General features: G+C 39.6%; 3 protein-coding genes across 4 annotated transcripts in view; 1 reads left to right on the forward strand and 2 right to left on the reverse strand.

The window, feature by feature from the left end:
• Positions 1 to 3,109: 3,109 nt before the first annotated feature.
• On the reverse strand, positions 3,110 to 31,052 carry APOO (apolipoprotein O). The gene is made up of 9 exons (XM_021552943.3): positions 31,004 to 31,052; positions 27,133 to 27,240; positions 24,705 to 24,824; positions 22,038 to 22,092; positions 20,872 to 20,967; positions 18,851 to 18,942; positions 13,790 to 13,897; positions 6,242 to 6,337; positions 3,110 to 3,428 (listed from the first exon to the last, which is right to left on the reverse strand). Exons 1-8 carry the CDS (start codon positions 31,010 to 31,012, stop codon positions 6,269 to 6,271), a joined length of 657 nt encoding a protein of 218 aa, XP_021408618.1. The 5' UTR covers positions 31,013 to 31,052; the 3' UTR covers positions 3,110 to 3,428; positions 6,242 to 6,268.
• A 10,048-nt stretch (positions 31,053 to 41,100) lies between these two features.
• KLHL15 (kelch like family member 15) lies at positions 41,101 to 65,303 on the reverse strand. 2 transcript variants are annotated; one of them, XM_021553045.2, is made up of 4 exons: positions 65,212 to 65,266; positions 64,897 to 65,007; positions 56,341 to 57,052; positions 41,101 to 47,986 (listed from the first exon to the last, which is right to left on the reverse strand). In XM_021553045.2, the coding sequence occupies exons 3-4, from the start codon at positions 57,043 to 57,045 to the stop codon at positions 46,877 to 46,879; spliced, it is 1,815 nt and encodes a 604-aa protein (XP_021408720.1). In that variant the 5' UTR covers positions 57,046 to 57,052; positions 64,897 to 65,007; positions 65,212 to 65,266; the 3' UTR covers positions 41,101 to 46,876. The 2 variants fall into 2 exon arrangements, with proteins under 2 accessions (XP_021408720.1, XP_021408721.1); XM_021553046.2 differs by lacking the exon at positions 64,897 to 65,007 and having other exon boundaries at positions 65,212 to 65,303.
• A 4,215-nt stretch (positions 65,304 to 69,518) lies between these two features.
• EIF2S3 (eukaryotic translation initiation factor 2 subunit gamma) overlaps positions 69,519 to 72,089 on the forward strand; it is a 14,710-nt gene continuing 12,139 nt past the window's right edge. Inside the window, exons 1-2 of the mRNA XM_021553027.3 lie at positions 69,519 to 69,634; positions 71,950 to 72,013. Coding sequence (XP_021408702.1) covers positions 69,566 to 69,634; positions 71,950 to 72,013 — 133 coding nt within the window. The 5' untranslated portion in view covers positions 69,519 to 69,565. The remainder of the gene's footprint in view (positions 69,635 to 71,949; positions 72,014 to 72,089) is intronic.

Below are 72,089 nucleotides of genomic sequence, written 5' to 3' on the forward strand. Positions count from 1 at the left end.
ACTTCAAGTCCAGCCCAGACTTTCATCTTTAAGCAGAGATAGCCAATATCTCACTGTCATGAAATAGCAGAAAACACTCCAATTGCATCAATACACCAACATTTTCTCCAGAGGGACCCTAAGAAAGCTGCCAGCTCCAGTTGACTTAAGAACCATATCCGGTCAAAAAATACCAGAATCAGCTAATGATACAGACTTAAAAGGACAGAGGGTTGTTGCACAATTAGAAACATACTTTTTTTCTACTAAAACAACTTCTGCTTTGTAGTTTAGATATTGTTATCAAATGTCTTCCTTGTAAACAAGAAGCTTTTGTACCTGTCAAACGCGCTCTGGAAGAGGACTAACCTAGGCAGCTGCCAGGCCACCCAGGTGCAACATCCAACCCTGCTGTGAGCGGCTGCATCCAGGAAGCTCCAGTGGGAAGCCATGCAGGCCTTCAGCCTGAACAGCCTAAATGCTCTTTGTCAACAGCAGTTTATTGTGATTAAACTGGCTTTAGAAGTAGCTCGGAATTCATAGGAAGGTACAGAAATAATCATAAGAAAACAAAACAAAAAAGGGAAAAAGGACCAAATGCAGCAGTTTCTATTTGTCCGGAAGCGAATGTGCTCACACTGAGGTTTTTCTGCCAATAAATAGCAGTAACAAGTCCCTTCAACTCCCAGGGCACTGTTTTCTCAAGGGGTAAAATGCAATTTCCTTCACATCAATCTTTACTGCTCTCCTTGAAGGTGACAGATGCAATGACAAATGCTCCAAAACATTTTAATTATGACTGCTGTGAAGTCTGTGTCTGGAGCCTTCTGCAGTTAGAGGAATGGGCCTAAACCAGAGTTTTGCAATGAACATTTGTAGCAAAAACCTGTGTGTTTATTGATGGCTGCAATATTGTGCACATTCACCTGGGCTAACTGGATTATTCCAGGCTGGTGATGCTCCTTCTAGCAAACAGAAACTTTGCTATCACTTTTGACACGAGACATGCTGCCTATGAGAATCCTCATCCCACTGCAGGGCCATCCTGACGACCTCCAGTTCTACGACCTTCCCATGCTGCAGATTAAAGGTGGTGTTTTTAAGAGAGAGCACTGCAACCTTGCCCCAGCATTTCCTGCAGCCAGGGTAGCCAAGGATGCTGAGATGAAAACACTGCTGCACACAGGCCAGTTACCAAGCCAAAAAGCTTCAAGTGCAATGATGACCAAACACGACACTTGGGTGAGGAATATATTATTTTTAGCCTACATTGTAATAGCCACAGGCAACGTCTGGCAGAAGATAACACATGCATGCACAATTTAGTTCCATGAGTGTGCACACACACACACATATATAGATATGTATAGACATCAGCAGTGGTCAGCTCCTTCCCTGTTCCTCATTAGGAATGTCTGGACCAAGAGAGTTGAATGTTCCTGAACTCTTGGGCTCTTACCAGCATTACACTTTTTTTTTTAATTTCCTGTAGTTATAAAAACCAGAAGACATAAGGAAAGGATTCCAGCTAAGGGTGTCTTGCTCACATTTTGGAAACCATCTCCTTGTCATGTGTGTATGCAGGTGCTGGAAGGCAGTCATTTCCTGCTAGATAAAAGCATTCCAGTTTGATGTCAATCACTTGGGACATTTTTAAGCAATAGTGTAAATATGCTGAATGAAGATCTGATCAAGTGAGAAGCATTTAAGAGATATTTATTTAACCCAGGCTATTAAACATGCACACATGTATATGTAAACAAATAACTGAATTACCAAGTAATCATGTCCTTAAATGCCAGTGTGGCATATGCCAAATATTGAAATAATGTGAAACTGAAAAAAAAACCCAGGCATCTAAAGCTGTATTCCTAATTCTATGGCAGTTATTCTCCATGTGATATGAGAATGCACAAGTGAAGAACTATCTTAAGGGCAGAAACAAATCTATGCTTGTGCCACAGGAGTGGTGTAAGAGAGCATTTACTGCTCTATTTCCCAAGTTTCCTTTCCACTTCTGACAAAAACACGACTTTGATCCTCCCAAACCTGCTTAAACTATGTTGGCAAGTTTAAAGTAAAAACAAAACCACACACACACACACATCTCCTAAACCCCATGCAAGAACTCTGCTCCCTATATCAACATAACATACATCTTTACCAGCCTAAAAACAATCATAGAAACATGCACTGAACATGTTGGGAGATACTGTTTTTCAGCCTAAGGCAACCACATGCCTTACTGCCTGTACTAAAAAAGAGTTGGCCTGTTTTGCAATGCCCACACAGACTGGCATTCACACTGACAAGGTCTGTTTGTTTTTCTCTAGAAGTCTGTGGAATATGCTCAGCTGGAATATCTAACCATGGAATAATAAAGATGTTTACAAGCATTCTGAATCTGATTTACTTTGCATTTTCTTCCCTGCTCTTTTTAGAAAGTTAATGTATCACACAAACACGTATTTCATGTTATCCTTCCCCCATTCATCATATTCACTGATTAATTAAGGAGCATTTAAGGCTCACCAACACAGCTTTAAATGCTCTGAGCTACTTGGATTACAGTAACTTGTAATGCATCAAGCCCCAAAAGAGAGACTTCACAGAAATGACAACAAATGATGAAAGGGCTTTATTGTGCAAAGATTTCAAAATGCTGGAAATCCTTTTGTATTTCCCTCCACATCACTTTTTCCTCCCCTCCCCTGGCTGGGAATAAGGAAACAGCCAAGTTATTCTATAGCTGGTTCCCACCACGCTAACGTTCTGGTTCCCATTGTGCTGCGCATTCAAGCAAAAACAAGAACAAGCATTAACAGCTCCATTCCCATCCATCCACCAGACAGGAACTCGCAGATGCTTCATTACACACCTCCTGCTGGCACTGATGAGGCAGAGGACTTGTATAGAAAGGAGGGGGGGACTCAGACAAAACACAAGAGTCATTGTAATTGTTCCCATTCCCAATTCTGTGAGCCCATGTTAGCCAAACATCCTACTACTTTCAGCTTTCCTCGTTGGTAAAAAATACAGGCACTGTCAACACCGCCTGGAGAACCTCTCGGATTGTGCAAACATCACATCCGCGAGTTTAAAGAAGACAGGAGGAGGAGAAAAAAATGAATCATTTTCTGTAATTGGAATTTTATTTTATATATAAATAATAAAGAGACTGAGGGATTTTGAGACTTGCTACTTGCAATGTTGATCCTGCAATGGGACAAGCATGGGCAGCCTTGAGTCCCACTGCAGAACAGAGGACCAAGTCTCAAGACTGACCCAAAACACGTAGTGTCCTTTCACAGAAGCCATACCAGAAGCCCGAGCAGCAGATCATCAGCCTGTCCTGAGGCAGAAGGCAGATTAGTCACATTCAAAGTGGATTCAAATGGTTTTCATATTTTTCCTGGGAAATCGTTGCTCATATCTATATTTTTATTCACCTATAACCAAAGAAAGGGGACAGAGATTAAGGGGAAAAGGAAAAGAGGGAGAAAGAAGAATTAAATTTATCACAGGCCTTTTCATTTTTACAGTGCAATCAAAACCTTTTTCTTTGATGTGGCAAGTTGATCAAAATCTGTTTGAGGAACATTCTCAACATCAATTTGCTTGCAGTAGAGATATTTAACTCTTAGTATTACTGACATTAGAGCACTAATGATCACATCTGTTCTAGAGGACTCGATTCCCATAGTTGAACTAAATGGAAAGACAAAAGGGAACACTTCAAACACCAACTGGAATCTTGTATAATAAACCAGCTTTCTCAAAAAGAATTATTTTTGAGAAATTCCCATCAAATGCATGTTTTTTAATCTTACTTACTCTGGAGCAAGACTAGGGCGATTTAACTCAAAGAAATGGAATGACATAAATATAGATCTGAAACAGACTGAAAATAAGATATGCCATCTTCATGAAAAAACACAAAACCTTGCCACTTCTGTGCAACTCCCAAATCCAACAGCTGGAAAAAATTAAAGTTTTTTTCTTCCACAGTGGGATATGGTTTGAGCTGAAGTTTGCATATCATTTTTGATGACAAACAAACTAAAATAATAAAGGAGCTGCAATGCTGCTGGTTTTTGGAATAGAGAAATATGTTGCTGTCTTCAACCCAATATGATTTTGTCCTTGGCTAACCATTCACAGTTCAGAGACCCATGCTGTGGCAAATCATTGAGAAAATGAGATTGTCTTTGTTTTAGTAACCACATTCAACTTAGGAATATGACCAACAGTTGAAAATGCAGGGAGGCTTTCAGGACTGATTTCATCCAGAATTAAAAAACGTGTCTTTTCAAAGATCATAGCAATGTTCTCCAACCTTTGGGATCACCCAAATCCAACAAAACATCTGGATTTTGGTATGGAGTTAAATGACAGGATTTGATTTCAAGCACAAGTAACAAATTGCCACCCCCGCACAACAGCTGAACTTGATACTGAATTGAACTTTCACCATCTGGTTCTGCTAGGTCAAAAATCCAGCAGTTCCCTTCATGTGCCTCTTCCAGAAACAACATGAGGTGAAGCATGGAGGTTTCAAAACCAGGAGCACTCAGGTCTTCAGGCTGTTGGGCAATTTATCTTGACTCTCTTAAAACCTTCCCCAAACAAAGAAAATGTGCCTGAAGCAAAAGGCTGACATTTCAAAAAGCGAATAAAGGCCTAGCAGAAATTATATTCATAGCAAGAAATTCTAAAATAAAATAAAATAAAAATAAAATCTATTTATGGATTTCTGTTTGAACCTTGGTATTTGTGCAGTGTCACAAACAAAAGTTCAGTTTTCCTGGGTTTTTATCATTTAGTAGCTCTGTCCTAGTTGACAAGAAGGACAGTATTTCAGTGAATTTTAGGGAGGCTTTTCTTCCTCTCAGTTCTCCTGGGATTCTTTACACCAAAAAAAAAAAATTAAATCCTCCTATTGTTTTTTTAGTTTTTATTTTACATTACTATCTTACAAACTACTTGGAAAGCACATATTCGTAAAGACATTACATTCATAGCTCTAAAGGGAAAACTAAGGTACTCAGTACATCAGCCAGTCAACAAGCTCATGTTGCTCTTGTGAGAATTAGCAATAGCAATTAAAAACACTTTAAGGGAGCCAGTATTAAAAACTAGGTTATCTTTTAAAGCTGCCCATGTAGCAGTGGAACGCTGCTGCTCAGCCGATGCGTGTATTCCACCACATCTGCAAACATATGTGACTGATGCTGGTGCATGGAAAAAAATTGATCCAGTTTGCCACATTTGGACTCTATTTACACAAGTTGGCAGTAAGGGAAAAAAAAAAAAATTCTGGTAAATGCAATACTGCATACAAAAATGGTGAGGAGTACCTATAATGCCAGGGTCACTTTCTGATGAAAAGCAAGTTTTTAACATGATGCAAAAATAATACAGGGCGAAGAGAAGCAAGTAGAAAACATGTTCAGAAGAGACATTCTTTATCAACTGATAACAGAGCAGACATCAAACATTCTGTGCTAAATTATGTCCAATTATGTTGCAATTATTTCTAATAAGCCTCAAATACAGAGCAATTTTTATCCTACGAAACCAAACCATCATAAAAAAGTCAAGAGGATGTTCTGTTTTGCTTTTCTAGAAACTGTAATCATAGGCTTTGCTTGAGTTTAGAACACAGCCCCGAGGCCAAGTCAGAACTGGTATCTCGAGTTTCTGCCTTGGAGAGCCTGGAAAATGCTGCCTTCATTTCCTCCATATTTTGTTCCCAACAGGAGCTGCATTAACATGGAAGGTCAAGCACATTATGGACTCTTACAGGCAGTAAGGCAGTGCTGTACCCTGGCACTCACAAATCTTTAGAGAAAACTTATCAGCAGGGAAGAGTTTTCTTTCCCCACACTAATACTTGTACAAGGATGACAAAAAAGGCAAAGAGATTTTTAGTATGGGAGGCAGAAATGGGAAGATGAAAAAGAAAATAAAAGGCCAAAACCAACCAACACCACAATCACAAGGCTTTCCTCAATTAATTCAGAACTCTTCAAAAAGACACACATTTACTTGTTATGCTCTAAAGATGAAGAATTTAGATTTCTTAACTTGGATAGTGTTAGGAACTACATATATTCTTGACAAATTTTAGGACAAGTAAAATTATCTGTCCACACTCTCCTAATAATTATAAAGAAAACTATAAGTCTAACTTGAAAATGTTCAGCTTTTCCCAGTTATTCTGCTGCTTAGCCACAAACTATTACCAGTCTTTACCCTTTACCTGTTTGATGCCAGGTGATGTAGCATTCTACTTCTGGGTTTGCTCTTTATTTGAAGCAGCATGGACTTCCAGAGGCTTGTCACCAACTGCATCACCCTTGAGGAAGAAAAAATGAGAAAAAATGTGCACAATGTTTCAATTGAGGCAATCCATGATTAATGCTTTTACCAGAACAGAAATCCTCTTCAAAAGATGAGACAAAAATATCTCACAAAATCAAGGGTTTCATGAGACTAATTCAGTATAATACACTCAAATATGATCTTCTACCAAACACTTTCTAGACTTTAGTCTTCCTGTAGCTAGTCAAGCAATTAAAGGATTTGAAAGAACAAGTCTTTTCAACAGAAGTGCTTTAATGGAATAATTTTGCCTGTATTAATAACAGAGGATGAATACTCACAGAGTAGCTGCTATTTTGCATTCTCTGAATTCTGTGTGAATTTATACAATAGGTCTCTTTTAGCACATATCCTTTTAGAGGGTGTTCTCACACTTTCCCCAACATTAATGACAGAAATCAAAGAATGAAAAGAAGCTTGTTATAGGGTCTGGTCTATCTGTTTGCCAAGGTGCTATAACAAACATGCATTTGATCACAGCTTTAAATAGATATCCATTTAAAAATACTTCAAGGGCCACACACATGGCTTGGGGACTGAAGCACATGCAAGGACAAGCTGTGATGAGGATGTGTTCAGGCTTGTGAAGACCAGACAAAGAAGAACCTAATTCCTATCCACAATTTCTTAATGGGCATTTATGTATTTGGAAGAGCCAGGTCCTTCTCAGAGGTTCACATCTAAAGGACAGGGAGAAAGGAACAGAAGAGCATGGCAAATTTCACTTAAATCAAAAGGCAAAAAATTATAAATATATTACACCACCGATCACTGGAGCAGGTTTTCCTGAGAACTTTCTAAATCTCCACCCCTGGAAATATTCAACACATGACTACATAAGGCCTGAACCACCAAATCTAATTTTGATACTGTCTCTGCTTTGATTAGGGGTTTGGGTGAAATAATCAGAGGTGGCACCCACCCTCAATTGTTCTTAAATTCTACACATGGAAATTAAAGGCATTTCCTCTTTATTCTAGAAGGCTATTTTTACCAACATGACTTAAATAAAGAGATGACTGGTGACAGCCAGCATGGCTTCACTAATGGCAAAGTGTGCCTGACAAATTTGGTGGCCTTTCACAGCAGTGGTGGACAAGGGAAGAGTGACTGATGTCACCTCTGACTTGTGCAGAGCACTTGACACTGTTCTGCAGGACATCCTTGTCTCTGAACAGGAGGGACATCGATCTGATGGATGGACCACGCGGTGGATATTGGCTGGATGGTCACTCTCAGAGCTGCAGCCATCAGTCTGATGTCCGAGTGAGACCAGGGACAAGTGGTGCTCCCCAGGGCTCAGTGCTGGGACCGGCGCTGACATCTGTCAAATCTGTCAGCAGCAAGGACACTGGGATGTGGGGCACCCTCAGCACATCTGCCAACAATCCCAAGTGTGGTGGTCAAGATGCTGTAGGGAAGGGATGTCATCCAGAGGGACCTTCACAGGCTTGAGAGGTGACTCATGTGAACCTCATGAAGTTCAGCAAGGCCAAGTCCTGCACCTGGGTTAGGACAATCCCAAGCACAAACGCTGTCTGGGCAGAGAATGGATTGAGAACAGCCCTGGGGAGAAGGATTTGGGGTTGCTGGTTGATGAAAACCTCAACATGACCTGGCAATGTGCCCTTGCAGCCCAGAAACCAACCATGTCCTGGGCTGCTTCACAGGTAGTGTGAGCAACAGGTCTACTTTGGTCTGCAGGTCTTAGAAGCAAACCAGGAGTGCTGTGTCAGCTCTGGGGCCTGTGACATCAGAAGGATGTGGACTGGTTGGAGCAAGTCCAGGGGAGGCCAGGGACATGATCAGAGTGCTGGAGCACCTCTCCTACAAAGACAGGCTGAGCGAGTTGGGATTGTTCAGCCTGGAAAGGAGCAGGCTTTGGGAAAATTTCTAGCAGCTTTCCAGTGCCTAAAGGGGGCTACAGGAGAGCTGGAGAGGGACTTTTCAGAAGGCCCTGAAGTGACAGGACAAGGGGTAATGACTTCAAACTGGAAGAGGGCAGGTTTAGATTTGATATTGGGAAGAAATTCTTTGCTGTGAGGGTGGTGAGGCACTGGAACAGGCTGTCCAGACAAACTGCTGATGCCCCATGCCAGGAAGTGTTCAAGGCCAGGATGGATGGGGCTCTGAGCAACCTGATCTAGTGGAAGCTGCTCCTGCAGGGGGATGGAACTAGATTATCTTTAAATCTCTTCCATCCCAAATCCTTCTGTGATCCTATAATACTAAATGTGATGGAAAATGCAGCAAAAGAAGCTAGAATAGACTGGAAAATGTTTCAAAGAATGGGTCAAATGTATATATTACCAGTTAAACATGACAAAACACCAAGTCTGTGCAATCCTGCATATTCTGTGCTGGAGATATGGACTCAATATATCAAGATTCAATTATGAAGATTTTTCTTAAATGTCTTATTCCAAAAATGCCCAGCAAGACCTTTAAAAGGTAATTCTTTCTTTCAAAAATCCATTTTGTTTTGATTACTACCCTGAATATTTCATAGTAGAGGAAATCACATCCACAAACCACATCCATTTCAAAATAATAATCTACTCTGTAATTTGCCTGTACAGGAACTTTTAAGTTATGACATTTTACTAAGATTTACAATGAATAATCTGACTAACGATGCCTTATCTCAGAGTTTACTCAAAGCTCAACAAATGAACTAAAAATAAACTCCTCACAGAGAAGCCTGTGTTTTTCCATTTTCTTGTTTTAACTTGTAAAAAGTAATTATTGTCTAGGTAAGTTGTTTTTTTGGTTTTTTTTTTTTTTTTTTTCCTCTGAAAGAGGAAAACAATCTAAAGCAACACACACACCTACACAAGAGAACAGGGGTCTTGCTAAATTCCTTTGTTTCTATGAGCTCAGGAGATCCCATCACAGGGCTTGCCTTCAGTATCACTATTAAGCCTGAGTTATTTAATTAAAGCCAACCCACTGATAGACTATCATTCCTCACACAAAGTCATTTGCTGGATTAGCAATTAAGAAGTTTTTAACTCCATCCACTGTGTATGCCCACTGTGTAAATGGTGAGCCTAAGTGAGACAGCTCAAGCAGTAATGTAAGTTTGCCAGAAAAGGAATTCCTGTGGCACAGGCACATGATTTTAGAAAAAAGTGCCAAAGCCCTCTAGCACACTCAAAACCAGGTCAGAAGCAAAAAATATGTTTAAATCAATGACTCAGAAGACAGATTTCCTCTGTGCCAGGGTACCCTCTCATAACCAGAAGCAGGAATATATTCAAGACAGTCTTTCTACTTTTTGGCTCAACATAACCACTCCATAACAAATCTGGGTGGCCAGAGGAGTTAACATATCAGAGCTCTATTCCACAGCAGAAAAGGAAATATTTTGCATTCTTGTGTTTCTGACTGTTTCGAGTGAAAGGTGACTGATAAGAAATCTCCATAATACATTAATTATCAAATGTTCAATACATAGGGATTTCTTGGGATTAAAAAAATAAAAGAAATACACTGGTGCTAAGAGGACTGTACAGTTTCAGTATGTGAGAGATTAAAAACCACCCCAACTTAGCTCACACAGCATCTAACAGAGATGCATTGAGACCTAAACTTTAAACTACAAACTGCAAAAAACCCCACCATGATTACTCTGAAAATTTTCCTTCCATACAAAAAAAAAACAAAAACCCAAAGGAAGCCAGCTAAATGTCAAACCCCCAAACGTGTGGTGCCTCTTTCCCTTACATTACAGCTGAGCCAGGTGCAGAAGTTTCTGTTGCTACCTCAGAAGCCTTGCAGATGGCCAGACTCTTTTACACTAATCTTAGCAATTATAACTTCAAAAGCATATAAGATAGGTATGTATCTTTTATGCTTATGGAAACTCTTATGGAAACTCTTGAGAGGGAAAGTCTGGCCACCAGAAAAAAAAAAAGGCATCTGCAAAAGAAAAACTAAGGCTCACCTGGGTTTACAGATTAATAATTTACCTTCTGTCCTCTTTTGTTTGCAATGTATTGCTTGGAATAAAGAGAACATCACTGCCTTACCTAATTCATCCTCCTCAGTCAATTAGTAACTCCTTCTTTGTTTACTTAAGTTGACCTTGAACTTAATTCTCACAAAAATATGAAGTACTTTCAAAAATATTGCTCTAAGCTGCCCTTAGAGAGATTAGCTTTTTGCAGAGCACATTCTTTCTGTCCATCCCACTTCTAGCACATCTAAATTCCCCACTGCCCATACTGAGGATCCACTCCAAAAGAAGTAATATTTCTTTCAAGTTTCATAATGTTTTTATTCTTACTACCAAACAATAAAAGGAGGGTATGTGACAGGAAACAGCATTTTCTGCCAGAAGTAGATGTTTATCTTTCAGTTGAGATGATCAAATTTTTGCCTGCCTATTCAAAACCTACCAAAGCCAAGCCTGAAGAGCATTTTCTGTAGAAAGAAGCTCTCTCAGCTGCTTGTGTTGTAATGACCAAAATACATGTGACTTCAAAACTCTCTTAAAACACAATTTAAGGTTTTATGGTCTCAGTCTGTGATGCTGACTGTGAGGCTCCCCAGCCAAAACAGTGACACCACAATTTTCAACAGAGCTTACAGGTGAGGAAGGTTTTGGTCCACAATCTCCTTGACACTTGTTCTAAGCAAGTACAGGATATCAGCAAAAGCTGAGCCCTCTCCACACCTGGAAACATTCTGTAAGCAGTTAGCACTTAATAAAATACCCAGAGATTGCCATAGTGATAGATTCTAAATATATTTTTATATAAATATATCTATATATTTTACATGTGTAATAAAAACATATGGGTTTAAAAATTATATGTATTATATATTTGCATTGCTAAGTCACTAGTGGTGTCCATCAGCACACCAGCACACACAGAAAGGAATGAAAACCAAATAATATGCCATAAAAGTTTATCAGTCTCTGAAGCTGAAAGGGAAATTAGTTTTGTGTGAGATTACATTACTAGTTGGGCCAAAGTGGGAAAGAGCAAATACAAGAAGAAAGGAACAAGGGCTGAAAGGAGGGTGCACTTAAGAGCTGTAGTGCTGTTCTGCTTTTACACAATTTGGCCACTAAAAACAAGGGGTGCCCAATTGAGTGTTGCTGGAAGAGAGAGAATACAAGATTGTTAAAAATACAGCAAAAGTGAGAACTAAGAGAAGAAAAATATTTTTCTGTGTGCTTCAGTTTTAGCAGAGAGATTTTATCCTGGCATCCTGAAGAGCTCCATCCTTCAACAGCATATTAAAAACATTTATCTGACTGACTTGCTCTATGGAGGGGATACAGCTACAGTGTTTTGAAATGTAGGCACAGAAGGTCCCAGAATTCATCTTTCTTGGCAGAACTCAGAATTCAGTTGCTATGACCTCAATTTGGCACAGGATTTTGTTTCATAAAACCTTCAGAATAATTAACATACCACATTTATTTTAATGACATATTGCTGCATAAACATGAAGTTATGCACAGCTGTGGTACCTATGACTATCAAACAAATTATGAGCAACGTAACAAATTATCAGAAGCCAAAAAGAGCCACCCATATATTGACTATTTGCAAGAATCCTTTGTGTAGCAACAGGAAAATGCTGGAGTAGATGTCACAAAAACAAAAATAATGTCTTTTGCTCTGGCATAGTTTCATGAAATGGGTTACATCTGCTGCAACAACAACTCAAGAGTAACATTTAGACCTGTCTTCATTATTTCAGGAATCTAGCTGCCTAGAATGACAGTAAGAAATACATATACAAAAGCAACCAAATTCTTCCACAAGTCTGTCAAATTAAGCCAGAAGTCACAGAATCTATCCTACAATGCTTTGCCAATTTTAGTATATGATAGTTAAAAGCATTTTCTTCCATAACACTTCTGTATGAGTAAAAGCCTCCAATAAAATTGAACTTAAATAGAAATTCTTCTGCTTGAAAAGTTGATACTGATTTGGTGGCACTAATAATCTGTGTAATTATTTTCATATGGAACAAAGCTAAACCAAACCCATCTGTTCCACCCAGATTCTCAACTATCTATTTCGTAGGGTTTCATCACCCCAGGCTAAAGGCAGCTTCAGAGCAAAATTCTTCAACTAGAATAATTTCTCAGTCCCCATTCTAGACAAAAGCATGTGACTTTTTACAGCTGCTGCTCAGCTTCTCTGCACAGCAGGGAGACAGGACCCTCTCTTCAGGAACTTCCAAGGACAAAGCACCAGTAAGGCTGTTTGCCTCAGTGTAAGGGATCTGTAAACTTGGAAATGCAAGCAATTTCATCAAGTGACCAAGTACTGTTTCTTCATTTGAATCACAGGGTTTTTGTACCTTGTCCAATCCATCAGGTTACACAGCAGCAGTTCCTACTGACAGTATTAGAACAGCGAGATGAACTTTTGGAGAACACTCATCAAGGAGCATTTTGCTCCTTTGTGCAAGTAACATGTTTTGGCAACTAAAGGGTGTAATTTAAAGATTGTGCAAGGAAGAGAAGAAGGAAGTGTGTTTATTTAGTGCTCTCTGCAATTCTGCAGGATGTTTGTTTTTCTGCTGAGAGAGCAAGTGCTTAAATAAGCCTTATAGCAAAATGAAAGTGTCAAAAGTTTTTGCCTTCCAATAACAACCATATGTTCCCTTTTGAAAGCCCAGGACACAATAAAAGGAAAACTTCAGCTGTTTTTTACTAATGCTGTCAGTTTGTCTTTCTGAAATATTTTAACATTGCCTCTTTTTTTGAGTTTCTTTTTGACAGCCTAGATTTTAGGAAAGGAACAGAACGATTAACCAACCTTCAATTATTCAGGTTCCTTTACTGAAGTGCCTTGGGCCAATACATATGAGTATCCACTCATGATGAAAGTCTTCACTCTCAGACATGTGAACATTTCCTCAACCCAGCTTGTTCGGAACTAGTCCTACACCCAGCCTCACCAAGGGAACTTGGTCCCATCCCCAAGGTCTATCCAAGTGCAATTTGGTCTCCAAAACACCTCTCTCCCAGCCACAGTGAGTTTAGAAGTGAATTTAAAACCACAGAAGCTTTACATTACACACCTGAATTTTTCTTTCTTTAAGCAGCAGCTAAAAAAACACCTAAAAAGCTTACAGGTTTTCTCTGGCACACATTTAATCCACTTGCTCAGTTCTCCAGTCTCTCACACTATGCTTCACTAAGCCATGTACATGTATTTCCTAGAATTCTGTTTGCTCATCTGTATCAGATTATACTGAAGGAAGCTTCCAAAGACCATTTCTGAAAGTTTAGCTTGAAGTAAGCCTAAAGTTTTTCTACAGCTTAGAAAGAGAGAATGAAAAATTTCTCTTCAGAAATAAAGGCTAAATCACAGTGGAACAAAACCACTGTTCATAACTTTTTTTCTGAAAAGGCAGTGGTAAATTCAGAAATCAAGTTCCTCAGACTTCTTACCTTATCACCTTTTTCCTCTGATTTCTTCTTCTTAGGATTATCCTTCCAAAGAGCTTCTACAGCAATATATCCTTGAAGACTCCAGTCATACAGCTGTGTGCCAGCAACCTTTGAAACAAAAGTTTTTAGAAAGCATGAACGTAATAATCTGAGGAATACTGCCTTGCTTCTTTTTTAAGTGGAAAAAGTGTCATAACACAAGATGTTTAACTCTTCCTGCTCAAGCTCACAATTAATTAACATAATTAATTAATACAGAATTAATAAACAACTTGGAAAATAATGTCCCATGAGGAATAAGAAAAAATAATGTGCTAAAAACCTGTCTGAAGACTACCTGAATATACATCTGTACAAATGGGAGTGGAATGATTCTGTGTGGAAACAATCCCAGTTTCCTTAGTATTTGACATTCAACATAATTAACATATGCAAAGTATTTCTTAATTTGACCATACCCATTTCAAAGACCCTACTGAGGGTTGTCACTATTTTGCAATTTTAGATTTTCTTCTTATTTGTTTTTTAGAACTTGCTGATAGATGAATGTTATGTATAACCAGCTGTCAAATCCCAAAACAGAACACAGCTAGGAAAGACTGTGTTTGCTATATTACACCAACAAGTATTTTATTAAAGGGAAAGGCCCTAAGTCTAATAAAACAGGATGCCTTGTCCCTTATGTGACATGGAACTGTAGTATTAATAGCATCCTTTAAAATTAAAGTGTGTTAGGTTTTTATAGCCAGGCTCAGGTCTATATTGACTTTCATATCACTATCTGTTTCTGGAAGAAGAACAGCAAAAAGGGCAATATGTCCAGCTAAACAGCTATTAAACTAAAAAAATTTATGAAATCAAGAACTAAGAAGGTATTTCCCTGTCTTCTACAGGAGGCAAAGCCACAAAACATGAACTCTGAGAACAGCGCAAACGTAAATGTTTCTCAAACAATTTTCTGGTATTTCTGAAAAAGTTTCTGAACTACATTTTTCAGTTTCTTCCAGTCTCCATCAATTCACTGTTCAGAGATTTCCTAAGCCAAAGGTGATTTTTATGTGTGTAAAGAGGCCCAAGGAATTTCCCTTCAATGAACTTTTTGCATGGAGTTCAAGGGAAGTGCAAATTTTTAGCAACCCTGTGCCAAGTGATTCCACTGCTGGGTACAGGGCACACATGGTGTGAAGAGCCACTTCCCCTTGCTTGTCTGATCTGTAATCAGCAAGACTGATTATACCAGTTACTGCACAATGGTACAAGGATGTGCTTCTGGGCAGATACCATGTGCTTGCTACCTTACAAAAGAAGCTATTGAGTAACTAGAATTAAAAGAAAACAAACCCAAATCAGCAACTACACTTCCAAGTCACAACTAAATCCAAACTGTAGGCTGTTTTAAATACAAAGTATCCTTTTTGTCACAGTATCTGACCAATTACTTTGGTTTAAATAAGTCCATTGGATGCATTCACTTTTCTCTACAGCTGAAAGTGATAAGTCATCAGAAAAATGCACATCAAGTGAACCAATTAAATCTCCAAAATTGCCCAATTGAAATATTACAGGTATAGACAGTTATGCTGTTTTTCAGTATCAGAACTGTTAATTCTCTAACATCTAGCACTTCAACAAACTAGCTGGCTCATCTGAAAAGATAGTGGTCCCTTGTGCAAACAGCACAAACCTACCAGGACTGAAAAATAATCAAAATAAACAAAATGCTGGTTTTGTCTGTAATGTTACTGAAGACACAACTACCAACATAAAATGAGAAAATACAACTGTCCTTAAACTATATTTCTGTTTCTGCTTAAAAATACTCTATTAAAATACTTAAAACCACGCTAAATGCCTAACAGTACAAACTTTAAAATATTCTTATAGTCATATAAGGAGCCATATGACCAAGTGAGTTATGAATTTTATTAAATGAGAAACTGATCATTCATGTTGCTGGATTAAGTAGCTACATCACAAGGTACACACCCCAGACAGTTTAGTCTGCCAAAACCAACCAATGTTTCACCAGTGCACAAACCTCCCAAGTGCCAGGACCCACAGACACTCCACAGTTGAAAAATACAGCTCTAGGCAGACTGGAAGTGCAAGCCACAAGGTCAACACACTAAAATACCAGTGCTGTTGAATGCAGCACTGTAAGTGGGTTTGTATGCTAAAGTTTGAACAAACAAGTTCAGAAGTCAGATTGAATGGTTCTCAACAGGGATTCTGAAAGTTTCAGGAGGCCATGGGCCACCAACACCCACACTGGGCACTACTGGGGCAGCATCTGTGGTCTCCAAGGCCTCATGTGCCACACAGCACCATGAGCATGCATTACTGACTACACTGGATGTTACACAGAATCACACACATTCAGAATTTTGATCAGCAATTCTTTATCTACCTTTCATGCTGAGAAACTATTAACTGAGAACCCAGTGGTTTTTCTACATTTACAAAGTGCCATTTCACAAGCATTCAGCAGTGAACATGGATCAAGTGACCCCAACTCCTGCTTTCCAGCTCCCAGCTCCTGGAATCATGTCCTGCTCTCAGCTGTTTATGCCCTATAGACTGAACCCAGCAAGGAACAAGGTACAGGTTCAAAACACACAGAAATAATGTGGTTTGCTGTGAAAGAAACAAAACTCTACTGAGAAGCTTTTCTTACAGTCAAGAAGAATGAAAGCATAACACACAGCACTTTAGTAAGTTGAAAGGTTCTAATAACAAAAGACAAAATTTAATACCAATGATAGAGTGATTTAAATAACTGCATAATGGAAAGTTCTTTCCAGCTGGAATATAAGCCACAGTACATACAAAGTATTTTGAGCATATTATGATTAGCTGGAAAGCAATACCATTTCAAAACACTAACTAGGGTTCCACCAGAATAAATTCAGCTCCTCTACCACATATACAGCCTGACCTTTTGTTCAAAGTTATTAAAAGTATAGTACTGGCAGTGAGGAAAATTTGTGATTTATTAAAATTTGTAATTATTTACTAGATTACATACTAAAGCAAGGAAAAATAGTCTATGAATTTCTTCCATCTTCAATTAGATGATTAGAGTCTGAAAACTACCTGTTACCAATAATGAACTCTGTTGCTACAACTTCACTTAGGAATTCATACATCTTAATTAAAGGAAAAAAAATTACTTCAGATGTATTAAATGTTGGACCACAACTACAGATCCATTTTGCTGTGTCTATTCCCAACTCTCCATTAGAAAGTCTTAAATAAAGGTGAGACAGAAACAAAACCCCCAAAAATTAAAAAAAAAACCAAAATAACACAACACCCAGTTAAAGGAATTATACAACTGTAAAATAAAAAGCAGTGATGAAGTACTTAAGTGTGAAAGAAAAATAAGAACATAATATAAAAAATAATTTAAATTAATGTTACAGAATATTTTCTATTATATTTCTAACTTGGCAAGTGAGCTTTGTACTGCAAGAATTCCTTTCTAAGTTTACAGACATTTTTTGAAAGGCTTATGAAACATTTAAAAATTATTAATAGAGAGGAAAGTGTTTTCAATTTCAGATTAAATACTAAAAATTATGGATTGTAAGAGATTATATGATTAAAACTTTGCTTTTTTAAGGAAACAAACACAAGACAGATTAGAGGAACCAAAACAGAATGTAGGATATTACTCTCCCCACAGAAGTTTCCAAATTCATATGTCTACTGTCCTGACCAAGTCAACAAAGCTAAACCCATTCCAATCTCCTACCAGATTTTTCATTACAGTCAAACTCAGAACTGTGAATTAATCAAAGAGCAACCATGCACTTCAAAGTTCTCATAAAATAAACTCAGCATTGTGAAGCTGTTAGCACCAAATCCATAGTTAAGCCTGAACTGAGCTTATTTCAAAACAGTAACATCAGTTTGAACAGCGTTCAATCGCTTCCCACTTCACTGTTCAGAAGGCAAGTAGAATTTTAATACACAGTTTCCAACAGAAATGTTTAAGCTTCTTAAATTTTGATGTGTTTTTTTCCCTGCCACTTGCATAATTTTCACTCTCTGAGAATAAGCCAACAGAATTATCTGTATTTAGAGCATCTGAATCCTGGAAGCAGTAAAAAAAGATTCCATCAGAGATCAGAGTACCACCATGCTGGCAGAGCTCAAACTCAGCAGTTTTGACTCTCCCTAAGTCAATGACCTTCAGTTTTCAAAGAACATCATATGTTGCTGAGAATACCATATTACCATTCTGACATCTCAAAGTTATTCACAAGTGGCCAGTAACTAGAAATTTACCAAAGGCTGAAATATAAAGAATTTCTGAAAGATGCAAGTATGTGCACTGTGAGTGGTTAAAAGCTGGATATGAATCACAGTGTGGTGGAGAACTAAGGAATCTGCCAGGAGTGTGGACAGCAAGGCACATGATTTAACATCAGTAAGGACTGTAAGCAATTCTGTGGTCTCTTCAGTTCTTTCTCTCACAGAAAAATCATTTAAGCAAATGCTAGTTAACATGTTTCTTGTGTGCCTGAAAAAACAAATCCATAAATAGGGAATGCCCTGTAAGTTTGCAGCAGAATTCTTACCCTGTTCCAGAATGTGCATGCTACCTTTCTTAAAGCCCCCCCCAAAAAAGCAGAAAATGTCAGTAACATTTACCTCAAAATGTCATGAGACTTGTCTCTAGAAACTCCTTTCTTTTCTTTCAAACTCGGTTTTCATTTGCTCACAAGATATTTCATGTTTCCTTAGTATTTTAAATAAACACACAAACTGTACTAACTTAGCATATTTATGTTAATTTGGTGCTACATGAGGTTAGAGATTTTGAAAGGAAATTACATTCCTCTATCTGAAGACACTACTGCAAATGTTAGAAATAAAATGCCATTAAAAGGAACAAGTCTGATTATCTTTCAGCCTAGACTGCATTTGTTTGAAAAAAAATAACCATAATTTTGTTAATTGCCACTGATGTGGCTTTTAAACCTGGATGACTAGTTAACCTGAAGCTAGGAGGCAACAATCAAAGACACTTGTGCAAAGAAATGTATCATCACTGACCTTTGCAATAGCAACCGCTTGCTGAGGGTAATACATGGAGGTACTGATACCCATGAGAGCTGCAGGATACACCAACTTCTTTATTTTTGAGCCTGTTTTGTAACAAAAAAATCAAAAACCATAAACTACTGTTAGAGTATATGTTAGCCAAGTCAGCTGAATGGCCCTAACATTTTCTTTATAAACAATTTTCTTAAATACGTTTTAGTATGTTTTCTCTTTCACCCTACCAGTTCCTTAAGAAACATCATCACTCTGATCAGTAGGGGCCCCCCTAATAGTTTGCTAAACTTTGTAAGCTTCACTAAGATCATATCTTAGATTGATTCTGCACATAAAATCCTTTGGACATAAACTGCTGACCAAGACTGGGACTAGGACTGGACACATTTAGGCTCCTCTGAGCAGGAATTTAGGAAGGAAGGAGGCTGACTGAATCCTGTGACTCAAGAGGAGGATGCTCCCCAGACCTGTCCTCTGTGCAGTAAATGATCAAGGGTACCTTGCATTCAAATCCTTTCAAATCATTGCTTTATATCAATAAACACATTGCTGCTGCTCTCTTACAAGTGAAGTGCATCACTCCATCTGCAACACGAGTTAAAACTAATTATCTCTAATGGCATTTTAAACTAAGCTGGATGACTGCACAATAGTCACATGATTAAACTTTGAATACCATATTCTCTACTTAGTGAGCAGCTGTGCATATTTATGTATCATGATTAGACCTGGAGGATTTTATCTGCACCTTCCAAGAGGGCAATTTCTCCACAAAGACCAAGGGAAGGAAGAATAAAATAAAGAGGACTTATGGTAGCATCAAAATCAAGGGGCACTTCCTTCTATGGTTTGAATACTTTCTGGAAACAACAGTCATATTTTAAACTATTACCAGGAAAAAAAAAAAAAAAAAAGGTTTACAATTATGGCTCCCATCCTAAAAGATTCACAAATTTAACATTTTTAGTATGAGGTATTTTCATTTTCATTAAACTTAGGATCCTCTGATCTTCCAATTCCAGTCCCAAGACTGCACTCCCCCATCTCCCCTCATTTTGCTACAGTCATAAATAATGGAAGCTGATCTCATTCATCCTCATGCTACATGAGAAGCAGGAATACAAAGAAAAAGAACTTCAAAGAGGAAAGTTACCTTGATTTCATTAGGAAAAAATACACTAAGAAAAAAAGTGAAGTACTGCTTTCACTAGCTTCACTGGAAAATTAAATATTTTGAGGCGCACTTCTAATTTGTACACAGCCAAGCACACACTACCAGCTCAACATATTCAGGCCCCATAAAGCCTGAAACCATGTCCTCACTGGTATTTAAATTCTACAGCTTTTAAGTTCTGTTACCTTCATTTAACTGCATTAGGAATATCTTGATGTAAGCACAGAATACTTCTTCACACTTAACATTTCTTAGACTAATGCTTCTATTTATGAAAGCATCATTTTTTCAGTGCGATGAAATTAACTGTATCATTTTTCTGTAGTGCAAAATGTGTAGATATTTACAGTACACCCAGAGTTCATAAGTCTATTTGCTGAAACACCATCTGCAGCATCTCTGTACATCAACATACAATACTTTGAAAAAATTCAAATATACCTCTAATTGGACATAGATCATAGTCATGAACATCTGTATTTTATCATAACTCATTCCACTGTTGTTTTCTACAGTAACATATGTGATCAAGAACTTAAGTAATTAAAATATTTTTAGGCTAAAAGATACTAAACCAGTTATTTGCCATTTCTGTTATACTAAAATACTACTGGGAAATATGGAAGATGAGATTTTAGTAACATATACAGCAATGATAAAAACGGTAATTGTTGATTATTAAACACCTTTTCCATGAAGTTTCTTTATAAGGAACAGTGTAGAAACATCCTTTTAACAGTTAATTCAGATCTCCTTGTCACAACTAAAAATTACTACCCTAAAACTCACAAAAAATTAGTTATCAAATATCATAACATAACCAGTTCAAATGGTTCCCACTTACCTCTAGCAAGAAACAATCCAATAATTCCAGCAAAACTTATCACGCCAAGTCTTGGATAAAATCCAGCAGGTGGTTTTTGGAGAAATTCATAGCCCTCTGAAAAGAAGCCAGAACAAAGTGCTTTAATGTAATGTGAAAGTGGTTTTGTGATAAGGAATCATCAATACACGCTGGCAATTGTTACAAAACACAAAGAGTTATCAAAACACATTTAACTATCATGTGCATTTTAGATATGCTGGCAAAAAATTCAAAGCCTTTGAAATCTGCTCTAGTGACACATGAACGAAACTGAATATGGTATTGTATTCACCAATTTTCATAGGAGCTTTGCCTTTGCTCCTGAGCCATCTGTTTTGTTTTGCTCTTTGCATCTCAATTGTATCTTTTTCAAATTAGTGATAAAAACTTTAGCAAAATGGAATTTTACAGTTACATGTTAACAATAACTAGTTTCAGTAAAATACTGTACAAAAACCAAATCACAGAACAATGGAAAGACACAGTAAAAACAAAGTGCACTGTAAGATGGGAGTCTGGTGGGGGAATGGAAAACTATGGAAAATCTTCCAAGCTAACAAGTTCAAAAGACTGAAACTGCTAAGTTTAAAGAAAAGAGGTGCAGTATCTGAAATGAGCTCTACATAGAATCCATGCTCAGTCCTGGTAAGCCCAAGTATGAAAGGATGCTCCCAAAAATAAAGACAAATTAAAATTATTTTGAATTAATTCAAAATTCTTAGGAAATCTATGGAAGCAAACCAAAATGAACAGGCATTACAAACAAAAGACCTAATGCTTGCAACAAGTAATTAGCTTTACAGGAGATTTCAGTTACTAAGCTGGTTCAAGCAAATACTGCTGGAGGCTGGGTCAAGCAAATAGTGCTGGCTGGAAATAAATTCTGAGGGGTTCCCCTTCTCTTCCTGCATTTTTTAGTGACATTGATAAACATAAATGCTGGTCTCAGATTTTAATTTCTTATAAATGTAAAGTCATAAGTGACCCACAAAGGAAATTCAAACAGCTACACAGTAGAGATAAATTAATCTTAAATGCATTAGAAATTACACACATAATGATGCTTAATGGTTTTCTCTGTAAACTGAAGATATAGTACAGTCCTGCATTTTAAATTGCTAGTTAAGAAAACTAAGCTGATTTACCTCTACCATGCTCAACAGCTTTTTCTAACTTGGGCATAGCTTTGGCATAAAGATCCTAAAAAAAAAAGAGAACAAGGGTAAATAGACACCAAGGAAGTAAAGTATTAACTATAGAATGTAACTGAGCTGACAAAGAAAGGAGAAAAAAATAACAAAGAAAAAAGTGATGGGTCCCTAAAATAACTTACTTTTATTTCCACTTCCACTCTTCACTTATAGGGCTATGCTTGCTCAGTGTTACATTTAGCATAACTTAGAGATTTTTCTTAAAGGACCCTTTGGGCAGAGATAAAATACAATACTTTGAAACACAGATGTCAATCTCAGTATTTTATTGAGATCAGGCAACTGTAATTCAGAACTATCTTGGTTTTCAGTGTATGCAGGTATTGCAAAAATACTTGGGGTGATGCAAAGAAAGTAAGTATAACACTGCAATAAATTCCTTCCTAACACTTTGAAGGGGTATGTGAATAATTCTGCAAGGTGATAAATTCCACTTTCCAGGAGACTGTCTTAGGCTAACAAGACTGCATTTTGAAGTGACTTGGAAATTAGATGTCCATAGACATCCAAAGTAAATTGAAGACACTGCATCAACCCCACGGACCAGTTCTACATTTTTTTTTTCAGACTGAGAATATTCAGGAAATAAAAGACTGCAGACGGCCTTTTATCAAAATAGAAAAAAAAAAAAACTCAATAAAAAGAACCCTGTTAACTGTTATTTACACTAATAATGCTTCAGAGGAACAGTGTAAGGCTGTAGATAAATTAGGGAACAAATTCATAAACACATATGCCCAAAGCTAAAGCAGAGAATAGTCTTGCAATTCCACCTGAGCTGCATCTGTGCAGAAGTGAAAGCATTTGATTAGGATACTGAATGGGGATATCTTTAGAACTTTCATCTCCTCACTGGCAAGAGTGATGTAAAAAAAACCCACCTGGCATTAAAATAAAAAAGTGTTAGCACATGACACACAACATAACTTTAAATGGACATTGGTCTTATTAAAAGCCAATATAAGAAGAACTTGCTCTAATGACCCCAGAGATAAAGTCTGATCTTCTGTCACAACTGAAATATAACTGGCTTATTTCTACATCTGAGTTTTGAGCTGCATTTCCTCTAGTTAAGTAATTTTGGAAAAGTAAAAGGGATATACAAACATAACCAATTTCATTCTGATTATCCTGGGTTATCTGTTTGATTTTAAAGACAACTGAGACACACCTAAATATTATTTTCTTCAACACAGCATGGATGGGCAGGGAGTTTAAAACCAAAGCTACCTCTGACTACAGTTAAGCAATATTGTCCCAAACCCATAAAGTTTACATGCCTGCTTCATAAAATGAGTCAGTAAACCACTGCCAGGAAATGGGTTCTCGTGTGTGAGCAGAAGAGCACATCTTATGTCAATGATCACCAGACAGACAAAAAAAAAATAAAACAAATAGGATGACAACAGGTCAGTGAGACATCAAGCAAGGTTAAAGGCCAGCCTCCTCTCCAATTTCACTCCCCAGGTAGGGGTACCACAGGCAACCAAGCAAAACACACGTATTCAGGAGGCCAGAGCTCTGACTGTCCTGTGAAATACTGCTTCCCCTCCCAAGCTGCAGCCAGTGCTCCTTCTGGGGGCACTTGAAACACAAGACTGAGTAACTCTGAAGAAATGTTTCAGTCCTGTTAAAGGCAGCACCACACAGAGCTTCCAGGCAGAAAGGACACCCTGATCTGACCAGCTTGGCCTTCAGTGGAGAGCTGGGCACACAGCTAGCAGCTCAAGGGGATTCACAACAGGCAGAGGGCAAAGCAGAGAATCACCTGCAGCTGCCAAGAGACAACCACAGGGCAAGGATTCCCCCACTTCAAAAGTAAGCCTCAACATTTCCTGGGCAGGAAAGGGCAAGAAAGCTATCCTGGGGCTTTGCAATCTAATACAACAATTTAGGCTTTGATCACAAAAATCTTGGTTTTCCTCTCCGCAACAGAGCCTATTTTTATATTTAATGACTATTTACTCTAAACATACTACCTAATGAAAAATAGATGAGAAAGTTTTGAGGCAAAGTCTGGGGATTAGGTTTACCAGTACTTAGTGGCCTGTGATTTTCTCTCTTCCAAAGATCTGCATTCCTTCCCTCAACATTCTAGTTCAGCAAATACTGATTTATTTTTTGCTAAGTTGTGTTTTGTCACAGCTGCATTGAGGGCAACTTGGTTTTGCTGCTCCAAAAAACACTGCTTGATAATTTAAGACCTCAAGCCTGAAAACTACAAATACCACACTCCTGTCTTCCTCAGCCACAGAGCCGGTGCCAAATCCAGATATCCCCAGGTATATTTAAATCTAAAGTTCACTTCAGAAAACAATTCTTTTGGAAGGAGAACCCCTAAGCCCAGGGTTTAGTTCAGCCAATTAGTATAAAGACACAAATGGTTCTGTGTGAGAAAGGGGCAAACATTATGAAGTGAACTGTGGAAAACTTTATGCAAGGCAGAAAACTTTCAGTGATGCCACATTTTTTAAAAATGCTGTTACAGCTATCAACTTTTACTTTGCTGCTACCTGTTAATTCCAACTCAGAAAAAACAAACTACAATCCCAGCTAGAACTTTATCCCTGCTGTCACCAGCTGCAATACAAACCATTATACCTGACACCAGGCTGTATATGGCTCCATAACATGCCGTAAACGGGAAACCCCCTCTTCCAATTCGGTTCTGGGATTCTCCACATATTTAGTCTCACGAGCTGGGGAGGAGTACAGTGACAGCTGTGAATATTAGCAAACAAGATGTTAAAAACAAAGTTATAATTGTGTAAGTAGGTCTTCAGGGCATGAACAGTCTAAGCAGAGAACAACTAACACTGTGCTTACTACATAAACAATGCATAATAAAAATTCACACAGCTCTGAGACAACCATTATGAGCAAAGTTTAATTATACAGGACATAATTATGATGAAGATGACTTCTAACTGCTATACAATTCATTCATAGCTGCTATATGATCCAAGTCACAAGTTATAAATTAATATTAAACTAGTTTAATAAGAACACACAACATAATTGTGAAAAATATTTCCCACCTTAATCAGCACTTCTGGTTCCCAGTTAACATACTGAATGTACTAGAAATCACAATCAATCATTTTCTATATATGCACAAGGCATCATTAAAGAGCCTAAGCAGCTTCTAACAAAGGTAACATCCAATACACATGTGCCTGTTTGTTACTGAACAGGAAAATGGTACAACATCCCAACCTTTGGTCATTAACCACATCAGCAACTGACAGCATTAATGGCACCCTGGCACTGAGCAAAGAGGAACTGCAACGAGTGATGGGCATCTTCACATAATAAATGCTAAACTACCTTGTTTAGTTTTTAGAATCACCACAACATTTACTACAATTACCTAAGAATATTTGAAACCGTATTCCATTAAAAGAATCCTATGTTTGTACTGTTGAAGATGAACAGCAAAGCTCAGAACAAAAGAAAGCCTATTAAAATTTCTAGCAGTTTATATACTACACAGATGTTCAGTGTAAAGAGCTTCTATTTTACACCATATTTATACTCTATTTAGTAGGTTATTGTAATTTGATGATTACAAGTATTGTTGCATTAAAATGTAGCTAGCTCTCTTTTCAAGATCAGCTGGAAAAGAATTGTCTCTGTCATAATTAAAAAAGCTGCTAACCATAACATAATACAAAATTACAACAAATTTATCCAATCATTTGGTAACCTGTGCAGGTGGATTTCCCGTAATACTTTGAAAGACAAGGATTTTCAGCCTCACTTGCCTAGGAAACCTGGTCATCCCTGGCAATCACAGTCACAAGCTGAACTTTGATCCTGTTGGACAACCTAACAGCAATGTCTGGCACAAGGACAGAAGCCTCCAAGATAAGGAAATTCCCATATATTTTATGAAACTAGACAGCTGACACAGTAGAGATCCAAACTAAGAGCCTGTGAATGGCAAGAAAGGCAGCCAAAACTCCATGGCTTGCACATTCTGCTGTGCTGGAGGTGATGGCAAGCCCATTACTCAGCTCACATGAACTCCACGCTGCTGCCTCACGACTGACTCAGGCCAGCAGAGGTTGGGCACGCGATGGCCCAGGCTGAGGTTCCCAGGCCAGGCAGGGCCAGGAGCCCACTGCGCCTGCAGCTCCTGTGTACCAGGGAACTGCCAGCCACAACACCTAAGTGTGCACAAAAACCAGTCTGATTTAGTTCCAGCGCTTACTGTACAACACTTCAGCTTGGGTTGAAGTACTCAAAATTTTTAAACAGCTGCATGCTCTCATGCATGTAAAGCTGGATTTAGTTACTAACAACTTATTTTGATTCTTTTAGTGTTGGAGGCTTTTAAAAGCCTGTGTAACAATGCTGCTGAGTCTACAGTTTGACAGGGTATTTTAAGGCTCTACTTATGACCAAAACATTTGTAACATATTAAAGAAATGAAAACATAACAGGTATTTATTACCACTACTTATTGTATTTGTTGTTGCTTAGGTCCGAATACTGTGAAGAAAGGAAAATTGATAAATTCTGCAGGCTACTAGGGCAGATTCAAGGTATTGCCTGACAAGAATTTTGATCATAAAAAAGAATATTTTTAGAAGTACAACATTCTGATTCACTGTTTTAGTGGAGAACATAAAATTAATTTATATTAGAATTTACCAACACTACTTACAATAAAAAGTAAGTAGTATTATCCGGATAAAAAGCAAAGAAAATATGCCTGTGGATTTGAAATATAACCGTAAGTAAATCTACAAACATGAAAATGTAACTTCTGAATGAAGAATAGACGACTTTAATGTAGAAAAAAGATCTTACACACAAGCAAGCTTGGCCCTATCAAGAACATCAAATGCCATGCCCAGGTAAAAGCAAAACTGTATAGAAGTCTCTGTTGAGGAAAATTGAGAAGCAAATTTAAAGGCATGAATACAAAAGGTGATAAGATGTACCTAAATGCTTTCACACATCAAAACACAATGTTTTCAGAATTCTTTAACTAGAAGAGCACCAAGGCTATAACCACACTTACCTCCTCAATTTTCAGCAACTCCTTTTTGGAAGTCTTCTCTGAAGAAGCAGCAAAAACCTGGACAGAGAGCAAGCTCAGGCTGACAGGGGTGGCCCCCAGCCGAATTACCTGGAAACATTACCGGAGGACAGGTACATCATTATGTGCAAACAAAACTGCAGCGTGTCTGAACACACCCAGGCAATGTTTATGTCCCTCTACTTGGTAAAAAGTGATCTCAATAGATGCTTGGAAATTAGGAGAAAGGAGGGTCAGCAGTACACAATCTAATGCTCTCAGGCACTGATGTAGTACAGTAACATCTAAATCACTCAGATAGTATTTGAAAATGCCTAAGGCTAAATGAGGCAGTAGAAATAAAGGCTAATCTCATTAGTTTTCATCTCATAAAAAAGATCTTGTTTTAAGTAATTTTTGTATTAACTTTCTCATTCAAAGATTATATTCTTTCTCAAAGAATGTATTATATTCTTTATCAAAGATTATACTCATATTTTAAACAACTTTGTGAATGCTCATAATACCTCCATTTTTCCATAGTAGTACCAAGAAGTTCAGTGTTTTACTTCTACTTAATATCTGCATATAGATTTAGGAAAACAAGTAGACCTACAGCTATAAATACCAGAACAAAATCAATTATTTCCAAGAATTTTAGGAATGTCTCCTACTTTTTGTAAGAAACATTAATTACTTGACTGTTTTTTTGAATAAATTCAATCCAATCATGCAACCACCACTAGTAAGGTGGATATAATTCTTCCAGTATTCAGGACCTATGCTAAACTGAATTTCTTAAAGGGAAAGTCTGCTTCAACTTAAACAGAAGAAAAAAATCTTAGCTGCACAGTAAATTAAGAATGCTCAGAGAGCATTTTCCAGCAAATGCACATCTTTATTAATGGAAATGTGCAGAGTTACAACAGCCTGTGTTTTGCTGGATCAGGTTACAGCACGAGTGGATCTAACACCAAACTGGAGGCGTCTGGCTCCTCTCCAGCACTGGCTCCCAGAAGTCCTGCTGCTCACCTTGCCCTAGCTTTGGTGGCCGGATGCTTCCACCGGGAGGCAATTCACCTGGCCAATTTGGCAAAAGATTAATCCTGAAAGAGAAGCGGAGAGCTTTGTGCGGGCTTAGCAAATTGAACCCTTCCATGAAACAGCCTGACAAGCACCAGAGGAACTGTATGGTCCAGGGGACAGGGGATGAGAAAGGAGAAGGCAGCAAGGCCTCTTCCTTTCAACAAATAGCGGGGTCTGTTGCATTGACCTAGCTGCTTGTGACACTGAAGCCGTGGTCAAACCATCCCTCCTTCACACTGTGATGGTGGTGACTGGCCCAGCCACGGCACAACTGCTCTGTCTCTCACAGAACTGTTAGAAAATAGCTTTAAAATTATCCACACCACATCAGCTTATTGTAGGCAGTCAAGCATTTGCAGCTTAAATTTCTTCCACTGCTTTGCAGATGGAATGCTTATTAAATGTAACCAATAGACTCCTCAAACTAAAAATTAGACTTCACAGTTATGAAACTTCCTGAAAATGTTCATTTAAGTGTAGAGAAACAGCACACAAGAACTAGGTCACATGATTGTTTTTTGGAAGATGTAAGGGATCTGGTGGGTCAAAAGGTATGGAAAAACTTGCTTAAAATTGAAGTTTTTCCTTGTCTGAATTTATGGACTCATTACTAAATCACTATAAATGAAACACCACAATGACTGGATCAGCTGTTTCAAAGCCAAGGAAAGACAAGGATAATCTTTAATAGTGTTTCCTTAAACACTTTTCACATACTTCTGTTAGCCAGGACAAAAACAAACACTACTAACCATTAATAGCCGTAGAGTTTATTTCCTCAATCTTTCATTTTTTCACTGCAAAACTGTTATGTCACTGAAAAGGCAAAAATCTAAATGCATTTTCTCTTTGTAATATGTTTTCAAACAGTGTAAATGGTGCTAAGTGTCACAAGTATAAACAGTAAAACCAAATGTTTTAGATATTTGAGATTTTTATATAAAGACACAAATAGCACAGCACAAGACTGGAAGCACCTGGGTTTCACAAAACAGTATCAGTGACATAGGACTACTCAGACTGAAAAGTTAACTGTTTATATTATCAAGATACTGAAGTGCAGACATTTTCCATTGTTTTTAATTTTTAACAAAATGAAACTAACCTCTGAAAGTGCAAGTTGAATCTCTTCTTAAATGTGCTGTTCAAATCATACTTCAATGGTCTCCTACATCAGCTACCTCATGGGACAGGCAGAACTACTGCTGAAATACTGCATATTTGCATACACAGAACTACTTGGGAGTATGAAAGATCAGCTGCTGTACTTGTTTCCAAAATGCCCTGTAGGATCTCATTTTTGATTTCCATACTAACCATATATTACCAAAACAATTGCTTTAGTAAAACATTTGGACTGATTGAGCTGTGCCTTCAGCCTGCCAGTCCTATAGCCACTCAGTATCAGAAAAGCAGAGCTGACATTCTTTTCTATTGGCAATGCTCTGCAGTTATTTTAAGCAAAAAAGATACATTTACTCCTCTCTAGCTAAGAATTCAATTTTATCTTTAGGACTTGATAGGAAAAGCTTGAGCATACTTTTGAGAAGGCTGATACTGGTCCTAAAGTATGAAAACAGTTTTCCTCATCTTTTTCTATTCTTCCTCCTATTTCTCAGCCCAAACCATAAAAACATCAAACCAAAATCCAAATTCTTGAACATTCCTGTCCCTGAAGCAAAAGTATCCTGGACAAAAAGCTACCTTCCCTTTGGCTCTTAGAGGCATAACATCAGGTTGGCCTGAAGGACATAAATCCTCACTGGCTATGTAAAAGTACTAATACACTAATACAGATAGTGCCTAAATGCACAGGCTCACATATCAACCCTCCAATGACAATTCAGCATCAATTATGGAATCCTCAATGATTCTGTGCACAGAATTCCAGCATTAAAGGACATAAAGAAAAAGGAATTTATGACAAGAGCAGAGCAAGCAAGGGCTCAGCACATCAGTATCACAGACTCCGGAATTGTCAGGGTTGGAAGGGACCTCTGGAGATCATCTAGCGCAACCCCCTGCCAAGGCAGGGTCACCTGGAGCAGGTGACACAGGAACATGTGCTGGTAGGTGGGCTTTGGATGCCTCCAGAGAGACTCCACGACCTGGGCAGCTGTTCCAGTGCTCTGCCACCCTCAACATAAAGAAGTTCTTCCTCATGTTGAGATGTTATATATTACTATTTAGTATCCTCGGTATACTGGTATCTAGATATATTATCAATATTTCACACAGAAAATGGTACCAAGGAAAATGAATACCAAGAAGCGAGCATCACCAGGTTTTGGTGGTTTGGTGTTTTTTTTAAGCAAGCAGCCTAACAACGATCTGACTGGCACAGAGTTGCTTTTAGCCTGATGGGATCTGGGGCTGCTCTAACCACAGGCAGAAATCTCTGAGACAGCCAGAGCCGGACGGGGCTTTCCGCAGGTTTCGCTGGCAACCTTCAGGCACTAAAAGGAAACTTTTCAAGATCGAACCGACGCTTTCAAGCGACAGCTGCCCGGGCCCGAACCGAGCGGTGACAGAGCCCCGCGGTGCGGGCAGCCCCGTACGGAAGGGACGAATCTGCGCGGGGGGCACCCGGCAGCGGCTGTAAATCGGGAGTGTGCCCCTCTCCGTGCAACGCGAGGGCACGCGGTTCCGAAGCGCTAAGAGGAGCGGCTAAGCAGCTGCGAGGACAGCGGCAGTGAGAGCGGCGGAGAGGAGAGAGGCAGAGGGCGCGGGCGGAGCGCGGAGCCCCGAGCGCGGCCGGCGGCGGGCCCGGCCGGGGACCCCTCCTCACCTTGAACATGGCGGCGCCGGGCGCGCGGCGACGGGGCGACGGCGTCACCGCGGCGTGACGTCACGGGGCGGCCCCGCGCGCTGCCGCCGCCGCCCGGGCGGCGGAGGGGCTCCGGCCTTGGCGGGCTCCTGTGGGAGCAAAGCGCTTGCACGCTGATCCTCAGCCCCGCGGCACGGCTCCTGTGGGAGCCAAGCGCTTACACGGCCCAGCTCCTGTGGGAGCAAAGCGCTTACATGCTGGGCTGCACGGCTCCTGTGGGGGCAAAGCGCTTGCACGGCCCAGCTCCTGTGGGAGCAAAGCGCTTGCACGGTGATCCTCAGCCCCGCGGCACGGCTCCTGTGGGAGCAAAGCGCTTACACGGCCCAGCTCCTGTGGGAGCAAAGCGCTTACACGGCCCAGCTCCTGTGGGAGCAAAGCGCTTACACGCTGGGCTGCACGGCTCCTGTGGGGGCAAAGCGCTTACACGGCCCAGCTCCTGTGGGAGCAAAGCGCTTACACGCTGGGCTGCACGGCTCCTGTGGGAGCCAAGCGCTTGCACGGCCCAGCTCCTGTGGGAGCAAAGCGCTTGCACGCTGATCCTCAGCCCCGCCGCACGGCTCCTGTGGGAGCAAAGCGCTTGCACGCTGATCCTCAGCCCCGCCGCACGGCTCCCTGTGCTGCCCTGCAACCTTTGTGAGGAAGGCTCGGCCGTTCACAGAATCAGTCACAGGAATCAATGAGGTTGGAAAAGACCTCTGAGAGCGTCGAATCCAGCCTGTTACCAAACCCACGTCAGCTAGACCACGGCACCACCAGGCTGGTGGAGTCACCATCCCCGGACGTCTTCAAGAAACGCAGTTTCTTGAGAAAAGCTAATGGCACTGAGCGCCACGTCCAGCCTTTCCTTAAACCTCTCCAGGGTCGGTGACTCCGCCAGCAGTCCATTCCAATGTCTGCTCACCCTTTCTGTGAAGAAATTCTTGCTGAGTCCCACTAAAGGCTCTCCGGCGCGGCTCAGGTCTGTGTCCTCGTCCTGCCGCCGGCCGCAGAGCCGCGCTGGAGCGGGCAGTGCCGGGGCCCCCTCAGCCGGCCGGACACACACCGCTCCCTCAGCCGCTCCCCGCAGGACTCCCCACGCCCTTCACCGGCTCCCCTGCATTGCAAATGCCGGCCAACCCAATCGGAAGAAGTGACGATGTCTGACTCAATTCAGAAGGCTGAATGATTTCTTTATTATAACTATGCTAAAATACGTTAACATACTAGATAAAGGAAGATACTAAAACTATATACTACCTTCTCTTAATTCTCACAACTCCTAACCCTCTCTTTAGAGTGCAGACACAGGTGGATTGATCGGACATCAGGCTCAAACAATCCTCGCCAGAATCCAATCAAGCACTCACTTCAGGTAAACAATTCTCCAAACACATTCCACACAGGAAAACAAAGAGCAGAAATTGGTTTCTCTCTAACTGCTCTCTGTGCACCTCTATGAAAAATCCTGAGAGGGAGAGAAATACACTTGCCACATCAGTGTCCTCCTGGCTCACTGCCAGAATAATTCACATCGGTGAGCATGATTTAGTTTGGGGTAGAGTTAATTCTCTTCACAGTGGCTGGTAAGGGGCTGTGTATTGGATGAGTGCTGAACATAGGGTTGATCATACAGAGATGTTTTTGTTACTCATGTGTTGGAGACAGAATATCCCTTTCATCAGCTGGGATCACCTATCCCAGCTGCGTCTACTCCCATGCACTCCCAGCCCCTCGCCAGCATGGCTGTACAAAAATCAGAAAAGGCCTTGGCTCTGTGTAAGCCCTGCTCAGCAATAACAAAAACATCTCTGTATGATCAACCCTGGGTTCAGCACTCATCCAATACACAGCCCCATACCCTCCACTGTGAAGAGAATTAACTCTACCCCAGCCAAAACCAGCACAATGGGGCTAGTGCATGGGTAGGGTTCTGTGCCTTTCTATCTCACGATATTAAAAACAAACAAAAAAATCAAGCACCCTTTTCTCAGTATTTTTACATTTCTGGTCTCTGCATCCCCTGTGGCATCTCCCAGCTCACTTAGGTGAGTTGGACAGGTGCAAGTTTTTTCTGCTCACATCTGCAGCAAGAGAGGCTGTTGTTTACAACCCACAGTGACTGACTTGTAACTCAGTGGGAGATGAATATGAGAAAATGGACTTGGAACAGGCTGCCCAGAGAGGTGGTAGAGTCAGCATCCCTGGAGATGTTCAACAAACACAGTTTCTTGAAAAAAGCTAACACTGATTTTAGACTATGAATAGCACCATGTTAGTCTTGGAAAATGTTAGAATTTTAATGCAAAAGGTGAATCACCTGAAGAATAGGTAGCAAACACTTCATCAGGAACAGTACAAGGTATGCACTCTTGCACGATCTTCTTTGTGATGGTAATTGTTGTTCTCTCTTAAAATTCCTACATTTCTTTACTGCAGATTCTTTATAGACCTAACATAAGCAGTTTAACCACTACATTGCAGAACTGAGCAATGCTCCTTAACAGCAAATTAACAGGACAGCAGAAATACCATGAACAAATGGTACAAGATGAGCTCCAGTACCCACAGACAATACTGGTATTTTATTTGATTTCATTATAAATATTTTAGCACAGAAAAGTTAAACCTAAAATGCACCCAAGTGACCAATGAGTGAGGAACACCAATTGTCCTTTTTCTCCATTGCACCGTGCTTTGTACAATCGTTTACAGAATATAAGCAGCCAGAGCGAGGCGAATGTTTATAGAAGACTGATTGGTAGCATTTTGTGGAGGTTTTGTCAGGATGTGGAGTGATGGTGTAGTTTGCAAAGCAGTTGCATTTTTTGATGCATTTTAATAGTAATTCTCAAAGAGTTTGAGAAAGAAAATGTTCAAAGCTCAAAATTACAAGTGAGGCCACAAGAGGAGTGATGACATCAAGGTGAATAGTGGCACCTGCTCTGGTTAGTTTTCAACCAAAGCTAACTCCCATGCCATGGGTAGGATCAACTGTTCCTCAATTTTTCTCAATTTTTGCAGGAGGCAGACATAAGAATATTTCTTTTTAAGTTTGGTACATGAACAGTAAAGAACATTCCAATTCTTTCTGGACATAAAATGTGTAAATGTTACAAATACATATTTTTGTTGTCAATTTATATGCAGTGGCTGTATAGAAATTATTAATACAATTATGTAAAACAGATATAAGTGTCTGAAGAATAGATGGTTGTTTTAAAAAAAATTAATTCAAATAATTTTATTAGCTCAGGTATCTTCAGTGCACTTTTTTCGGTAATGTGGATATTAATCTTTAAAACTATTGGTAGACAGAATAAAATAAATGGGAAAACCTTTGTAGAGAACAATAAAAATAGCTTTGCTTTCATGTAGGTGTAGTCCTCTCTTATACTGGAGAAGTTGTCCCTGCCAAATTTCCCTGGGACAAGGATAATATATGGCATAATGGATTATGCACGGTCCAGAACACTGTCAGACAGGCTTAAAAAGGAATGGAAGTTTCTGCTGCTGAGGCCACAGAATAAAGAGGTTTGGCATGATTGACTCCTGGCTGTTTCTAATGTAAGGACCTCTAGCAAATTTCAGTTTGATTTTGCATGCCAGTATTTTTAGAAAATTGGCTTTTGTAAACACTTGTGAAAGACACATTTCCTTCAGAAAACTGCAGCTTAGAGAAGCTTGAAAATGTTGCCACACTTCATAAACTATGTCATCACAGGCAGAAATACAATTTAAGAAATTAGATCTCTAATCCAATGCCTTAGTTATTATGGTCTGAACTTTCATAATGTTGTATTAGATTGCTTGTTTACAGTTTATTTTTTTGGTCAGAAAAATAAAATCATTCCTTTACTACTAATATAATTTCAGTTCTTTGCCATACATGTATAATTGTAGAGAAAAATTGATTTGTTGCTTTCCAATGTTTAAAATATGAATGTGTAACATCTGTCCATCAAATACCTACTCACACTGATTACTAGAAAACATTAGAATTCTGGAAGGCTGGTTTGATGTTCTCCTTCATAATTCTTCTGTGTATTAAAACAAACAACCTCAGCACCCTCCCCCCCCCATGTTCTTCCATGCACCTTTTCTCATTAAAACAAGTGATTTTTAAAAGTACCATGACTTGTCACTACAGTTTTGCCAGCCTGTTCAGAATTGGGTTTTGATGTCCTTATAAAATAAACCGCTCTTCTGCCTCTTAGAGCTTTTTGTTTGTGTTGTAAGTGGAAATAATGCTGTTTGGCAGATCTCTCTTCAAGTTCTTTGAAAACATGTAGTTAATTGGGAATACACAAAAACAAGGGCTCCAGTAAATGCAACCTTCAGTTGCTAACAGCTTCACCCAGTGCTGGGAGGGGGCACACAGCTTTGCTGGGCGGGTCTGAAAAGCACTGATCCATTTCTCAGGTTCCTGTCACTTTTAGCACATATTTGTTAGGCAGCTAGTTGAACTGCCTTTTATTGTGTGCATGATGACACTTTTCACAAAACCTTTGTAAAGGGGAGTAGTTTGCATGTCCATAAGAATACCCCTTCATCCTTTCTACTTTATTTACTTCCTAAACAAAAAACAAAAACAAGCAGAAATTGAACAGGTTTTTTATTTAATACCATCTTATTTAGAGTGAAACTTACCCTGTGCTTTTTCTTTTAATAGCTAAGGTTGGTCGTTTTTCGACCTTTGTCAAAGGCCCTTTATTGGAAGCAAAGTCACACATTCAGAAAGTAAATTGGGTGTTGAGAACAGATGCCATTGCAGAGCTATTTGTGTTCTCACTGACCTACCTTTAATTGCAGCAAAGTCTTTACTGCATTCACATCTGAGGTAAACCAGGACGAACTTCAGCACCTGTTGTCTCACCAGCTTTCTCACATTTTGACAGCATTCAGAATACACTCTGTGCTTTCCAAATAAAGATTCTATAAAATAAGACAAGGGGCAGGTAGAAGAGAGACATACATAATGCAAAAACCTCAGTATAATTCAACTGCATCTATTTAACTTTTGATATACCATGGTTAAAAACCCTAATGTCCCTTCCCTAATTCAAATCCTTGGCTTCTTGCTGCAGCCACCAGTAGCTCTGGTTCCACATTTTTCAGCTACTCCTTCCAGCCACAGTGAGTAATTCTTCTGTCATTCTATCAACAGGTTGTTGATACCACCACCAGAAATGTGTGGATTGTCTAGTAAAGCCCAGGTAACAGGCTACCAGTAGCACTAGGAACACAAACAGCTTTTTGATGCCCGTAAATACTCATCAGAACAAAACCCAACTCCTTTCAAAATTAAAATACACCTCAGATTTCAGTTGAACAGGATACATTCTGGAAATCAGCTCAAGCCAGATGAAAGGTCCTGCATCTATTGCCAGTCTGTATATATTATGTACATGAATTTTTTTTACCTTAAAAAAATATTTTCACAGGAATCCCTAATTTCTTAGTAAGGTGATGTGAATAGCTTTACCTCATTTGCCTGTAAATGTATTGATTTTCATATCTTCATAAATATGCATGCATATTAAATGTAGTACATTATTTACCTAAACTAATTTCTAGGTCTACCAAATAATTTTCAGTTAAAGGTACACATTCCTTCTGGAAGCAAAATACCCTTTTTGGAACAAAATCTCATTTTTGTGCAGAAATCATTGGTCAGGAAGTCCTTCTGCCATTCCTTGCTCTGTGGTACCATGGCATTTGTTCAGGCTGGGTTTGCACCTTTGCATTCCTTTGCCTCATTTTAATTAAACCCCATATCTGGTACCTCCCACTATTGCTTCTTTCTAGGAGCATGTGCCAAGAGGAGCAACAGCAACCTTACACAAGCTTAGTCCTGAAGTGCATTTAGGAAACTCTAGGATAGGTCTCTCACAATCACTGACCAAAGCAGTCATTTAGAGGTGTCCCCTAATGATCCCTGATCTGTTTAACACACTGCTATCCCCCACTGCTTCTCATGTGACACCATTGATGCCTACCCCCCACTCCCTCTGGACAAGGGCCATGGCTGGCATGATTACAGCTCATGGTGCAGGAACCAAGGGGGCACAGGGCAGTGGGGCACAGCCTGACAGAGCCAAATTTTAACTGCTTCTATAGAATATAGCATTTGAAACTATCTCCTCAGACTCGTGAATTAGTACAATATGGTGCTGGCACACCAAAAAACAACACTTTAGCTTGCTTTGGCTCTTGTATAGATGAGAAAAATGTCACATTGCTCAAGTGTGATCAAATAGGTTCTCGCTCTTCTCTGCATGTAACAATGCAGAATATTACACAGGCCCAGAAACTGGGTTTTACAAATAGGAGCAACTTCACTGAACATCAAGAGTGGCAATTTCATGAACTGAAAAGCCTGAGGGATCAATCCATTTTTACAGAAAATGGGAATATGAAACAGGTAAATTGTATGTCTGGTTCCAGGAATTATCTCTGGAGGATATTGGATTATTTCCATCCACAGCAGATGCATAAATCATCAAGAGTTAAAGTACTGGAAAATTGCTAACCCATCCAGTCACATTAATGTGTTCTGCCCTGCTTTGAACAAGGCTGCAGATCTGAGGGCAGATTTCTCTGTGGCTTTCTAATCCAGTTTAACAAGTTTAGCAAAAAATACATTCTTGTAATTAATTTTTGCCATGGGAAAAATAAAAATCTCTGCATAGCAAAGCTAGGACAAAATTAAAATTGAGAATCTCTGATCACTTTTTAAGAAGCAGAAGTTCTGCAGAGTACAATTCGTTATTATTTGGGTGTTAACAATTTTGTACTGAGATTTCCTTGGCTAAGGTATTTAGTTTATTTAACTTACACAGAGATCAATCTCACTCCCCTTGTTTTCAAAGAACAGCACTAAGCGAAAATCCACCTTTTTCAGAAAACAGCTAAAACACTTCAAAGAAGGTTGGTAATTGGATCAGTTCCCAACTCCAGGACTATGAAAAGTCATTCAACTAAAAGCTACAGTTCAGTTAATTATCACCACCTTTTTTTTTTCCTTCTGACTGCATAATGCTTTTCAGTGCTTTGGATAATCTGTCAGGAGAAAGGTTAGGAAAAGTTATTACTTCACAGTAACTTCCTGATTGCAATTAAATGAATTCCAAATCAGGAGAAGAAACATACAGATTAAAAAAAAAGCTTTTGCCCTCTGAAACATCTTCTGAAACTTTGGTATTTTTGATTTCATTATAGTAAGTTAAAGTTCAGTTCTTGGTATCAAGTTGCCACCTGTTAGATGAAAAAATCCCTGCAGAACTACCTGTAAGAGTAAGAGAAAGAAGTGAGAGCATGTGTGCCACCAGGCAAATCCTATGGAACATTTTCAGCCAAGGATACCTAAGTAACTTGGACTCTTTCCTGGGCATAAATTTGCCAGGAGGGCTTTCTGAGAGGTGGAGAATGATAGCAGAGCAACTCTTTGCTTTCCAGGAGTGAAAATAAAGCTCATCTCTATACCAACATAGGGGAAACACTTAAACCATGCCTTCCATCGACACCAGAAGCACAATCCCATTCATTTTGTATGACTTTGGCAATCTGGGAAGGTAAACACAAGGAGAACCCACTGACCACGTTAGAATTTTTACCCTGAAATGACAGAACTTGAACACAGAGGAAATACTTGGTTTCTGTTGGGATTATGTAATTCCTTTGACAAAGAAAGGATGGTAAAGTCAGAAAGTCTCATCAATAGCACCCAAGTACATATATACAGACCCATACCATGCACAATTCACCCCAGGAAAGAAAAGATTCTCACACAGAAAAAAATAATTACATGGTGTAACTCAAACTTTGAGATGAAACACATGACAAAGTCCAAAGAAACCAATGTTTAGAACATGCCTGGACATATGGAAAAGGCTGTGGGAAAAGAGGCTGCCAGTTTAAGCCAAAGACAGACATAGCAGTCTGGTAAAATTAAATAGTGCAATGAAAGGGTTAACCATTAAAGTCTACCTCATTAGAAAACCAATATTTTATTCAGCACCACTTCTTCAACAACATTGATTTGTAATATAGGAGAAATTCTACCAAGGGTGACACCACCAGGAGACATTTGATGACATCAGATTCACAGCAAAGAGGTTTTTTTTTAATTCCTTTACATACCACATATCATCAATCTAGAATGTCTGGTGCTCAGCACATGATGCTTAATGTTGGCATTCATTCCAATGGACAGATGACTGACCAGTCACTGCAGGCTTAAAGAGACATCATGATGAGGTTTGTTTTTACCTGTAAATATTGCCCACAGCACCTGTCAGCACAAGTATAGAATTGAACATGGAAGTGAAAAGTGTTAAGAGAACAAGAAATTGAAGCTGCCTTTACACATATTCCCCACCCTCTTCTTTGAATGAAGGTTTTGCACATGCCGAGAAAGTTGCTTTAGACAAGGTGGTACTTCAGTTAAAGGACGACACTGAACCATCAGCAAGATTTGTCAGGCTAGAGGCTGGATAATGGATCACATATCCACCAGAGTGTTGTGAATTCAAAAGGTAGAGAACTGATACAGAATTTGTGTAACACCCAGAGCAACACTCTGCTTTCTCATATTATGAAGCTAATGGATTCAGAAAGGAAACAAATAAACTAACAAAAAAGCAGAACTCCAAAACCCCAACCTATAACAAAAAGGGAACAGCTGTTGAAATTCGAATTTCATGTCAACAAGAATAATTTATAGCAAAGAATATAGAAAGCATTCACCAAATAAGCCCTTTGCCAAAATAACATTAATTTCATACCATACAAAACAAGTGAACAAAACAAGTCAAAAAATAAGCCCACATATTAAAAAAATAAGTGAAGAGTTTAGTATGAACCAGTCAAAATGTGAGAGCTGTTAGTAAAATAATGGAAACTTTGTTGGAGATGCCTGATGAGCTACAGAGGTGCTAACAAGTAAAGTCAGGCATTGTGATAATATTGGAAAAAAGGTATTGCCAAAAATTCAACCCAGTTCACTGAGAAGGGAAATTAAAAAGGCAAATAAAAAGAAATGTAAGTAATATTTACAGTTGGAAAAGACTGTCATCTTCTACTGTATCAATCTAATGCGTTTGGTCTCCTTTTAAAGTCAAAATGGGGACATATCAAAATTAAAAGTGGCCCTTCCTCCCTTTAATTCCTCCACAGCATTCTCCTATTGAACAGTGCACTGTGTAGGATGAAGAAAAGTTACTAAACAAGGAGAGGAAGGAGGGGGGAATGTGGAAATTTACTTTATGCAAATGAAGTTTAAAGTCATTTGAATTATTAAAATAAAATTAAAATGTTATTTTAGAACACAATATTGAAAAAAAAATAAAGACATTGCAGTTATTTTCAAATATTCTTGACAGCAGCAGACTTTTAAACCAGGGGCTTTGATCTGAGAGAGACTTGACAAAATAGTGACAGACAAAGTGTGGCAATGGACTGACAAGGAAGGCTTTCATTGGACTGCTTGAGAAAATAGGATTATAACCTGTTTTACCTGCCCTCCCACCCTGCTCCTCCTCCCTGGTACTGAATGCTGATCTGACACCTTAATCCTGAAATGAAGTTTCCCCTTCCTGTTACAGGAAAGGTTAAGAAGTACAAGCCGGCCCTCTGGCACTGTGAGGTCCAGGTGTGCAAGGGAGGAACACGCCTTGTCTGGGGGCCTCGGAGCAGGGAATGCTCTCTCCTGGCTGCTGACAACACCAAACGCTGCCCTGGCTGCTCAGCCTTGGCAGTCTGAATTCATAACTTCACACCAGGGGACAAATGTACCAAGTCAACTCCAAACATTTGTTCAAGCCTGAAATGCAGAGTAAACAGATAAACACACTCCAGCAATTAAGACAGGGAACACAGCTGTGAAACAAAGCTAAAGAGAAGCCTGACGTTGTTTATATAAGCACATCCAACTTGATGGGACAATTTTAATAAAATCTTACATAAATATTGTAGCAAGACAGTTTTGAAGAGCTGTTTAACTGAGTTATCTCTGAAGTCCTGGAGAAGATAATCCAGGTCCACTACATTTTTGAGTACTACAAAGTTTACACAAGAGTGTTTAAAGATTAAAAATATTTTATTTACACTTTTCTTTATACACATTTTATACATTTTTTTTCAGCTTGAAACCCAAACAGAGCACATATGCAAGTCTGAGCATACTGTACCCATAGCAAAGGAAAATTACTTTCTGCCAAAAAAAAAAAAAAAAAAAAAGACAAGAAAAATGCTTTAAAACATTTATAAAGAGGCAATTCTTAAATTATTCAGATAAGCTTATAGCAGTCCCAGGGTAATAATTAGACAGTTAATCCAAATGTATATATGAGGACATAGACATATAATTCTGATTTTCTATAGGAAAAGTATTTCCAATAGCTAGACACAAACACAGTACAGTTTGAAAATAACTTTTCCTGTTAACTTATCAAATACATTCTTTTCAATACAAACAATCTTATATTGTACACTGGAATTGTGGGAATTATAGTGGAATTGCAATCTCCAGCATATAATAATTTATTTTAGAAAGATCTACAAAAATAACAATATATAGGGAAAAATATTTAACATGAACACAAAATTCACTCTTCCCTTCACCTGCTCCAACATTGACATAAAAGTTAGGTGGGTCCCACTGAGGTAATAAAAGCCCCTCTAAATATAGCTGACTTTACAGTCCTACAGAGCACTTCATTTCCTAGACTTACAGTAAGATTTTTCTACCAGAGCCATAAATAAAAACTATCTGCAAATTGAAATTATTTTCCCCAGCTACCAACTTAATATTAATCCAAAGGTATTTGAAATTGATTTTTGAAAGCTATTTTTAAAAGATTACACAAATTGAACTTAGAGAAGTGTAAAAATACTAGTAGAGGGACACACAGGAAAGCTGTGCTCAAAACAAATTAGTTTTTCTGCCACCTGCCAGATACAATTAAGTTTTATGAAGTTTACCCACACAAATTGGAAATTTTCAAGTTACCAACTTTCAAAAGTAGAACACAGATGCAAAAGTAGTCATTAGTATTTATTTTAAGCAGCTTTAAGTTGTTTAACATACATGAAAATCTCAGCATGTTAACTACGGGACACCAGCAAGATGATGATGTGTTCAAATAGATGATGTGTTTTCCAGTTATGTTCTTTCCCACTCTCATTTAGTAAACCCCGCCACATGTGACAGACAACTTCACTACCTATATGTATTCAAGTAACTTCACCACCTATATATATTTTTATTAACAGTAGAGATGTTTTCTCTGATGGCCCCAACCCTATAAATTCTTAAGCACAGGCTTAGTAACACATGTGCTTACATGTTTTCCTTTAAGTAGCTTAGAATTTTCTGCTTCTTTGTATTGGACTATTCACATATGCAAAGTCCACATCTGAAGTGCTAAAAGAATCTGGGGTCAAATTCAGTTTTTTTTAAAGTATATTAAAAAGGCAAAATACCTCTACAAATGCAATTACTTCTAAAAAGACTTCAACATATACAGGCTGACACAAACTATAAGTTTATTTTAAAGAACTGTCAGTGTCTCCCCACAATGCTTACCCTCCCGTTGCTAAAGAATGGACATAGTGAGTTAAGCAATGGGGTTTTTTACATCAGTTTGAATCTGCAGCTGCTGAATTTTATCTTTGTTTCCTGAGTGTCAAGTGAGGCTTCATCCCTGACACAAGTAGTTACCATATTATCAGCAAGAGGAAAGGCAGCACTTAGGATTCTAAGGCAGGAAGGACTCAAGAATACATAGCTGCAAAGCTCAGGAACCAGGGCAATATTACAGTCAAACCCTCAGAGCTAGTTCTAACAGGACTGCTATCATACTGCAGGAAGTCAGGTATCCACATTTTTCAAAAGAAAATAACATAAAAGCAGGTTACCAGGTAGCTCATATGCTGCCACTTGCTAGCAGTGCTTTCTGAAACAGCAGGACCTCTGTAAACCTAAGGTCTGCTTTCTTCCAGTCAAATTAATGGGGAAAAAAATATCTAAAGTTTCTTTTTGCCAGCTGACTAGTGATGCCATTGCCTCCCACAATGAAACTACCAACACTTTGTGGCAGAAAGTGAGCTATTTTCTCCTTATGCAGTACTTAAAAAACAAATCTGCCCCCTAAAAACAGACCTAGGAGCATATGAAATGGGAACTGGCAGTATCCTCCAGTCCCTTTACAAGAACATTGTGCTTTTTGTCCATTGTCTCACTAGGAAAGAAAATTTCTTCCTGAAGTTGGTTGCTAAATTAAGACATGAAGCTGATACATTTTTTTTCTATATATGTGAGGAAAAAAAACCCAACTAAATTGCAACTCATTATGTCCACCTTTCTAAAAAAAGGCAAGTACATTTGCTTTTCAAAGCAAATCATATGTTTTCATAAATTCATAAATATCATAAATTTTAAACATGTGGGTGACCTTAGATTTGCTGGTATTCCATCATGAGATGGGAATAGAACCTCCTCAAATCTAATAAACAAAGATCATAACTTTGCTATTCCTTGACAAATGAGAGGCATTTAAATGTTTTTTAAAACCCATCTTAACCTGACCCTAATGCTCAAAATTTGATAGTAATGGGCAATTCTTATTAGCCATCTTAGGTTTGTTCCCATTAAGGTACTAAATTATCACTAAATTATCTGGAGCTAAATACTAAGAGCAAACATAAAAGAATTCAATTAAAAAATCCCTCCCAGTAACCAAAGTAACGGTCTCAAAAGTTCCATTATACTTACATAAAGGAGAAGAGAAGCTAATTTTTGTATTTCAGGTATCAAACAATGAACGCACAGTAGATATGTAAATTGACAAAACAGTCTCATATCCCCTCCATTCAAATCCCAAGCAAATTCCAACCATCCCTAATGCTGGAAAGGTTACAGCCAGCCTCTCAATAGAGACATAGCTTCAGGGAAGCTGAAACCAACAGTTCAATTATAATTTCACTGAACAATTACTACTACAATCCTGAACAAGATCTTTCAGAACTGGGCACCTGAAGATAAATATGAGCTTAAAAGCAGAGCACCAAAACCGATCTGGTTCTTCATTTTTCAAGTGTCAGCACTCAGCAATGACTTTATTGGCAGCTGCTGAGTGCACAGAGCTTCAGAAGATGCTTAAATGCAGACTCAAAAATGTAACTTGAGACACCCATATCCTAACCATTACTTTTAATAAAGTCTTAGCCATGTCTCCAAGACATCTGACTCTGAACACCTGATATCCAGAGCCAGGGCTGCTCCTCACACTGGCACTGGCCCCACTAAGTGAAGTACTCTACTCTATGTAATGTGCCCTTGACAGCCGCCTCACACAGGATTAGCTTGCTGCCTCATTAAGAAATAAGCTGGTGACAAAAACAAAAAAAAACAAAAAAAACCCAAAAAAACCCCAAAAAAAACCCACAACAAAAACACCAAACAAACCAACAAAAAAACCAACCCCAACAAACACACAAATTCTCCAACCTGTCTTTTTATTCTCTTGTGCCCCAATATTCCATGAACTATGTACAGTCAGCACACAGCCAGCACCTACCAGAGTCAGTTTATCCCTCCCCATGTAGGGTGATGTACACATCTCACAGTGAAACTGAGGTTTTAGTGTAAGCCACATTTTCTTTAACTTAGGCTATCAAGAAAGTAAATTAGATTTCTAATCCAGTAAACTGAATTCTTATTAAAAAAGACAAATTTAGCTGCAAACTAGTCTGCATTTGAAGGCTGAGTATCAATATTTGGTCCAGTCCCTTCTGGTGTAAATAACTTATCACTACAGCTATGATGTCAAACATTCCCTCTTTGTTCTAAAACATATGAAAATACTCCATTAATAAATCATTTCTAACAATAAACAACCCTAAAAATCTGTTGACTTGCCATATAGCTCCAAAAACTGACATTTCAACACAGAACATAATTCCTACAAAGATAATGGAACACAATATGAGAAGTTTTACACATTGTTTTAACTTCTATAATTTGAAATTCATTTACACAAGTAGGTGTTATTTTTAACATAGAAAATTTAGGGTGATTTTGGTCCCTTTGTAAGTGCATTCTTTGCAACTCCCTGAGTAGTGTACATTCCTTTTCTACAGTGAATTCTGACTGGAAGATGCTGAATAACATGGTTTTGCATTGCTGCATATAAAGTAAAGTCTATTGCTTAAAATGAAACCCAGCAGCATAAGATTTTACAAAATATGCAGCTCACATTTCAGCATCTGAACTACGTGTGAGCCTTCAGCTTCCCCAGATGGCTCCTTTGGGGCTCTAGAAATGCTCTAACTTATATCCACAAAGACAGTCCAAATGCAGTTACTGTTATTATTTATGTCTTGGCAGATAATTCTTATCAATCTACTGTCATTTATACCTGCAAGTTAACACAATGGAATAGTCAAAGCCCTCTTGGACCAGCTATCTCTATTCAGGCACTCCAAGGTCAGTAGCCATAGTTGTGTAGGTTTTCATAAAAGAAACAGAAATTATATTAACAAACTAATCACCTAACTGCACATTTTCAAAACACAGTAGTTCTTAACAGATATTAATTAAATAATAATAATAATAAAAATATTATACCACTTCAATATGAGTACTCATATTGCAGTGTGAGTATAAGAAAAGTATTGACAATAAACTGTAGCATATCCAGTATCCAGTTCCAAAAATAACTGTGGGTTACAGCAGTGCTGAACATTTGCTTATTGACGTTTTATATTTTTATGAAAAAAGAAAACTGGGCAGCAGATTGAAAAAAAAAAAAAAAACTCAGGTAAAATGAGTTTACTTTTTAAGAAATAATTTATAAAATAAGAAATAACTAACAGTTCATTATGTAGCAACAATATAAAGAGTTTAAGGTTACTGAATCAATCAGCATATACTAAAGGTAAGATACTTCGATACCAAATGAGGCTTCCAGTTTCACTTAAGAACTTTGAACTATTTAGCTCATGAAAGAATACCCTAAATCAACAGATATGGCTGAATCTGTGCACTAGTTAAAATATCGTAACTGCACATAAAAAGATGCATTTATATACAGTTTTTACAGTGTATGCACATGTGTGTATACATTTTTTTACTCACCAACAAACACAACACAGACAATAGAAGGCAGCATAGAAATAGTGTTTTGAATATAAAAATGCTTTGTTTTCAATTTAGTAGAAAATGTGTAATTTGCATTTTGGCAGACTTACTGGTACAACTATACAAAACCAGGAAAAGGGTCATGCAAAAGGGTTAAAATTCTTCTCCAAAGTAAATAAGGGAAAACAAAAACACCTAGTAGATTTGAGAATACTTTGCAGTTAATGGAAAAAGCATCTAAAAGACAACATAAGGTACAGAAATAGTTTGGTTTTTCACTTTATACCTGGTTGTACCCTAGTACGGTTATTGTGATGTTCAATAAAAAATTAAAAGAACATCTTTCTTCCCTTCCTTTCACAAATATTTTGTCAAATTCACCTTATTTCAAAAGCATAGTGATATAATGGCCATTAAAAAAAAAAGAGAACATATTGTGAACATAAAATGTTACCAAAAAAAAGCAGACTCAAAAATATATTTTTTTCTCATACTTAAAATTATATTTGTTAAAAAAAACCCAAAGCTTTCACAAGGTCAGACCAACTATCACCTTTTCTAATAAACTTGGTACACTCCCTGTACATCCTGTTTCTCTTGAGCATTGAGCCATTGTTCTTATACACAAGGAAATGACTCTGCAGGAATTCAACTGTTTGTATTTTTTTTCAAATTACTATAGTTCTTTTGTATTTGATTGGGTTTTTCATTCCATTTTAGCTGCAACGTCTAACATGCTCCAAGACATACTCAGGGAAGTGCAGGCTGCAGACCTGCAAGCCATCCAGCTTGCACGGCATCCTTGGATATTCATCTTCTTTCCATTTGTTCTCCTCTGGATCAAAAGTGAGAATGGAATCACTGTAATGACCATTGTAACAAAGGCCTCCAAGAACCATTATCTGTTTGTCCAAAACAGCTACACCATGACCACTCCTACCTATTGGCATAGAAGCCAATATAGTCCATTGGTCAGTATCAGGGTCATAAACCTCTGTAGATGGACATCCTTGAGATTCAAAGGAAGCTCTCAGGATCACACAAACACCACCAAAGACATAAAGCTTACCATTATAAGAAATCATTTTGTGAAAGCACCTCGCATAATTCATTTTGCATTTGTTCTCCCAACAGTTAGTGACCACTTGAGTTCTCCGTGTTCGCTGCTCTACTGTCCCTTCTTTACTGGGATCAAACACACACACTTGCTTAGAAGTTGAAGATGATGTAATTCCGCCAGTGATATACAACTTGTTACCAAGCACAGTCCCTTCATGTCCGTACTTATTTACTGGATAGGGATCCACAAATTCCCATTTATCTTCAGTAATATCATACCGTTCAGTGGAGTAAAACGTTTCATCACGGGTTCTCCCAGCCACTGCGTAAACATACCTGCCAATCACTCCAACAGCAAACTCAGAACGTGGCACAGACATGTCTGCCATTCGTAACCAAGTGTTCTGTCTTGGGTCGTATCTAAACACTTTGGACGAAGCATGGAACTCACCATCTGGCCCCAGTTCTTCCCCACCTAATAAGAACACGAAGTTATTTACAATGGCAAGGCAGTCTGGTCGTAAAGGTACTTGAGGACCCTCTAGTTCCCACCAGACCCTTGGTTTGTGCAAGAGAAGAATTTTACTGTTTACCATACTGTGTCCTATCATTCCTCTAAATACTGCAGTCTGGGGTTTGGCTGAACGAATTTTGTTCGATTTCATTTCCATCAAAGGCTGTTGGTGAACGCTATGAAAGTAATTCATGGCTTGGTCAACCTCATGTCGCAGCTGCCGGGAGTATCGATAAAACTCTGATGTTTTTACCTATAAATACATTTAAAAGATATTAAATTCTGACCAAGAGAAACAATCCAGAAAACCTAAATCACTGTATGTCATTAGAAGATTACTGTACTTTGTTTCATTCAGGCAATCTCGAGAGCAATTGCATTTATGCATGAAGGTTTAAACTGATGTATTGTTATCCAAAATCCAGAAGAGCAGTGACTAACATTTTCAGCAGAATAATCACATGCAGAATTTATGCTGGAATTAGGCAGTCTAAAAACCATTATTCTTTCTCCTGAAAACAGCTTCTGTTCACCTTCAGCTTAATTGATGAAGTACAAAAATTAAAAATTCCATTTTTTCCTGGGTTGCAAAAACACTCTACACACCCATTCTGTGGTTAACAAGATCTACTCTAGTCCATTTGTTTTTCTGAATTCTCAGAAATTAAGCCTGAACTCTGCTAGGCTCTGCTCACAGGGTTATTTAATTGCCATGGGGTGGGAAGGGAAGGTACTCAACCGCCTTCCTTCAGAATATGTGCTTGCACCAACCACTCATCATGACAACGACCTTATGGTTTCCCCTCTGAGTCTCCACATGTTAACACATGCCTTTAACACAAGAAGGAAACATCTCCACCTCTAATCCTTTGGTTGTACATTTCTGTGACAAAATGCAGAGGTAGGTTTGAACTTCCACTTCCCAGGTGAGAGTTACAACCTAAAAGCCATGCCTGCTCAGTTTTATTGGAGTTGTAGGCACAGGGGAAAAGAATTCCTTCTGGGACCCTTCCTACCATCTAAGCCAATTCAAGGGCCAGAGGCTGGTCCTGAGACCATTCCAAAACACACCCCTGTCTTGAACGTTTTAATTAATCTAGCTCAAGGCAATCCTCAGCTCACCGTGGGAATCTCTTCAGATGCCTCACTCTTCCTGTACAGTCTGGTGTAACACGGCATTCTGAATCACACTTCTAAAACAAAACCTGCTAGATGCTGCCAAATCCACAAACCCTCCATCAGATTTGATCCTAAATCCCAGTTTATTGCACATAAAATTGGATTGCTTTCAAACAGTCTAAGAGCCTTTAGTATCAACCAGCTCCAAATAAGAAGCAATGCTCTGAAAAAAAAATCAGTGGCCACTCTGAAATTTCAGGTGATCACAAGGTAACATCAGGAGTTACTCTTTTTAAGTATCTTTTACCCCACCTCCTCCTATCCTCTGTCCCAAAGAACAAATGCCTCAGGGGTGGTGGTATGAATTTTGACATATATGGAAAGCAATTTGTAAATTAATATTCTTTATACCTTGTGAATAAAGTAGCTGCTTGTTCCATAAATATATACCATTAAAATTTTGTTAGCCATCTGGTAATCGTATCTTTCTTGTGTAGTAATTAAGACATTCTGCTGTCAAAGAATGATTTTTAAAAAAAATCTTCTGAACTGTTATTACTGAATACAATTTGCACAGTTTTTGAGACAGTTTGAAACACCAGATTTCAAAAAGAAAGCCGAATATTAACCTACTATTGCAAAGCAATGTATAGCTCAAGAGTGACTGTGACTTGATGTTTTTATTTATACTTTTTCTTTCCTCCACTTAAATTTTGACACAGTCAACAATTTCAAACAATCTTTGTTTGAAAAAAGGAGGATGGTCACATGCAGATCATATATATTATTCTTGTAACAATATCCAACCTCTTTCTACTATTTTTACCAGACGTGATTTTGGAGCAAAAAAGTCTACTCAGGTATGGCACTTACAGAAAACACACAGTAAGCCAAACTCTTGTGGGAACAACAGCTCTATTTTCTTGTTGCAAATAAGTAATATATCATACAAAGGCAGATTTGCTCATACGGTATTTATTACAATAAACCATATACCTTGCCTGACTGAAAAGACTGATCATAAATTACAGAAAATATGCTGGCAGGGAGAACCACAACACAGAAAAATGGTAACATATTAAGGTTAAAAAAAAAGAAAAATAAAGTTAAAATAACAAAGAATCATGGCTGGTCTACTTTATCCTTAAAATTAACTTTCAAATTCTAAGCCAGCAGGACTACTTCAGGCATTCCCAAACTGAAGCCATCCTCTTTGGAGTTAAATGAAAATACAAATTATCTTTGATCCACCTATATGCAGTTCAGGTTTTCTTGGACAATTATGGAAGACAATAGGATCAACATGCTTACAATGTGAAACATCAGTAAAGCCTGGCAGAGATTGAAATTTTTTTTCTTTCTCCCTCAGCATTTACAACTCTGTTATTAGATATAGAAATTGGAATGCCAGCCAGAAACTGGAATTTAAAATAAGCCTACAACCTCATCACTGTACTCCTCCACATAGCCTAAATCTTACCCCATGAGAGCATGCCAAAGAAAACAAGGAGTATCTCAAATTCCAGAGAGAAACCCTCAAGACCAGGGAATCAATTTTTTAGTTTACTACTGCTTATCTTGACAATGTCACTCATGTCAAAGCAAAGCCTCAAGCTCTTACCTTAAATGAAAAGACATGATGGAGCAAATGCAACTCCCCGTTATTAACACCCCTCTGTGACTGAAGTTCACGGGGAAGCTTCGACAAGCACAAGTTTGAAGAGCTGAACATGAAAATACACAGCACTAGCAATTCTTACAACATGCAAAAAAAAAAAATCCCACAAAACAAGAGTGATAGACTACCTCACTTCTGGTACGAAAAGGTAATTGGAGCATTCCTAGGCTTGGCTGCCAAGGAAAAATATCCCTGTTTTTAGCCATCCACCTTTCACCAGCATGATCTCTGCCACACAGGAGCAGTACCTCTCTTGAGGCTCAAATGACTGTCTAAGATGAATGTTAGGATATGCCTATAGGAAAGTACAGACTGCTCACACTTGCTTAATGCAAATGAAAACAAAGCAAATGTAGGTCATTTGGCCCACTTTCAGTCACACATTATGAATGTTCCAGAAATATTTGAAAGCCCTGTTCTACTAGTAATAAAAACCCTCTGCTTGCACTTTCAAATAATTTTACAGTAATTTTCACAACTTGTGTATATAATCAAAAGAGACAAGCATTTAAATTAAGGTAAGTTGTGAATGTCAGCAGATGAAAGCCCATGACCTTTTGCAGGAATTTCTATCTGATACTCAAAACACACAGAAGGAAAGCCTTCAGCTTTCAAAAGTAGGCTCTGCCACTACCTGTAAGTAGCAACAAGAAGTTCATCAGCAAATATCAAAGTGCTTATCAACCGACCAATCTTCCTGTTAAGTTCAAATGGAGAAGCTCTGGAAGCAATGTGTCCATAATTACCAACACTCAAACAGAACACACAGATTTCAGCAAAACAGGTGGAAATGTACAGCAATTGTCAGGAACCCTGAAGTGAAACAAATGTGCATTCCTAAAGAGTACACATAATCAACTCTGAATTGATAAAAATATATAAATGCTTCAAAGCATTTTCAAAGTTTTTCTTTAAACTGTCCTGTTATCTTGCTGAAGGGTCTCAAAGGCATTTTAAGTGGACTTCCATATTAACCCCAGTCATACCATGAAAAAGGGAATTTAATCCAAGTGCTAAAGCTTTGTTCAGGTGATTTTCTGTACATTCTTTCCAATTCTTTAATTTTCTGGAGAAAACCCACTTAAAGACGTTATGCTTGGACACAGCCTAATGCAAGAGTTTCCACAAGATCTGCAGAGATGGAGAAATGGGAACTATCTCAGTGTATGAACTACCAATGGTTCACAGTCTTTCTGCTACACAGACTAAGAAAAGCAGAAACAAAATCAAATGTGTTATTCCATAATAAAAGACGTAAAAATAATTAAAAACATCCATTCCTTTACTTGCCCCCTTGGGCATCCCTCCAGTCACAGTAAATCTGAGCTTTAATGCATTTCCTCTTTTTCATTTTAAACCAGTGAAACACTCCATAAAAAGTGCTGGCTTTCCAAGTTAGTGCAGTGATTAATCATTGCCTATTTTTCTGCTGTATTGAATGCATGCTTTTCTAGTTGTAGCAGCTATGGAAGTCTCCAAATCTTCAATTTGTATTATATGAAGAAGAAAAAATTAAGCCATTACTTCCATTACTTTCTAATTTGAAAAGTTATCTCCACAAAAGACCAGCTGTACCCCACATTATGTTCATCAGCTTTCCCCCTCCCCAAAAACAATTATGCCAATTAATAAGCTGCAGGAAGAGCAATGAAATGCCAAGGTAAATGTTCTGTAACACATTTGACTTCAGTAAATAGACTTTTTAAAACAAAATTTCCTCATACAACCATTTACAGCTACTGCTGTATTTGTATTCTTGTTACTTAGGTTTGTAATAAAAAGCTTTCAAAATCAGAAAGGCTTCTTTTGAACTGCCCAAACAAAACAGCTATTATTTGTGCACCTGGTTACTAAATTTTAGTATGTTATTATATGGGGTGGCTATTATCTTGCTTCCTTCTGTAGAACTGGTAAAAATCCTCAAAGACAAACAAAAACAAAAGCACAGAAAAATCTCAATGGCTCATAATGTCACTTTATCATCTCTAGACATGTAAACAGAGAACTATTTTTAAAGATTACAACTTTTTGTGCTAATGTTTCCTAAGGCTGCCAATTTGGAATGTGTGATGCAACTCAAACTCAGCTACGAGGAGTTCAGAAGCAATGCCCCACCTTTCCAACGAACAATGACGGCATCTGTATCACACTTCTAAGGATCAAACTCTTACTTGAAACAAAACCCCAAACTTATTTTACTAGAGATTAACCTCAGTCAAAACTAAAGATCCATCAACTCCACTAACAAAGATCCTTATTATTTTCACATCTGTTTATCTCCAGCCGTATTCTAATCACAGTTGTAAGCTGGTATGAAAACTGCTCAGTACCAGTGAAGGGCTATTCTGCAAGAATAGAAATCACTTAAGTGTTTTCAGCCTAACCATAGAAAGGCACAGCCTCTGAGAAGCAAGGACGGTGCCCTCAAATTGATTACTCAGCTGCTCCTTTTTAGAAGCTGGGAATTGTCAAAATCAAGCTGGAGGCTAACTCAATCTAATATTTCAAATCAGAGTGGAGTCAACAATCTATATGCCACAATTAAGAAGCTCTGCATGTAATAAATACTGCTAGCAAATCTATTCAAATCAACAGTAATCTTAACACCCAAAAACACTGAGCACAGCACCTATTTACAATAAGAGGGATCCCTAACTTCATTCACATTTCTTATTCTATACTTCAGCAAATGAAGTTGTGTAAATAGATACAGATGTACTACTAGAAATGGAGGTAAACGGGAAAAAAAATTCAACACATTTATGTAAGGTAAAGCCACGGTAACATAAAATTACAATGACATAATCTCAAAATTTACAATTTTCTAGGAACAGGACAGGAGGTATTAAAAAATAATGTGTTATTCATCCTACCTCTACAAGAGAAGCCGATGAATCTAGTGATTAGTAAACTTTTGATTTAAGCTAGCAATTAATAAGCATGAGCTAGTCATAATAAACCTTACAGACTAGACATAAAAAACCTCTGGGTTTTAAAGACAGATTTTGAAACAACATTTCAATCTGAGTAGTACACAGAAACTAAATGGAGCTTAAACAGTATATTTCAGGGAAATCACGACATGGTTGCCTCCCGTAACACAGAGATTAACTCAGTGATGCAGGTGAAAGGCACTTTTAACTTCCTCAAGACTTACAGAGCTATGGATATGTTTAATAAAAAAGGAAAGCACAACATGAATAGTGAAACTTGTGCTTTTCCCCAAATACTTTGCTTATTCCCTAAATCCTTATTTGATTTGTATTTCCATTTTTGCCCATGCATCTGCATGTACTTTAAAGGCTGAGGAACAAAAGGAGTACCAACCCATAGTTCAGAAGACTTTCTTCCAGGACATTTTGTAGTAAGCAACTATGCTGTACCTTCACTTGTGCATTCTAAATGCACATCAGCCTCCAGGTATTAATCTAGACTCACCATTTTTTAAATTGTACATCTTTCAAAAAAAAAAAAAAGTATGGAACAGAAGGGGTTAAGAGGACAAAAGTATCCTTACCATGACTTGCAAAGTTAAATTATACAAGTTATTTATATGCTACAGTGACAGGCATCTGAGAAATGTGTATTAGAAAGATTACAAAAAAGTACTTAACAAGCCAGCCAGTGTATAGCCAATACAGAGTTTGGTGAACTGGAAGAGTCAACCTCAGACTGTATTTGGTATATTCATGCATTTAGTATGTGCTGGCTTCAGGGTGGATTGTGTTTGTTGATCTTCAAAAAAGGGAGTTATACCACTATTTCCCCATTCTACAGATAGAAGAAAGAGGCTCTCTCTGTGTTACTGCCAGAACAGTGAACAGACATGTTCTTTTATTAAAAAAATAAAGTGTGCTATATTCTGATATTGGCTCCAACTGCAGTTGTCCTTTGTCACTTGTCCTACTGGATAACTTAATACTCTCCAGCCAGGGTAGAACACAAATGCATTCTTAGCTGCGGTAACAAATGACATAATTAGCTCTGCTTCCCTCTGCTGAGCTGTCTCACTCCATAATCTGCACTGGTTTTTCTCTGCTCCCACACACAATTAACAGGGAGGGTATTACCAGAGAAACCTTTTGCATACAGGTATATAATCTGGCATGCTGAAAACAACTGGTCTCCTGAAGTTGTATCTGTTGAGCCATTTGCTAGCTGTCAAGATAAAACTTGAGAAGCACTGTATGCAGGGTTTATAGCAGTGATAGTAAAACCAACTCCAGAAGTTATACCCAAATATAATGCTCAAGACTAACATACACTTTCACTTGCACTTACAGAAATCTAACTGAAGACAGCTTGAGCTGGCATCTCCAAAACAAATACTGCTGAAGCAGACTCACACAAATCCTTACCTTATTAGATTAACCTCAAAAGATATGTTGTGAATTCTGTAAGTTTTATTATTGAAGGGCTTAAATTATGTATTAATATGGTAAAAGTGCTATTTAAAACAAGACACTATACAGGATTCTGCAGAGTTGAGCTCCTACTAGTTAAAAATGTTTTAACCCAATATAAACATTACATTAGTGTTCTAAAATATGTTTAGGCATTTATTTTATGTCTATAATCCAATATAGCATCATAAATATATTTTATGTATTATTGCTTCCTATACTCAGTTCACACACACAGAAAAAAATCCAAATATAAAAATTAACTAGTCTGAAGTAATTAATAACTCTTATAATCTAAAATACAAATAAGTCTAAGAATTACTGCTTAGATGATCCAGTGGCCCTGAAAAACACCAAAACCAATACAACCATGTCTGTATATTCAGTAGACACTAAAGTAAAAATATATGGAAGATTAATTTGTAAGAAGCACAACAAAAATATGGGGTCTGAATTCCTATTAATTTCCTGAGAAGTGAAAAATACAGAAGTTGAAGTTGTATATTATAACACAAAATTAACATTGTTAAAACAGCACATATCAAGTAATTCCTAACCTGAACAATGTTACTGGCCTGTGAGAGAACTGCTTACAAAGTACTGTAATCCTCTACTGTTAACAAATATTCAGAGATTCTGAAGAACTAGAAAACAATTTTTTGTCTGTTCTTTAACAGAAGAGTAGAAAAGGCAACTTCTCTTTTAACTCTTATTCTATACACTGAAAATTAACTATAAGATCACCTGTTACAGAGTCCTCTGATACCTAAAGTAAATCATTACATTTGATGCCATCAATCATTTCTGATTGTATTATGTCTTGTGTACAACCAAGACAATGTGTAACTTTGCAGGATCAGGGCTTACTTCTAACTGCTGTGTAATAGCACAAGCACTGAAGAAGATAAAACAACAGCACCATTCTGCAGATTTAAGAGCAGATGAGCAGATGCTACTTCTCATTTGTAAATAATTCTCTCGTGTACTTAAGCCACATAAGAGCTACAGTCACTATTTTTTATTATATTGATAACAATCATCATAATGTATACCCTACATATTATGTGCAGGTCTAAAGCCTCTGGAAACAATAAGCAACATGTGGAAAACAGTTAAGAATATCTGAAATCAAACTAGACACAAGTGACCTTATTTCAAAAGGTCTTTTCCATATTAAGTCACATATAACCATGTACTGCAAACATACCTGTTCTCCAGCCACTGTAGTATTATTGTCTAATAACCAAAGACAACACTTCTAGATGTTTGCCTTCTGTACTTTACTTTATTAGAAAAATAATGCTATCATTTTGTTCCTTTTCATAGCTTCTGGAATCTTACCTATTTAATGGCATGCTGCCCTAGCTAAATGATGAATCCTGCCTATTGCTTTTCAAATGCACCAACCTTCTCAAAAACACTGGATGGTGTCATCAAACAAAACCTGATGTTCTGAATGATGGTGTCCGTATGTCTCCAGCGTCTTCTATCATGGCGTAGCCAGGCCTGAACAGCTTCATACAGCTCTATCTCTGGAAACCTGCTCAGATGATCATTATCCAAGTAAGACATGAGCTTCTCAAAGCTCAGATATGAAAGAAAGTCAGGTCTGGACATGAGTGGCACAAAATTCTCTAGCAGAAAGGAATCCAATTTTTCCCTGACTCCTTCGATGTTTACACCAAAATCATCCAGAAGTCTCATAATTTCTGCACAGTTTTCTAAGCAGATTTTAGCTAAGAGAAAAGAGCAGCAAAACTTTACCACCTCTATAAGCTGGACATACATGGCAGCCTGAAGGATTTCATGAACAGTGTTCATACTCAGTTCAATAGTTCCATAGTACATGAATTGGAGGACATGACTGAAGCCTGTAGCTGTCAGACCTTTCAAATGGATTTTGTCCTGATCTCGTTCTCGCATGTCTGCTGTGAACATAATCCTGAAGTAATCACTCTGGGTGGCAAGCAGTGCTTTATGGGCCTGAAATTGGTGGTCTTCAATGACAAGTGTGACATCAAGAAGCAATCCCTCCTCATACAGTGCTCTGAATCCTGCAGAGACACTGGTGTCATGGATGGAGGAGCTAAACCCTTCCACGTCCCCTGCCATGAATCACCTGGGGGGAAGAAAGAAAATAAATAAAAATAAAAATAAATCATAATTTCTAATAACATATTACAAGCCTTTCCTGACTAAATAAATCCCAACTGAGATTGCTTTGATTAGAATTTAAGTCTTCACCATTCTTTCTGTTCTGTCTCCAGTTGAAAAATCAACTGAGGAAATAACTTAAAACACAAACTTGAAATACTTCTCCCCAAACCAAATATTCTCATTTTAAAAACAGGGTAATGGAACAAAAATAACTGTGCAACACTACCAAAATGATTCCTTACTCCAAGTTAATTCATGTCATATAATGAACTAAAAAGGTTGTCATGGTTTTTTTCCTCTCCCCCCCGTCAATCCTTCTGAAGAATTTATCTCAGGGGAGCAATAAAACACCCACTCTTGGATATCAAAGGTCTCAAAGAAAGGAAGCCAAACTTCCTGAACTTCAGAAACAAGCTTCAGTAGATCTGTACATTATATGATCTAAAAAAAAAAAGTTATTATGTTTTAAAATCTATGTCAATTTAAAATCTATGTCAAAGGTTATTTGTAGGAAAATGAACATTTTCACAGATACTATTTGAGATTGTATGCTTTATTTCTCCTGTAAAAACACAGTCCCATCATGTTCCCCCTCATTTCTTACTATAGCGATTAAGTTATGAGATCTATGAAGTGCAAAATACTTAAGGCAACAAGAAGCACTGACAATAATAGGTCACAAAAAATATTCTGTATAGTGGGCTTAGTGAAGCTTAATTGCTCATTAAGCATTTGCAAATATAGTGTTACTTATATGCAAGCTATAATTAACCTGCAAATTAAAAAAAAAAATAATCTAAGAGTAGAAGGATCCTACCCTGTTAAAGTCAATTCAATAATCAAAATAAAAACCTATTCAAAATCCAGAAATTTCTCAAAATGTTGCTCAGCTTCCTTGGGTTTCAGTAGGGTGAAGTTGCCCAACACAGCTTGAACCAGTCAACAATTCCTCAAAGGACCACAGCACACTGCACTTTCCCTCCTCTGTCACATTCCAGGACCTGAGCTCCTGCTGCCTACTTTGAGCCATTTCTGGGGTTCATTCGGCTTCTCCAGAAAGTCAATTCAACTCATAACCATGACTAAAAAATAAATTAAGATCATGGAGGGACAGACGTGAAAAAGACACACAACATAAACATGACCACCCTGACTCCCCAGCACACACAAAACCTCAAAACCAGGAATCTTTCTGCTTAACAGTCAGCTGACTTCTGACTTGACACTGTGGGGTTTGGCACAAGAACCAACCTGATGCAGAGGGCAGGACATATACTTGTGCAGGAAGAGAGACAAAGAGCAACAACTTCCCTATTTGGCATTCACTTACTATTAGAATTGCATCAGCTACTTTTGTTCCACTTCATCCCACCTTAAATTACACTTCAACCTTCCCTCAGATATTTGTTACATTTAACTCTGAATTTTTTATAATAAATAAAGCTAATAATGTTTTGGTACTAATCTAAATAATACCAACACATTAGAAAACCTGTACATCCTCAAGGTCATAAAATTTCACATAAGTACATGGACCCAGAAGTGACTCTAGGCTGGCCTATATTTCACAGCATCAGAGAGCAGTTACCACTTACCCCCACTTCTTCAAGCACCACATTCTGGCTGCTGCCATTGTAACAGGAATGCATTTTATTAGACTCATCAATGCTTAATCATCTCCTCTCCTTCACTCCTCAGCACACATCCTGGAAAACCAACTGGACATACCCTTTGTGCAAAACTAAACTGGTGAATGGGTGTAGCCACACCTCGTGGGATTAGCACCACTCCCACACTGCTGAAGCCTGATGACAGGCTCTGTGCATGATAAAGCCAATGCTGGGAGTGCTCCTTACAATTAAGGCTTTCTCACAGAATTCAAATTCCTGAAAGTAAGAGCAGGAGCAAAGAACCAAGATGACAGTCCAATCACTTTCTCACCAGTATCCAATGCAGCACCTTCCCTTCAGTGTCACTGAAGACAAAGAGAAACATGCAAACTGCTCTGGAACCTCCCTTTGTGAGTCTCTTACTCCTCAACATCAAATGCCTACCAGAAAGAAAAATTACCATCAGGTAATTTTCTTAGCTGTTGCCAGCTCTTACACAAAAGCAGATGAGGAAAGAACCACTTCACTAATTCTTATTACCTCAAAAAGAAGCACCCAACTGAAGAGGAAGCATAAGGTCTGACGTCACAGGATTTTGTTTTCTAACTGGATTTCTGGTATCAAATAAAAAGGTAAGGACCAGTATTAGCTTACTTCCTTTTTTCATCAGAGCACTGGAATTCCTTTCCTCCCATCCCCTGTTCTCTGATATTTAATAATAGCTGAACTCATACCTTAGTCCTTCCTGTTCAAACTATTTAATGATCACTTGCCTTTAAATGGGCCACTCATTTTCATAGAACATACAGCGACTTAACTCACTGCTGTCTGGAATCAGCCAAGAGACTCAGTGTTACAAGGACTCTCAGACAGTACTACTGTGTAAATTACAGAGCTTTAGGAGACCAACTAAGACTTGGCTCAGCATCAGTTCCATGATCAGGGTTAAATATAGGAAAGGACAGTTGGAATTTGAAAATGTGAAAGTGAGAACAGAATAACACAACAATGTATCAGGGGAGAAAAAGTAAAAAATTAAGCAACATTCCCCAACTGACAGAAGCAATTATATATTCATCTGGAAATAGTGGGATCTCCCATCACACAGGTAATACTACTGAAGGGAGTTCTTCAAAAGATTATGTGCATTACTGTGTACCTAACAGCACTGAAAAACCACAGCAGCAAGCTCCAAACACACAGCAGGATCCTTGCCCTTACCTTGACAAAGGTAATTACATTATGGGTACTCCTCAAATAAAAGGAGAAAAATTAACTTGTACACAAGATGGCCCTAAAAGAAAGGCCTCTTTTACTACCCTCGAAGAAGCAGAAAGGAAAAGCTGGAAGTGAAGTGGAGACATGGTATATGCACCTCCAGTATTGCTTTTAAGGAGGAAAACAAGTAAATAATACTCAACACAATCAAACAAAAACTCCAAATGCAAAACAAACACAACACAACACAAAAAACCCTCAACCAAACCATCACCAAAGAGTCCTGGGCAACTGGCTCTAGGTGGCCCTGCAGGTGGCACAGATGACCTTCAGAGGTCCTTTATAACCTCAACTCGTCTGTGAATCTGTGATTGTGTTGCTGTTGCACAGACACTGCAACCATGTAGGGGTTTTTTTGCAACCTTCTTTTTAATTCTGATTAAATAGAAATAAGACAAATATACAAACACCAAAAAATAAATATATATTATTATCCTTTGAATTTTAAATCTGACAAGGCAGCAATCACTGAAATACTGAGAAATGAAACCTACCTGTATTTAGGTACCCTTTAGAGTTCCAATTTTTACATCTCCTTACAACTAGCTATTCCATAAAAAATATTTAAACCACCAAGTCAGCCACAAATCTCCGTAACAGTACGAAAGGAGTCAACACTTTGAAATTATTATTTCTGAATGTTTTAAAAATGTAGGTGTTTAAATCACTTAATCCTTCTTTTCACATTCCTGCTGACATTACTTTTAGTAAATCGACAGTTTTCAACATTAACGTATTTTTCCTCCTGAACAGCAGTGAGCATTTAATGGATTACTTAGACACAAAACCAGTAAGACTTCTCCCTACACCATCTAAAGAAGCTTCAGAATTCCATGAGTGAAAAGCAAAAGGACTACTTGTCTTCCTGCATTAAATAAAAGGAGTAAATATCCTTTTCTTGGCATAAAGCCATGTACATTATCAGCAGATAAGTTTTTCTTTAAAACAAAAAAATGTATTGCCAGTACAAATAAACAAAGGGGTTAAAATAGTACAAAAACTGTGAAAGTAGATAATTAAATGCGTATTATGCTTAACTGGCAAAAATCTTCATTTCTAAAGCTAACATCCTCTGTCAAAAGCAAATAGCAATGTGGTAGTTCAAACATTAAAAAAAGCAATACAAAATAACTCTCAAACCAAGTAATTTTTCTAAAGCATAGCTATGCCATTCCTCCCACACACATACTTGCAATCTTTGATGTAATTCTAAGCACTATTCAAATGCTGCAGTTATTTCCCAGAGGACAATACATAACATTTTTTTCCATATTTTCAATAAAAATGGAAAATTCAGTTCGATCTTCTTCATGCATGCAAATCACAGCTGCACACTTAATCCAATGGAAGACATGAAGCCTGCAGTGGTCTACAGGAAAACTGGAACAAAAAAAATCCAATGTATAAACAATGAAGGGGAGGTGGGGGGCAATGTACATTGACATTCGTTACTGTTCTGCACGTATTAGAGCTGATCAGGATAATGCAGCACAGGAAGACTCTGCTGAAAAGCCAAAAGAGAAATACATTTAACCTTATTAGCTGCTCCTTACATTTTTTCCTCTTTAAGCACATAATGCATTAGATTCTACAGTGCTCTAACTGTAAAACCACTTACTTGGAACACTGATTTCTCATTTTTATTCTGCAGCTGTAATGAAAGTCTGAAAATCCTACTCTAGACTGCTTTTTCTTGCTAAACAAGGAGAACCTTCTTTCCTCAGGGTGTCTGAGGCTCTTAGTCACAAGCAGAAGAAATGGAGTCTAAATGCACTGGTTATTGAGAAACAAGTCACAGAATAAATGCTTTTGACTCAAGCCCTCCTGGATTTAAAATCTCTCCAAGACCAGTACTACCTGAAAAAGAGCCTTTTCAATATGTGTCTTTATGTCATATGTAAGCTTATATGCATTTTCTAGGGATAGAAATTTATTGTCCTAGGAAAGTATTGACAATACCAGGTCTACCACACGATCTCAAAGCGAAATTTCAGACTTCCTTTACTGTTGTTCCTTAGTAATTTATCTGGGATGCTGAGATAGAATGAGCAAGATTTGTTTTGTTTACTAATTATGGAGTACTTGTTCATTTTACCTATCCCATAGATATTCTAAGAAATCATCTTTGTGGACAAGCTGAACAACAAATTTTCACATAATAAAACACTATTATCTATGAGTTACACTATAAAGATATTTCAATAGACACACAGAACCATGCTTTGGTTACACAATGTACTAAAATAGAGCTTTAAACAAAATAATCTCTTCCATCCACCAAATGCATGCATTTAAATGTAATTTTTAAAGCCATCATGCACACTTTATTTGATCAGGTGCAAAGGAAAGGCTGCCTAGAGCAGAATATTTTGAGCCTAGTTTTGTTAATAAGGACATTTCTCCATAGTCAAATGTTATACACACATATGAAAATACAAGTATTTGAACACACTAGCACACATTCACAACTGCACATATGGCCAAAGGCTGGGCCTTTGAATGCAATGTACTGAGTAACAGTACAATTATAACATACACAGCATAAATAATTTATCCCCCGAATTAAACCTTTGTTTACATGGTTTAAAACTAAAACCATTAAATTTTGTCAATTTTTTATCATAATCCTCCACTAACAGCAACAGAAGGAGTGATATCATGTGGGATAGATCAATAACCAGTGGCTATCAAAACTTTCTATTGCTACAACAATTGCAACGTAGGGAACAAAGAAATACATCCACTTTCCATGTGTTTTATCTGAAATCCTTTGTAATTAGGACACTAAATTTGGGAAACCATTTATCTTCAACCCATTCTTATGTTCATGTTTAAGACTTCATCCAATCCATCTTGAGAATTTCAAAAGCACTGGATTACTTGAGAATGGAGAAGTTAGGAGCTTACCAATCACCACCAGTCAGAGGAACCAGACTGCCAGAACTTAAAATTTGGCTAATCCTGAAAGCTGCCCAGACTCCATTTCTTAGGGACACAGAGCTGACCAGAACAGCTCCCTCGACAATCTCTGCTCCTGTTGCTATCTGGGAACAATCTGAATTAGCACAGAGCAGCAGCGGCACTTGGTGTCATTATGGTCATTACAGCCATGTCAAAAATACCAGAACCAGTTACAACCAAACCTGCTAAAACTCAGCATGGATTGTGCCTCAGCTCAGCATGGTTACTCTTCACTCTACGTGTGCCAGAACCTGTAACTGCACTTCACAGACACTAAGATGGCTTGAACCACCTGTCTAAGAAGTCACTGCATCCCAACGCGTGCACAGAAAAACCTGCTCCCAAACACAGAGCAAGCTCAGCTCAACGCTCTGCCAGAACAGGTGCACTGTATAAAACAGTTGATATATCCACCAAAATGAGAATTACCTTTTAAGTGGAAATACTTGTATTTAACTTTTAGATATTACTAAAAGTTAAATTATAGTAGTGTTGAAAAGTACAGATTTGCCATTGCTCTCAAAGTGGACAGGACTGCTCTATCCTGAATGACAGCAGTCCTTCTTACATATATATACACATACATATATATATATCTGTCTTATAGAATGAGTAACGATTTCGAATGTAAGAAAAAGGTATGAATAAAGGCTGATTCTGTCACTGTGAAGATTTTTATTAAGAAAATTGTAGTGTATTTTATACAGAAAAGTAGCAAGCTAAGTATCTGTTAGTAACAAAAAATCCTATCTTTTCTGACTTATCATAAATTTTTAGCGTAATAAGATAGAAAGGAGTAAGAAGTAGTATTCAAACTATGTTAGTAAAAATATTTTAAATTTAAATTAGGATTGCTAAACTATGCCCTCCATTTGTCTTTTTGTTATATGTATCTTTATTGCTAATTTAGTATGTACTCCTAGCATCTTCTGAGAAAATGACATTAATTGTGCCCTTTGTTCAAGACACACAGGTTTTGACCTTACTACCAAATACCAAACTCACTTGTCAGAAACACAGAAATCTCAAACCTATTTTATTTCTACACATATCCCCCAGACTGGCAGCTAGATGAATGAAAAAGGTCTGATATCTCTAGTGTGAGCTCAATGGTTATCTGCTGTGCTCTGCTCACTGAAAGGCAAATCAACACATGTGTAGATCCAAACCAGCCACAGGGTATAATTAAGGAAAGTGAAAGGAGATGAGTGTCAGTGGAAAGTTTATAGGACATGTGGTAGAAATTAAACACGTTTTCTAGGTGATGGAAGGGAAAACACAGGAAGTATGTGTTGTGCATGGTGGTATTCTCAGGGGATCTGAATGTGAACTGGGGCAATGGTGGTGCAAGAGCTGGGTTATTCTACAGACAAGTTTATATAACAAGTCCACAGGAAGCCAGACTTCAGTAGTTCTGTCCTTTTATCTAGTAATAACTTTATAATTCTCCTATTTATTTTCTAAATTAGAATAGAAAAACCCAAACCCCAAACAATGAAAAGGCAAGGAGTTCAAATTTTTAAGTGACATTCCAGTATTCACCAAACACATCAAAGCTCTAGTATCATCTGGGTAGCTCTACCCGTTCAGATCACGGATACTTTTGCCGCGATCAGGTACGATGGGGGAGGGGGGCGGGTAAAAATGGCCATTTTCGGGGCAGGAACTCAGATGACCTACTTCAGCCTGCCGGCTCGCACGCTCGCAGGCTGAGCTCCCCGGCGAGCGGGGCTGGCGGGCCGGCTCCGCGACGTGCGGCCGCGGGAGCCCGAGGGGCCCGGCGGGGCTGCGGCCGCCCCGCCCCGCCCGGCGCGGCCGTGCCCGATCCCGCGCCAGCCCGCCTGCTCCCCGCCCGCCGCCCCGGGGAGGAGAGACCCCGAGGGCCCGGAGGGCGCCCGGGCCGCCCTCGATGGGGCGAGCGACGGCGGCGGGAGGGCCCGCGGGATCCTTCACCCACCTCTCGGCGGCGGCGGCGCTGAGGACGCGGCTCCTCCCGCTGGAGCGGCGGAGAGGGGCCCTGGCTCCGTGTACCATACAGCCGGGGGCGGCGGAGGGAGGCGCCGGGGGGCTGCGGAGAGGGGCAATGGCTGAGGCGAAGCCGGGAGGAGGAGGAGAAGGAGGCGGAGGAAGAAGGGGGGATCCTGGGCTCCCTCCTCCCCGCCGTCCGCGCTCGGGGGGGGCGGTGGGAGCCGCCCCCGCCGCGCCGCCCGGGCACCGGCGCGCCCGGCCCGGCTTCGGCCCCGGGGTCCCCGCCGCCCTCACGCTTGTTTACCTTCCGCGCTGCCCCGCGCGGCCGCGGGCGCCATGTTCCCCCGGCAGCACCGCGCCGGCCGTCACTTCCGCCGCACCTGCGGCCGCGCGGGCGGGCCCGGGGCGAGGAACGGCTCCGGCACCCCGGCACCGGCACCCCGGCACCGGCACCCCGGCTCCGGCACCCCGGCTCCGGCACCGGCACCCCGGCACCGGCACCCCGGCACCGGCACCCCGGCACCGGCACCAGCACCGGCACCCCGGCTCCGGCCCGTGCGGGCTCGGCCAGGCGCCGGAGCCCCGGCACGTCCCGGGGAGCACGGCTGGAGAACGCGACACCGAGAGGCATCATCTGCGTCCGGCCCGCGAGGACGCGCATCCACACGCGTCCGCTTTCAGAGGGTCGGTCTTGCGCTGCTCTCGCCCGCCCCGCTGCCTCCAGGCTGCGGCCGAGCTCTCCGAGGCGATGGCAGCTCCCAGGTTGCTATGGCAGCTGCCCGCTGCAGCGCTGCATCCCGCCCCGGGTACAGCAATCGCCGCTCGGGGCCGGCTGCCGGCTGCGCTCCTCCCCGGACAGCGGCCAGCCGCTCCCGCGGGCTGATGCCAGCTCTCCGCTCCCGCAGGCGGCTTTGCGAGCCGCCGTGGGAACCGGGTCACCAGAGCCGCAGGGGTCAGGGCCGGCAGCGCTGGAGCAGCGAACAAACTGCACACAGGGAGCACGGCCCCGAGGGGGTGAGCAGGGCTCTGCCTTAGTACAAACAGTACTCCTTAGCTTTCGCTATTTTGCCTTTGCCTGGCAAACTCAGATTTCATTGTACGAGATGAACTAACCTACGTGGACCTTTGGTTTGCCACTACCACCCCCAAACCATATAAATAGCAGGCCACAGGCTGGCATCCTCTCCCTGTTTACTGCTGTTCCCATCCTATTTTCAGTCTCTCATTATCACCCCCCCCCCATTCTTGATTTATAAAACAAGAGTACCTTCTCTATACCTGCTACCCCCAAGCTGAATGCCTTTCCCACCTTTCACAGCTTCAAGAAATGAATCAGCTACTCCATGTGGTGCCTTACAAAAGACTTCCCAATGCTATTCCCACTCCCCTCAACTGCCTACCTACTGCTCCCTCTGCTACGATCAAGTTCCCATTCACTCCTTCATCACAATGGCCAGACCTCTCTCGGCTTTGCCTTACTACTCCGTCTCATTCACTCATGCAGTAAATTTACCCAATCTCCCCAGTCACTGTTTTAAAACCTGTTACTTGTGTGTTTATGGTGAAAAAACTGGCCTTTACAGACTGACCCTGCCGAGACAGCAGGTGTTCCTGCCACCTATGTCTCCAAGACATTCCCTCCCTTTTCCATAATGGATATCTGCTGCAGCAAACATGTACCCACCCATATCTAATGCTTCAACAAAGAAAAATGAGTAGGAACTAAGTTTCTCATATACAGAAATGATACAACCAAAACTTCATGCATACTTCTGCACCCCTCAGACTTTTCACCTTCATGGGTCAGCAAGGGCAGAAAAAGCTAAGCAAGACTTTTATGTTTTACCTGACTGTCATTTTGCTGTCTGCAGTTTGTGTCAAGCTGAGGTGCAAGATGGTCTTCAGGTCTCTCCTACACACTTGTCACAGAATCACAGAAGAGGACCTCAAACCTAGCCACAAAACAAAACCATAGCAGCTTTGACATTTAAAACAGCTCAACATTTCAAAGCACAAAAAAACCCTCTCATACCCTTCTCCTTCACATTGAACAATTTGCTTCTACCAAAAAATCAAATATGTTAATAATGTCTCAATTCTAGTCTCCTAAAAAAATTAAATAATTACATTTAGGCCTCTGACAATGACCACTAGTCTCAAAATTACCTTACTGAATATTAATTTGAGATTTGGGTTGACCCCTCTGATTTAGGCATTTGTACAAAGTCAGTGGCTAAACAGTTACCACTAGCTTAAATAAGACTATTGCGATGAAGAGAATTCTGGATGTAGTTTTTTTGAGCTATATTAATATGCTACTTAGGATCTAATTCTAATATTTTTAAACTTTATTTAATTAATACATAAATGTCCAATACACATATATTGACATATGACATAATGTCAACTCCTAGAAATGTTCTTACCTATTTTAGTTGGGGTTGTTCAGCCTGGAGAAGAGAAAGCTCTGAGTAAACCTTATAGAAGCATTCAGTGCTTAAAGGGGGCCCAAAAGGCTAGAAAATGGACTTTTCACAAGGGCATGGAGTAACAGAACAAGGCAGAATGGCTTTAAACTGAAAGAGGGCAGATTTAGATTAGGTGCTAGGAAGAAACTCTTTACTGTGAGGGTGAAGCACTGGCACAGGTTACTCAGAGAAGCTGTGGTTGCCCCATCCCTGGAAGTGTTCAAGGCCAGGCTGGACGGGGCTCTGAGCAGCCTGGGATAGTGAAAGATGTTTCTGCCCATGGCAGGAAGATTTGAACTCGATGATCTTTGAGGTCCCTTACAACATAAACCATTCTAGGATCCTACAATAATTAGACATTTACAGACTTTAGACTTTTCTGCTTTTCTTTATATTACAAACATTTCCAAATAAGTGAATCAAAATAGCAAGAGAACCTCAGAATATGTAAAATGTACAATCTCAATGTTAAAATAGAAGCAACAGTTTGCGTAGTTTTTTTCATATTCCTGACAGGGTGTTTGACAAGGATTGAGTCCTTTTTAAAGGCTGTTTCAAATGTGACAAAAACTATTTCCATAATTTTACACACACTGCACTGCATTTATTGCATAATTTAAGCAGCTAAGTAACTACAGAGTCCAGCACTTTCAGTTCATTTTCATAAAAGAGGGATTATACATGTGTGAACATCGAGGCAACTACAACCAAGTATTGCATCATGTTCTCACTACACCTCATGTATTTCAGTGGTTTTTCCCAGAAGTGAGATATTTAATACAAAATTGAAAACACCGTGTGGCCTGAAACAAGATTATGAAAATTTATTTTCCAGACCATTGTCCAACACGACTGGGTTGCAAGACAAAATACATTTTGTCATTGGCAATACCATCATAGATACTGAAAGGTTTCTTACAATGTGCTCCTGTTAATTTCTTCAGATCAAGAACATTGTGGCAATGTGTTTGCTCTACAAATACCCATCAGAACTCACTCCTAGATCTTGTATCAGGAAAGTATGGAAATAATATCATAGGTGAAAGTGGGAGGTTACAACCATTGTTCAACCAGGCATACCAGTTTCACACGGATTTCCATCATCACATTTCAGTCACATGGTTGCCTGCCCCAAACCTGCTTTTTTTGACCTGCAAAGCCAGGCAGAGTCTGAGAACAAATGTGTATTCCAACAGATAAAGCTGCTGTTGTTGGCACAACGCACACATATTTGAGATAACTGGTTACCTGCATTGAAACCTGCTTCCCTGACCAGGGAGGAAATACTATCAGCAACATCTTCTATGCCTTTAAGAGGTTCCCATGAAGAACAGGGAAATTTAACCTTTACTCTCTGGTGAACCTCTAAACTGGCTCTCATCACTGGATTAGGGATTTTATTCAATTTATGTCATACCCAACTCTGGGAACAGCAAGTGTTTGGTGGGATTTTTACCTGTTTCGTACAAAACATTTAGGTATGTTGGGGCAACTCTCACATCCACATGCCTTCCCTAACAATAAGCGCCCAGTCTACAAAGACAGTAACAAGAAAAAAGCTAAAATAAGAAAGATCTCCTCACGGCGATGGCCAGCAGAGGTTCTGACACACGTGCGGTGACCTGTTACTGTTGAAGCAGGCACCGCGGTCGATGCGCTCATTTCAGTGCATACACAGATATCGTGCCTTCTGCACCGCACCCCCGGGCACCCCAAATAAATCCGCACAGCAACAAACCCCGAGCACGGCAGGGGCTCCTGCCTTCGGTGTGTCTTTCAGCGAGCCCTCCCCGCAGGCACGGCGCTGTTTCGCTCCGCTCCGGCGGGGTTTGCGCGGCGCCCGTCCCGCCGCGCTCCCGCCGCCGCGCCGTGCCCGCGCTCCCGCGCCGTGCGCGCGCACGCTGCGAGGCCCCGCCGCAGGCCCCGGTTGCATCATCCGGCGTGATGGCGACCGTGCTGGGGGGTCCTTTACAGGGCTGCCCGTTGGTGCGCCTGACTCGTGGCCGCTCCGCTGCGGGGCAGATGGCGGCCCCCCGGCGCTGATCGCGGCTTTTCCTTGAGCTCGGTGTCCGCTCCCGGGCCGGCCGGTGCCGCGCTGTGGGCCGGAGGTTGCGGGCCGGCAGCGGCTGTGCGGAGAGGAGCCGGCAGTCAGGCGGCCGCGTGGGCTCCTCACTTCCTACTCGGGGCAAGATGGCGGGGGACGAGGCGGGAGTGACTCTGGGGCAGCCGCACCTCAGCCGGCAGGATCTCGGCACCTTGGTGAGCGCCGCTCGTGGGGCGCCCAGCAGCGAGATCGGGCTCCCGGAGCTCGGCGGGGGCGCCCCGGGAGCGGAGGGGGCGGGCGTGTGGGCGAGGGGTGCGGCCCCAGGAGCTGGGAGCCTTCTGCCGGGCCCCACCGCTGCCGATGCGTGCCGAGGGGGCGCGGGAGGCGGCGGCGCCCGGGGAGCCGAGCTCAGCACGCTGGGCAGCAGGGGCCGCGGCGAGGGCAGGGGGACGCGGGCCGAGGGCAGGGGGACGCGGGTCGAGGGCAGGGGGACGCGGGTCGAGGGCAGAGCGGCGGCCGAGGGCAGGGGCCGCGGGTCGAGGGCAGAGCGGCGGCGCGCAGAGCAGGTCCCGCCGGTCCTGGCGGGTGTGGGGCGCCCGGGCGAGGTGCTTCTCCTCCCGGTGAGCATAAGGCTCCGCGGCTCCGTGTCCCGCCGGCGCCGCTGAAGCTTTTATGGCTCACTGGTGGGTGCAGTTTTCCTCGAGTAAGAGTTGCCCTGTTCTGTCGTATTAAAGATTTTTCCCTTTCTGAGATAGAACCATAAATTTGAGCCGTTTCTCTACAGCAAGTTCTAGGAGTTGTCTATTAGCCCTGTCTTGGTTTGCCAAGACAACTTTCTTGACTATTAAAAACTGCCGAGAAATACCAGATCTACCTACCACTGCAGCTACCACTTCAACCAGTTGCAGTGGTCACCTGCTGTGGCAGCCTTGCCTGTTAAATGTCTCACCTGAGCTGCCTCACCTATTACACTTATATGCTAGTCTAAATGTATATGTAATGTATATTTCTAATTCAAGTGTATTGTAATGTACATAGTCAAAAATCCTGTTGCTGTGTCTCCTGTGTTTAAACTGGAACAACTTATTTGTCTTAACAGTAATAATATTTTATGTTCTTTGGGCTTGAGCACAGGAATTCCCTACGGCAGTGTGTTAGTTATTTCAGATGGTTTCTTTTCTTCCTGTCATTGTTGACCATGGCATTTCCTAGTTGGGAAAGGCACAGATAGAGACTAGCTGGAAGGTCAGCAGGAATTACCTTTAAAGGCTTATTCTGGCGGCCCTTGAGTGCTTACGGCTGAGTGAAGCTTCTTGCTGAGCAATACCCTTGTACCAGTCTTGAGGAAAAAACTGCACGCGTGCACGATTTCATGCACCAGGAAGAATTCTCCTGGTGGCAGGAATTGCATCACGCTGAAATTCTGGTCGCCCGGCTACATGGTGCCATCTGCAGGTCACGTTCCCATCGCTGGGAAGTCATTTTAAGTTCCATATATGAGAAATATAAATTTAGTTGTGTGTCTTAGATGTTCAAAACTTGCTTTGTATTGAAGATGAACATTTTATTAATGTCATACTTGAGAGCAGAATGACTGAGCTTATGTTTTTACACAGATGTGTTTGATCATTTTGCACAGAACTTTCATGTAACAGTGTAAACAATATGTGATTTAATGTTTGTATTATTTATATCTTAAATTTTGTCCTGCACTGAGGACTCTTCTGACATCATGTCTCTGCTTGAACTGAGTAGCTCATCCATGTGAATTCGATGCAGGATGGATATTAGCTTTACAGAACATTTCAGTGGATTTCAGCAGTTGTCCATTATTTGGACAAACAGCTTTGAAAAAACCTAAGCAACTCTTTCAGAGTTGTTTCTTTATCTATACAGAGTTTATTTGTGAGGTTTTTGTTTTGCCGGTGGCTACCAATAAGTTCACACAACAGACTACTTAGGACAGCAGAATTTTTGTCTGGTACCTAAAGCAGCAATAACAGTACCCGAGGGAAAAAATAACCATTAAAAAGAAAAAAAAGCCATGGTGCTAATGAAACCTCTGGACCCACTGACTCCTAGTTGTAATTATGGATTGGCTTAATGGAACCAATTAAACAACTGTTTATTGACAAAGCTTTGTTTATAAAATATTAGTGCAGTTCATCATGTAGACTGTTGAAAATGAATTTGCCTGTTATGTGTAATTTAGGTTCAGGGGTATGTAGGGGATTGGGGTCTTTTGTTAAAATTTTCTTTTGAGGTTTCTTGTTTTGTTTACTCCCATCTTTAACACTTTGCAGACAAGACTGTTTCACAGTCAGGATTTTGAATTGTAGCCTGTATTGATTCACAAGCAAGACTTGGATCACTTTTCACATGGATTTCACACTTTTAAAAGACTGGAATGCACATAGTATAACTGGATTTTGCTGAATAGAACTATCAGTTGACCTTCAAGTTTCTAAATTTTTAACTTGCTAAACATTTATATACAAGATGAATAAATTTAAAAATCTCCCTTATACAGGATGTTACCAAGTTGACGCCACTTTCACCAGAAGTCATCAGCAGACAAGCAACAATTAATATAGGTAAAAAAAAACCTTATGAAAAAGAGGGGCGTGTTAAGGTGTCTCTTTTTGATGCTGGTGCAGTAGCAGATGGTGC

The sequence above is a fragment of the Lonchura striata genome, chromosome 2 (assembly GCF_046129695.1).
Source record: "Lonchura striata isolate bLonStr1 chromosome 2, bLonStr1.mat, whole genome shotgun sequence".
Taxonomy (NCBI): domain Eukaryota; kingdom Metazoa; phylum Chordata; class Aves; order Passeriformes; family Estrildidae; genus Lonchura; species Lonchura striata.

Coding starts and splice junctions, on each gene's coding strand:
- APOO (XM_021552943.3), bottom strand. Junction 22,093..24,704: donor CATATACAGCCTGGTGTCAG/GTATAATGGTTT, acceptor TTTTTTTTTTAG/GATCTTTATGCCAAAGCTAT. Junction 6,338..13,789: donor CAGAGGAAAAAGGTGATAAG/GTAAGAAGTCTG, acceptor TTCTTCCTCAAG/GGTGATGCAGTTGGTGACAA.
- KLHL15 (XM_021553046.2), bottom strand. CDS start 57,045: ATGGCAGGGGACGTGGAAGGGTTTAGCTCCTCCATCCATGACACCAGT. Junction 47,987..56,340: donor CATCCAGTGTTTTTGAGAAG/GTTGGTGCATTT, acceptor ATGTATTTATAG/GTAAAAACATCAGAGTTTTA.